This window comes from Lactuca sativa, chromosome 8, assembly GCF_002870075.4.
Source record: "Lactuca sativa cultivar Salinas chromosome 8, Lsat_Salinas_v11, whole genome shotgun sequence".
Lineage (NCBI taxonomy): Eukaryota > Viridiplantae > Streptophyta > Magnoliopsida > Asterales > Asteraceae > Lactuca > Lactuca sativa.
In genome coordinates, this window is record NC_056630.2 from 66,256,660 (window position 1) to 66,328,748 (window position 72,089).

Consider the following 72,089-nt stretch of genomic DNA (forward strand, 5'->3'; position numbering starts at 1 on the left):
TGTAAAAAAAAATTAATCATAGTTTTTATTCATAAGTGAATAACGAATGTACTGTAGAAAAGACTTGATTCATTTTTATTCACATATGAATAACGTTTGCTGAAAATATAAAAAAAAAATTATTTTATTTTAAAACTATATCAATATGGATGTCTATTTGTAGAGAATAAAAAATCATGAATTTTGGTATATTTAAAATAATTTTTCGATAAAATTAGCTTCTTAAAAATTAAAAAAAACGAAAAACACTATGTTTTTGTATATATTAAGGTAATGATTAGCATAGTTTAAGGAAATATGTTTTGTTGGAAAACACATGTCTATTTTTTCCCATTTCCGCTGGTACGACGGAGGCTTTTGCGGAAAAAATAAATGAGTAGCTCAGAATGATTCCCCCATTCTCAACCTTTTTTTTTTCTCAATTGAACTCTATATATATATATATATATATATATATATATATATATATATATATATATATATATATATATATATATATATATATATATATATATAATCATTGTTTAAAAAAAAATATCGTAAAAAACATAATAATTTGAAGGATTTTTTTTATAAATTATCATTAAAAGGTTTAATTTTATTATTATAACTTGCAAGTTTCAATTCAAACCTCAATAATAATAATAATAAATTATATTTTTCAACTTTAGGATTTTAGCTCATTATTTATTTAAGAGTTTTGATTTCAAAATCGATAATATAATTTTTTGTTACAGTTTAAATATGTATTTTAAAGAACCTTTTTCCTTTTTGTTCCAAACCTAAAATATAAAAATTCATAAATTCCCTATCTACATTAATATACATGAATAATATATTAAAAAAATTAATTAATATGAGATGACATTTAGTAAGTAATATTTTAATAAAAAAGAAAAAAAATTACAAAAAACAAGTGGAATTTTCTTTTGACAAAATTGCAAAAATGGTCCCCGTGGTATGTATTTTCTTGGGGTTTTAGTCCAAACCCCGGCTTTTTTTGATTCGTGGTCCTTTTAGCCATGTTTGTACGTAAATTTGGTCCCTCGTAAAATTGAAACGTCTATAATGACCTTCTGATATATTTTTTATGTTTTTTCTATTTAATTTAAATGAAAAAGAAAATAAATAATTAGTTTAGGCCCACATCTCTCTCTCTCTCTCTCTCTCTCTCTCAAAATCAAGAACATACCATTTATTGTTGCATCTTCAAAATCATGTTCGTCCTCATACCAATGTCCAAACAAACCTTCATCCCCACCACTAATCTCCCTTCTTCGCTCACCTACTTATCTTCTCCGATTTCCATTAGGGAACACACCCAAATCGCCGACGGTATTATACCCAAATCTTGATTTTTGGTGGTGCTAAAAACAGAATGAAAGCTTCATCCAAAAAAGGCTGATGTTGATTATGAGATAGTGCTGTGATCTTAGGAAGATTGGTGTTATGGTAATAAATAGGAACCCATTTTATTGGTCTTAAGAACCTTAACCCTGATCTGAACCCCAGATGATGGTTTTGATCGGTGAGATTTGTTTTGTTGATATTTTGGTGGGAGAGGAGGTGGTGAAGATGGTTAATGCCTGGATTGGTGAAATGTGTTGGATAGGATAAGTTATGCCGGAATGAGGGTTCAGGTCGATCTTGTATGGTGTTATTGTGAGTTCAAAGTACTCTTCCAGAAATTCCCTAAATCCAAATCATGATGATCTTGTTTAGTTGTTGATGTTGTCCCAGTTGTTGAAGTTGGTTTAGTATTAGGAAGGCTAATCTGGAGAGATAAGTCTGGTTGTGCTGGAAATAGCTCCATTACACCTTCAAACCGGAAATCTTGTGTCTTCTTCCAGCAAGTAATGCAGGTGACAACCAACAGGACCATATATGTTCTTAAACTATATCAATATGGATGTCTATTTGTAGAGAATAAAAAATCATGAATTTTGGTATATTTAAAATAATATTTCGATAAAATTAGCTTCTTAAAAATTATAAAAAACGAAAAAGACTATGTTTTTGTATATATTAAGGTAATGATTAGCATAGTTTAAGGAAATATGTTTTGTTGGAAAACACATGTCTATTTTTTCCCATTTCCGCTGGTACGACGGAGGCTTTTGCGGAAAAAATAAATGAGTAGCTGAGAATGATTTCCCCATTCTCAACCTTTTTTTTTCTCAATTGAACTCTCCATATATATATATATATATATATATATATATATATATATATATATATATATATATATATATATATATATATATATATATATATATATATATATAATCATTGTTTAAAAAAAATATCGTAAAAAACATAATAATTAGAAGGATTTTTTTTATAAATTATCATTAAAAGGTTTAATTTTATTATTATAACTTGCAAGTTTCAATTCAAACCTCAATAATAATAATAATAAATTATATTTTTCAACTTTAGGATTTTAGCTCATTATTTATTTAAGAGTTTTGATTTCAAAATCGATAATATAATTTTTTGTTACAGTTTAAATATGTATTTTAAAGAACCTTTTTCCTTTTTGTTCCAAACCTAAAATATAAAAATTCATAAATTCCCTATCTACATTAATATACATGAATTAATATATTAAAAAAATTAATTAATATGAGATGACATTTAGTAAGTAATATTTTAATAAAAAAGAAAAAATTACAAAAAACAAGTGGAATTTTCTTTTGACAAAATTGCAAAAATGGTCCCTGTGGTATGTATTTTCTTGGGGTTTTAGTCCAAATCCCGGCTTTTTTTGATTCGTGGTCCCTTTAGCCATGTTTGTACGTAAATTTGGTCCCTCGTAAAATTGAAACGTCTATAATGACCTTCTGATATATTTTTTATGTTTTTTCTATTTAATTTAAATGAAAAAGAAAATAAATAATTAGTTTAGGCCCACATCTCTATCTCTCTCTCTCTCTCTCTCTCTCTCTCAAAATCAAGAACAGACCATTTATTGTTGCATTTTCAAAATCATGTTCGTCCTCATACCAATGTCCAAACAAACCTTCATCCCCACCACTAATCTCCCTTCTTCGCTCACGTACTTATCTTCTCCGATTTCCAGTAGGGAACACACCCAAATCGCCGACGGTATTATACCCAAATCTTGATTTCTGGTGGTGCTAAAAACAGAATGAAAGCTTCATCCAAAAAAGGCTGATGTTGATTATGAGATAGTGCTGTGATCTTAGGAAGATTGGTGTTATGGTAATAAATAGGAACCCATTTTATTGGTCTTAAGAACCTTAACCCTGATCTGAACCCCAGATGATGGTTTTGATCGGTGAGATTTGTTTTGTTGATATTTTGGTGGGAGAGGAGGTGGTGAAGATGGTTAATGTCTGGATTGGTGAAATGTGTTGGATAGGATAAGTTATGCCCGAATGAGGGTTCAGGTCGATCTTGTATGGTGTTATTGTGAGTTCAAAGTACTCTTCCAGAAATTCCCTAAATCCAAATCATGATGATCTTGTTTAGTTGTTGATGTTGTCCCAGTTGTTGAAGTTGGTTTAGTATTAGGAAGGCTAATCTGGAGAGATAAGTCTGGTTGTGCTGGAAATAGCTCCATTACACCTTCAAACCGGAAATCTTGTGTCTTCTTCTAGCAAGTAATGCAGGTGACAACCAACAGGACCATATATGTTCCATTTTTAGACCATTTTTCAATATTTGACCGAAATACCCATGTCGTCCTTTTAATGCTTTACACCTCTAGCAAGGATGTCCTAACAATGGATCATCAACATCTGTCTTAGGCGCTGCGAAATGTTCTTGAAGTTGATTAAGAGATTCATGAAGCCTAAACATTCCTTAAGCATTTGTGAGACCTCAATCATGGCGAAGCTTTTGAACATGATATCAATGTGAATGATACATGAGAAGCAAGTGGATTAATCTTGACTGAAGATGCTGAGAAACTTATGAAGCAAAAGGAATGTTGCAGTGACAAATTTCATGAAGCTTGAACTTGAGAGAGAGAGAGAGAGAGAGAGAGAGAGAGAGAAAGAAAGAGAGGGTCCCTTGTTATTTTTTTAATTATTAAAATAAATAATTTAGTATTAGATTTAAAAAGAAATGAAAGAAAAATGAAAAATAAATACCCCAAAGGTATTACAGTCATTTCGCTGTTCAGAGGGACTAAAAACGCAACGAAACTAGCTCAAAAGGACCACTAATCCAAAAAAGTCGGGGTTTGGACTAAAACCCCCCAAAAATACATACCACAAGGACCATTTTTGCAATTTTGTCTTTTCTTTTTTAATTTATTTTTCAAACAATGACATGTATCAAATTTAATGAGAAATTGACATTTGACAAAAATGATATTTATTTATTATAATAGATTCATCTTCTGCAACTATTTGAAATCAAAAACTCATTATATTCACTTAATGTTATCTTTATGTGTGAATCGATTTTACTATATTCTTCTGTTTTAACTTATGAAAAAATTTCATCATGTTGAGGATCTAGAAAAAGCATCCTCATAATGAATTGTTTCTCGTGTGACATCTTGCAAACCTTAAGCCATTCTTGACTTGAAGAAATCATATCCCCAACTTAAAAGAATTGGTGATAGATTATGGATATTCTCTTTTTAATCTTTTCATTCATGGTTCCTAATGGAAGGTTTCAACTTTCAAGGACGAGGTCAATGATACTTGGAATTTAGGGGTGGTGGTAAAACAAAATAAAATAGCATTTTTCCAAAAGAAGTTGCAACTATTTAAAAGCAATCTAAAAGGTTAACATGCATATAAGATGAAATTGCAAGCGAAAAATAACATGGAGATACAAAGGAGGGTGGTTGAGTTTGTCAACCAAATAGATAGTGGAATTACATCTCTAATGATGAGATTGGCCTATAAGTTTCATAATCCGTGAATATAAATTTATCACAATGGTTAATCATCTATCAAAGGTTATTAGGAAGATGGTTACTATCAAACAATATGGTTTTATCAAACAATATGGTTTTATCAAAGATCGTCAAATACTTTATGGTATTTAAAGTGGATTTTGGAGAAAATATATAATTTTATTGAGGTGGGATTACTTGGGTGGAGTGCTAAGTATGATGAGATTTGGAGAAAAATGAAGATTATGTGGCTCGTCTATGGCTTCGATTTTAGTGAATGGTCCCCTGACTTTTGAAATATGATATTAATCGTGGATTATGTTAGTGAATTGCTTTATATCTCCTTTTAAATTATTATGGAAGGTTTTTATGTCACGTTTTAAGAGACTATAATAGAAAAATCTCAAAGATAAAATGAGTAATGAAGGGCTAGTATTTTTCACATTTCCTTTTCGCGGATGATAAGATGTTCCTTGGGACAAGTAGCAAAAAATGAAAGAAGTATTCTTCACGTTCTAAGGTGTTTTTGCTTAGCCTCACGACTCATATTAATTTGACAAAAAAAAAAAAAAAAAATAATAATAATAATAATAATAATAATGGGGTTGTGGGTCGGATTTAAAGTAAAATAAATAGCATCTATTATTAGGTTTTGGACATCTTGGATACCTTTTATATATCTAGGATATTTGATGAGAAGTAAGATGTCAATGTAAAAGGATGGAAATCAATCACCCACAAGTTACTTATGAAATTTCTAATTAGAAAGTTAAGTCACTTTCGATCGGAGGAAGAATTACCCTATTAAAAGTTGTATTGGGAAGCCTCGGTATATACTACTTGTCACTATATCGAACTCTGGAAATGGTCATTATTTTGTTGGAAAGTTTACAAAGTCCATTATGCTTTCAACCAAATGTTGCATTACAAATGGCGTTGATGATTTTTTTTTTTCTAGTCTAATGCTCTTTGGGTGTTTTTTTTATCAAGGCTATTCACAGTCTTCAATAGTTCAATTTGTAAATCACTAATAATCCAAAGGAATCAACTTGGAGTTTTGGAGCGTTTGTTAAAAAAGTTAGGTAATAGTAATTTGACTATTTTGGGAAGGTATTTGATGTGGTAAGATTTTCACTTGTTCGATTAAATCAAGATGTACACTAGTATTTGGTTGGAAGCTAATGTCGCTAACTAAATTAAAAAAGAAATAAGAACAACAAAAAAAACAAAATAGGAAAAAAAAGAATTAAAAACAACAAAAAATCAAATAGGGATGAAATTGGAAAAGGATGAGATGCTTATAGAAAACCCTATAATTTTTTGCATCGAGACAGGGTGAGGATGCGAAAGTAGGTTGGGTAAGACGATTGAAGATCAAACATAAAGCAACCTTCGTGGGTCTACAAGAAATGCAGATGTTAGATTTCTCTAATATTGACGTAAATGGGTGTTGGGACTCTAACAATTTCGATTATGCTGGCGTCGATTCCACCGGGCGTTCTGGTGGTCTTATCTCCATATGGGACACCACTTGCTTCCAAAAATCAGAAGTTATAAAAAATCGTCACTTTCTAATAGTATCTGGTAAGTGTAAGAACTTTGAGAGTAATTTAAATACAATTAACGTTTATGGTGCCCAGTCTTCATCCGAAAAAAAGAAGGTTTGGAGTGAACTACTCAAAATAATCAACGATAGAGCTGGCATGTGGGTTGTATTTGGAGACTTTAATGTTGTGAGAAATGCGGGTGAAAGATGTAACTCTCATTTTTGTCCCTATAGTGCTCGGGAATTCAATTGTTTCATTCAGAGTGCTAACTTAAAGGACTTTACCATGGGTGGCGAGAAATTCACTTTTATGAGCCGTGCAGATGCCAAACTCAGTAAGCTGGACAAATTTCTGGTTTGTCCAAAATTTTTATCATCTTTTCCCCTCAGTGTTGTAACAGCTTTCCCTCGGGAGCTTTCAGATCATAGTCCTATTACCCTAACCTCTACCGAGTCAGATTTTGGACCGATCCCGTTCAAGCTATTTAATTCCTGGCTCCTAATGGATGGTTTTGATCAAATTGTAAAGGACACTTGGGACCAATTTGTTGGATACGGGTCTCCTGATGCGTACTTGGCTGCCAAACTTAGATACTTGAAGGACTCTATTAAAAGGTGGAGGAGAGTTGCGAGTCTTACGGAAAAAAAGGTGTACAATGATACTATGTCTGTGGTTAACAACCTAGTGAAAATTGCGGAGACCAGACCACTTTCTACTGCTGAATTAGATGTCTGGAACACAGGTATCAAAAAAATTGAGGAGTGGGAACTAGGGGTGCAAACGAGCCGAGCCGAGCCCGAGCCTGGTCAGGCTCGGCTCGGGCTCGTTTAAGTTATGTAAGGCTCGAGCTCGAGCTCGGCTCGATTCGAGCTTCTTGTACTGAGCTTGGCTCGAGCTCGTAAATAATTATACAAGCTCAATTTGGGCTCGGGCTCGGCTCGTTTTTTGTCTGACGTGCCTAAATAAGCTTAAGCTCGGCTCGAGCTCGTTAAGAAGCTCATTTACTAATACCCTAAATCCCTAATCCCGAAATATGTTTTTATTTTAATATAAATAATAATAATAAATTATTTTATATAAAGGCTCGTTTAGGCTCGCGAGCCTAATCGAGCTTAGTGACATAAGCTCGAGCTCGAGCCCGTTTAATAAACGAGCTTAATATTAAGCTCGAGCTCGGCTCGGGCTCATTTAAAATTGGTTTTGAGTCGAGCTTTTATCGATCCGATCCCGAGTAACTCACGAGTAGCTTGGCTCGTTTGCACCCCTAGTGGGAACGTCTTAAAACCTTGGACCTGAAACAAAAGGCAAGAGTTAAATGGATCATTAACGGGGATGAGAATAGTAAGTTCTTTCATTGTTACATCAACAACAGAAATAGAAGGAATCTTCTTCACGGTCTCATGATTAATGGGCGCTGGTCAACTGATGTTAATGAGATCAAAGCGGAAGTATTCAGATTTTACTTTAACAAGTTCTCTGAAAATCATGTTTCCAGGCCCAAACTTATTAACCCACAGTTCAAGTCAATCTCAATGATGAAAGCCATTAGAGTAGAATCCCCCATTAGTCTAGATGAGGTGAAGGCTGCGATTTGGGACTGTGGAAGTGAAAAAGCACCAGGCCTTGATGGCTTCACATTCAAGTTCCTTAAAAAATATTGGGACATTATCAAGGGCGATGTGATGAACTTTGTAAATCACTTTGAAAGGTGTGGTTCGTTTGCTAGGGGATGTAATTCATCATTCATTGCACTGGCTCCCAAAACCAAAGACCCCTTATCCTTGAATGACTTCCGCCCTATTAGTCTAATGGGATGCTTGAGTAAGATCATTAGCAAAATACTCTCTAATCGGCTAAAGACAGTTATTGGGAAATTAATTGGTGTAGAGCAGTCTGCATATGTAGAAGGGCGATGTATTCTTGATGGTCCCCTCATAATCAATGAAGTCTGTTCATGGGTGAAGAGGGCTCGTAAAAAACTCCTACTCTTTAAGGTCGACTTTGATAAGGCCTTTGACTCAGTGAATTGGCAATATCTTGACTCAATTCTTGAGCAGATGGGATTTGGTAATAAATGGCGGATGTGGATTCGTGGTTGTTTGAGTTCGTCGAGGGCCTCTGTGCTCATTAACGGTTCCCCGACGAAGGAATTCCCTATATTTCGGGGGGTTCGCCAAGGTGATCCTCTCTCTCCATATCTCTTTATTATTGCTATGGAGGGTTTGAGTGTAGCCCTCTAAACGGCGTGCGATAAAGGCCTCTTTAAAGGTGTCCCGATCCCAAGTAATGGTCCGATCTTATCTCACCTATTATACGCTGACGATGCGTTGTTCTTGGGTGAGTGGTCCCGGAGTAATCTTAAAAACCTGGCTCGTATCTTGAGATGCTTCCATATTTCGTCGGGCCTTAAAGTGAACTATCATAAATTGAAAGTTTTTAGTATTGGAGTCTCTGCGTCTGAAACTGTTCACTGGGCTAACTTACTGGGCTGTGCTACGGGTGCCCTCTCGTTCGATTATTTAGGTGTTCCAGTCGGTGCTAACATGAATATAATCAAAAACTGGAAGCCGATAATTAAAAATTTTCACTCCAAACTCTCCGTGTGGAAGTCTAAATCACTGTCTTTTGGTGGCAGGCTAACCTTACTAAAGTCAGTCCTCGGTAACCTGCCTACCTACTATCTCTCGCTGTTCAAATCCCCAGTGGGAGTTTTAGAGGAATTGGAGAAGATTCGGCGGTCCTTTCTTTGGGGTGGTTGTGATGGGAGTAAGAAAATCCACTGGGTCAGTTGGGAGAAGGTGCTGGTTGCCAAAAGTAATGGGGGTATTGGTGTGGGTTCCATAAAAGCCTTAAACATTGGGCTACTAGTAAAATGGTGGTGGCGACTAAAGAATGATAGCCATTCCCTTTGGGCCCGAGTGATCTCCGGAATACATAACTTATGGAATAAACCCGGTGCATACTTATCTAATCAATCGTGTGTTGGGGTTTGGAATAATATTTGCAGAATTAAACATGCATTATTAGAGTATGGGTTAGATGTCCATGACATATTCAATGTTGTGCTGGAGTCGGGGCAACAAACACTCTTCTGGTAAGATCAATGGTTGGGGTCCGAGAATCTTAAGACTAAATACCCTACCCTATTTGAACTAGAAACAAAGAAAAGATGTAAGGTGTCCGAAAGAATTGTGGATTCGAACCATGTATGGAGTTGGAAGTCTAGACCGGGTGATCTGGGTTTAGACTCTACGGTCTCTGCCCTAACTAGGGATATTATTGATATTCGCCTCGGAACGGGACTAGACCACTGGAGTTGCAAATTATCAGGTGATGGCAGTTACTCGGTCAGCTGTCTCAGAAAGATTGTGGATGTTTCGCAGGTCTACATCCCTGAGACTTCTGTGGTTCTTTGGTGTAAGGTGGTACCCATTAAGGTGACATGTTTTATTTGGAGGGCAGTACAAGCTAGAATTCCAACCACTGTGGCGTTAGACAAAAGAGGTATTGCAGTAAATTCCTTGCTGTGTTGTTCGTGTATTGGGGCGGTTGAATGTTCAGAACACGTTCTTATGAACTGTCCATTTGCGACTATGATCAGGAATAATATATTGGGTTGGTGTGGATTATCACATGTTCAGGACTCTTTGAAGAATTCTTATGATCTTCTTCAATTGGCTAGCACAAGATGGAACTGCAAAAAGAAAAAGGAAAGGCTGGTGGTGATCTGCTATGGTTTGCTGTGGAATTCATGGAGATTCAGAAATAAACGCCTATTCCAAATGGAGGGGACTTCACCATCTTATGGTATCGATTGCATAAAGTTAATGGTTTTTTACTGGTTGGAGCATAGAAGTAAGAATAGTATTTGAAATTGGGAGGAGTGGTTAATCTCTCCGTTTTCTGATTTGTAATTTTCAATTTGTTTTGTATTGTTTGGTCCTTCATCTAGTTCCTTGCTAGGTGAAGGCTCCAGTTTTTTAATATATTTGCTGTTTCAAAAAAAAAAGTAAATAACTGACAAATAATTCATATCTTCCATGACGAGAAGTCATAAAGTGGTATAAATAATTGTACCATGTGCTCAATTGGGTGTACTTTTCCGATCATCGATAAAATAAATTTTGTTAATTTAATTTCTATTTTTGAAAAGGTAGCCCTTCAAATTTCAACATAAAAGATCATTGCAACTTTGACATACGATAACATGTTACGATGACGATATATATATATATATATATATATATATATATATATATATATATATATATATATATATATATATTCTTAGATTATTCTATTTTAACTAATTATTGTGTGGATATAGGAATAATTGTGGGCCAATCATTTTACTTATTTTAATAAAGTGATTAATACATAGTATTGAATTAAATATAATTGAAGAATACAATCTAATTTAATTACGAATTATAATTCTTTAGACGTTCTGACAGAATATGTTTATGTGTATATTCAAAAATAAAAATATTTTTGAACCATAAAATAATAAAAATATTGTTAAATTTATTTCTTGATCATGACTTTAAAAACTTCTTGTGGCATAACAAATTCTTAAACCAACAATTGAAAAATAAAAACAAAAATTACATTAATTCTTATAGAATACAAGTAACAGTTGCTAAGAATTACATTTATTGTTAAAGAATAAAACTAAAAAAAATTCAAATCATGAAAGAAAACATCAAAATGTAACAAAGACACTAATACATTTTAAAAGAATAATGTTGCTAAAAATCACTTTCAATTTTATGGTCCGTTCTTCAAGCATCAACTTTTGTGAAAATAAATCTAATTGTAGTTTAGAATCCAATAATGCATTAGCAAATGAAAAATAAAAAACTAAATTCCTTTGGAAAAATATGCGGACTTGTGAATTGCACCAAAACCAAACCAAGATTTTGTAGAACATGCATAAATCAGTGAGAAAATATTCATATTCCATTCCAAAAGAATTGAAATTCGTGATTCCATTTCAACAAAATTGGAATTCAAGATTCAATTACCGTATACATTATGTTGGAATTACCAAAGAAGTTTTACTTAACCTTATCATTATGTGAAAGGAGAGTTTCTTGGCCCAACTCATCATGGCGCAATGTAGCAACATGGTGCAAAGAAAGGAGATTATTGGAAAAATAAATAAATAAATGTCATGATTTTAATCAACAACATACAACTGATTATGAAAAAAAATTACAATATTTCCCTCTGATTTCAGATAGATCGCCAGTGAGTTCATAGCTGACAGAGTAATAGAAGTAGAGGCTGGATGCAAGAACATCAATTGTTCTTCTGTTCAGGTTTTTTAGATGGGTAATGCTTGCTGAGAAACAAGATGTAACGCCCGCAGATTCGGGCTAGTCAATTTAGAGATGATAAGTGTCAAGAATGACTTTTTGATAGATGGTTATTCAGAATAAATAATCTTAACTAAGTTGTAGTATATGTCACAAGGTTTCCGTACATATAAAGAACGCCAAAATCTGAGTTATAACGAAGAAGTAATGACCTGTCGAAGTTTCGCGACAAAACGGGCACGACACCGGGAATCGTAAAAGGTGAGTTTACAATAAAGTACTTTTTAGCCTTAATGATCTAAATACAAGTTGTAGAGTACGTCTCCACCTACGCGTGGATATAAAGAACGTCAAAAAAAGAGCTCGTATGCAAAAGTTACGACCTTCCAAAGATACAACCGTGTAAAAGCATGACACGTGTCAGAAACCCTAATTTGACTGAGCTCACGACGTGAGCATAGAAATTTACGACGTGAGGAGTCAAACGGATACTAATCGAGCCTAGAAAAATACCTAGGAAGTCTAAGGGATGACTCTTGGAAGCTCACGACGTGAGCATATCATTCTCACGGTGTGAGAAGTCATCCGGACACATTTCGGAGCTATAAACGCAAGTGGAAAGTTAACGGGGTGATCAGGCATGGCTCACGACGTGAGCATGTGTGGATCACGACGTGAGAGAGCCCAAATCATCCTATATATAGCCATTTCAACCCTAGGCTTCATTACACTTTCTACTTTCATTTTCTCTCGTTTTCCGAAGGCCGTTTCCCTTCCCGAGCCCGACGATCACGAACCACTGACTGTTTCTAGTTATATTCTATCCAATCACACTACTAAAGTGCATGCATAATTACTTTCATCTTACGCATAGTGACATAGATATTAAGTATTTGATATAAATTACGTGTTATGTGTGCATATTATTTGTGTTCATGATATCTATGTTGGATGAATGATTTATACATGTTTAAATGATTTAAACTGTATATATATATTTTATATCTACGAATATGTTTGGTAGAACGTGGGTAGATAAATAATGAGGGATGAAAGATGATATAGATGAATATTAGCAGTTGCGCCATAACCTGTAAGTGTTTTTGATTAACGTGTTTAGCAGATGTACTCTAAATATCCTGGCAGTTGCGCCTAAAGGATAATATCGGCAGCTACGCCAAATAGAGAATATCATAAACTTGGCAGTTATGCCTAAAGGATAATATCGGCAGATGCGCCTAATAGAGAATGTCATAATCCTAGTAGTTGTGCCTAAATGATAATATTGACAGTTGTGCCTAATAGATAACATTGGCAGTTGTGCCATAAGCAACGATGGACTTCGTGCCTATTCCTTAGGAGAATCCTTAGGAATGAAAAATTGAATGATAAATGATTCTTAGGGTAGATTCTTAAGGAATAAAGAAGATAATGGGGATGGGTAATTGTGTTGATTGTTTGATGATTAAACATAATAATTATATTATTGTGGGTTGAAAACCCTATGTACTCACCAGGTTTCCCAACCTGACCCACTCAGTCTATTTGTATCACAGGTATCGATACGAAGCTACTTTACACTGACAGATTTAAAGAAGATGTAGATCACTAGTGTAAATAAATGTAAGGTCTGTTTATGCTTATGTTTCAGTATTGACGATGACATCCTAAAGTTCAGATATGAACAAAATATATTTCTTTGAAAATCCTTTGATAATATATTTATTATGTTTTTCTGGGAACAAATTCCGCAATATATTTCTTTAAAAATACACTCTGATTTTCAAATAAAGCATAAACAAATCGGTCTTTTTTGTCCGTGAAAATAGGGGATGTCACACAAGACTTGGCCTTCATGTAATTAAGTATACTAAGTGATGTTAGTTAGTTGGCTATAGAGATTTATGTAGAACTTGGAAGGGTAAAATAGGAAAGTTAAAGATGTCGGCCTTGTTGTATTTTTTTGATCAATTAAAAAGATTAAGACAAGCAAGTAACAATAGATTTCAAGCTCTGGGGAATGCTTCACGGTGGTTTGAGTTGCAGATGATGCAGTGTCAACTTCCATGTCATTCTCATCATCCTTTAGAGAACAAATAAATCATCAAGCAATTGAATTAAACTGAGATTTATCAAAATTTATTCTTAATTCAATTTTAGTTTATTTCATTCCTTATATATCTAGAAACTCTGATTGTCATACATGAGATAAAATGAGATACAATTGATTGTGTGTCTAAATGTTCATCCAGAAATTTGTATCTACTCTATAGTTGATGATTTGTAAATTTGTACCCTAATCATCTATGAGTTTATCTTCAAAATCACAAGGCATTGCATAGTCGGGGAAATTAAGAACATAAATGTCCAACTCTGTTCTCTCAACTATTCAATATATAAAAGGTTTGTTTTCATTCAACATTTTGTACTTCATGAACACTAAACAGCTAAATAGTATAAAAAAAAGTTGTCTTTCATGATACATAGCAGAGAAGCTAAACTTTGGGAGATATGAAGATAATCTAGTATGTGCTTCGGATCCAGGTGCAAGAGCAACATTAAGGAACGAAGAGATTATAGAAACCTTTAACTTCCTCCTCGATGAGTCTCCTAATGATCCCTCTTCCGTCGCCGATTAGGACGAATTTAGTGAATCGGACGCCGATTGAGGGTGGAGATGTTTTACTGACGACCATAACAGCGAATGACAGGTGGAGATCGGCGACAACAGCAAACGATGGTAGTGGCGATCTTCTTTGGGCGTTGGTTGATGGAACTCTCCGTCTGTAGTACCTCTCCCTCCGTCATTAAGTGGCTTCTAGGTTCTGTGTTGTTGGATGACGGGGATGAAGAGTTGAAGGGGAAGACAGCGGCAACAAAAGCAGCTCTGGCTAAGAGGGGGATGGATTTAATCTAGTGATTTTGGGGAGACGTATATTTATCTGTTTTAGAGCTAGGGTTAGGGACGATCATCGATAATTTTAAATGGGATAGAATACAATGATTGTTGATTGTCTTAAAAAGGGATAAAGGTAGGTCAAAGTAATTATCATAATTATAGAAGTGTATTTGTAGAAATTATTAAATTACTAAATTACCCTCATTTATTTGTTTGATTATTTATTTGTTTTTTAAATTTTGATTGATTCACAATCAACCATACATCCACACAATAATTAGTTAAATATAAATAAAATAGGGAAATGTTTTAGCTTTTGATAGATTGAAATCCTTGATTTTTCCCCCATTTTCGCTTTTTTTACATGTTTACGATAATATTTTGGTTTTACATAATTTTTTTTAGAAAAAGTCTCTACTTTTTTTATTTTAATTTTTTTTGCAAAAACCCTCAACATTTTCTTTTTTTCTTGAAAAATCCATCACATTGATAAACTTGTTTAGGTTTTCCTAGATGCAAAAAACTCAAGGCAGTGGAGGATTTAGGTTTGGATTTAGTTGCTCGGTTTTTTGGGTTGTAGTGAAAGTTTTTTTGGTTGTCGACTTGTCGTGTATGTGATTTTGCTTTTGAGTTTTGTTCAAACTGAGTTTTCCCCAATTTTGATTCTACACATTCGAAAGGATGAAATTACATTTATAGTTTGTGTTTTATCTGGTTTGAACATTGAAGGGGTTTTAGCACTAATAGTTTTGTTGCAGTTTATTTTAGAGTGTGCTTTTATGGGTATTTCTAAAACCATTTCAAGGTTTTTTTTAGTGTTGGTTAAAATATCTTCTTTTTTTTTCAGTATACTGTATACGTGATTTCTATTTATATAAATGTTTTTTTTAATAAGCGATAAGTGTGTTGTAATCTTTATAAACAAGACACCAATCAAATATGTACCAATTAAAGATTATGAGTAACAAGTGATTGTCTTAAGTAATAGTTCATATAGTAGTCATAAAGTGCTATACATAATTGTACAATGTACTCAATTGGGTGTACATTTCCAATCGTCGATAATATAAATTTTGTTATTTTAATTTCTATTTTTTAAAAGGTAGCCCTTCTAATTTAAACATAAAAGATCATCGCAACTTTGACATACGATAACATGTTATGATGACGATAGGCCCAAGTTTAGTTTTCATAGAGAAAGTTTGGGCTGACTCTGGATTAACGGAATAATTCAGCTGTTCTGAATTTGAATCTCGAATCTAATTGTTATTCAATAAATTACTAAAAGTCTAAAATGATGGGTAAAAAAACAGCCTTCAATTCTTTAATTTTAACTTTACGAAAGAGTAAGTTTAAAGTGTTAAGCTGTATTTACGTTTATCTTAAATGTGTGATAATGGGTGTTTTTGTTAGTCATATTATACATCGTCTTCTTGATGTTACTTATCATAATGTTTGACATTCTAACTGATAGTTGAAAAACTAAATATTAACTGAAAAACTAACCGATAAAAAATAACATTTAGTAAAAATTAATTGATAAGGTAGTTGAAATATATAAAATGACATAAAAGACATTTAGATGTATATTTTTTATAATTAATTAAATGTATATTTGTGGCTCGCAAATACAACCTAATTCTTCAAGGGCAAAGTAGTTTTTTAGGTAAGACAGGGACTGAGCATGTAACAAAAACAAATAGTAGAGACCTTCCGAATTAACAAAATAAATTAGGAACCAAACACGTAAATAACCCAAAACCATAGGGACCATTCGTGTAATTTACTTTAAAATTACATTCCTCGGCGTATCCACTACATCATCTAGATTCGATTGAAGGTGTTTTGTGGTGGTTTAAAGAAATTTAAGTTCCGAATATGACATTTTTGGATAAAGTGTTATGATTTGGGTTATGTTTCAAATATTATTCTCCTTATTTTAAGTTTGTCCAATTTTGGTTGGGCTTTGTTTCAAGTGTTTAAGTTTAGTATATGAACGTTATTTACAAAAAAACAACGATCGATGGAAAGATAAAGTTGGAAAAAGAATTTATGAAGGGGCATGTTATTTTAAATTAGATAATAGAAAAATAAAAGGTAATAAAAATTAAATAGAGGTAAAATAATAGAGACGAACCAAGTAAAAAATTAAAAGAGAAATTAAATTACCTCTTTCATTTTATTTTCTACAAATGTATCTACCCAATAAAATTATGACAAGTGTCATTATTCTTATAGTAATATAATAAAATATATATATAATAGAGACTAACTACATATACCATTTATATACTATTTTTTTCAACTATTTTTATAATAATATAAGAAAGCGTGCATCCATTGCTAAACTTGGAACTGATTATTTTTAACATTTGATTGACTTATATATATGGATATTTCAACATAAAACACCTTTTACTTTTTTGGATTACGTCATTATACAGTTGAATTTCATTCTTTAAAGATTCCATTTTCATGTGTTTCCGTTGTTTAGAGAAAAAAATACAAAAAAATATTAATATATTTAAAAAGGATAATGCCTTGATAGGGTAATATACTTTTTGAAATTTACATATTTAGTCTTTATTTATTATTATTTTTTTTATAAAATAAACTCTTATACTTTATTTTTTGTAACGATGCAATCCTTGTGACGGTATACCGGTCATATATAAATATTTTTTTTAGGAAAAATGACTTGATAGGGTAAGATACTTTTTGAATTGTATACATTTAGTCCTTATTCTTTTTTTTTTGTAAAATAAACCCTTATGCTTTATTAGTATGTACACATTAGGTCATTTTCATCGGATTCTACAGGTTTTGCTGATATGGAAGCACAAATAGCACTAAATAGCAATTAATTAGCTTAGTCACCGGATGTGGGTGATCCTCCAACAACAAGAAAAGGGCGGCAACCCTTCTTTTTCTCGTCTCTCTTCCTTCCGGTCGAACAGCAACAGCCAAACACCCTTTACCTGTTGTGTTTCTCCGATCTATCTCTCGTTGCCTCCATCTTTAAGATATGTTGCCAGAAAAAGAAGAAAGAATCGATGAGGGGGCTACCAGAGCAGCTCCTCCCCGCCAACTACCGTCTCTACTTCCTCTTGCCTCCCCTTTCGACCTTGTTGTTTTTGTCATCATTCCTCATTGCTACCAGTGATGTGTAGGAACACACAAAGGAGTCGCCGGAGATCAGGGTTCTTCCTATTTTTCATGATGAATAAAAGTTGGAAAAATCTCGTTGTGGATATGTGGATGCCACCTGAGTATTTCATTTCAACAAAATAAAAGAAAGAGAAAATGACTTGATAGGGTAAGATACTTTTTGAAATGTACACATTTAGTACTTTTTTTTGTAATATAAACCCTTCCACGTCAGCAAAACTTGTAAAATCCGGTGAAAATGATCTAATGTGTACATATTAATAAAGTATAAGAGTTTATTTTACAAAAAAAATAAAATAAAGACTAAATGTTACATTTCAAAAAGTATCTTACACTGCTCAAGTCATTATCCTGGTTTAAAACTCAATTGTCATATATTTTACTATAGATAATTAATGATCAAATATCTAAACTAATTTTAATAAATTTAACTAGAGAAGCCGAAATCACAATAAACCTTAATATCTAATCAAATATCTTTTTTTTTTCAAAAAATAAAAATCTAATGAAATGACGAAACACAGAAATATGACAAGATGATTTTGCCGTTTTATCTTGACAAAAATATTACGTATTCAATTTAAGACAAAAGCAACGAAAAAAAAAAACAGATTTTTTTTAATGTACATGAAGATATAGGAAAAAAAGTCAAAAAAGAACACAGCATGGTGAAATAAGATAAATCATAAATGGAAATTGGCAAGAGACAGTTTTATGTTCTTCGTTCTTACCTCATAAAACTGACGTGGTTTTAAGACTTTTAAAATATACTTATTTAAAAATACTATTGTTTTATTCTATATAGAGATAGAGATATTTATTATATAATAACAATTGACAAGATACGATGACACTTTCCTTTTATTTTATATGATTTTCTTTGTCGTATTCTCTTTGGTACTTTTTTTTTTTATTATATTTATTATATAGAGATAGAGATATTTTATTTGATTTTAAAATATCAATTTTCTAATGGATTAATCTTGGTATAGATAGTCTTGGATTTGTATTATTTAGAATCCGAAATCATGATATTCAAATTTGTTGAGCTTAACTTACCATCTTCAGCCATAGATTTGATTCCAATTTGTTAGGAATCAACAAAACAAAGTTAAACAACTTCACAAAAACAATAAACAATTTCTATAAAACACACATAATAAACTTACGAAAAAACAGTATTTGAACACCGTATTTAACATGATTCAGTCTTGTTAAAGCTATAAAACTACGTCACATTTGGCAGTATTTCTACGTAACTTTTAGGCAATTGGATGATATCTTTACACCAAAATGGGCCTTTTGACTTTTAAGATCATGGATTCAGTTAAAACTTATTCCCAAAATACTCCCGACAAACTTTTATAAAACTTCTATCGTTTATAAAAATCACTATTTTATTAATAAAATGTGAAACCTTAACAACACTCATAAATATTTCTTTTTCCAAAAATCATAACAAATTATAATGAACTTCGATAATTGATATAAAAAATTTCCATTACGATTTTATAACAATTTCCCATTTTTGTATTAGTAACTATACTTAAAATTTTCAATAAATAGTTTATGGAATTATGTGTGGTATGAATAATGATGCTTTGGCATGCTTCCGGAGATGATATTCAATCTTGAAAAATCTTTAACTAGAATGAAAATATTCATTATCAATCTTCATGATCACTTATTCAACGAAGTCCCTATGAAAGCACGTCCAAATGCATTCCAATCTCGAAGTGAATCTCCCATTTGTCGGGTTATCCAAAATATATTTTACTAAATATCTGTACACCACATAAAAATGTTAGTAAAACAATAAGATTTGAGTTTCATGTTTGTTACCAAAATCCAATATTGATACATATTTGGTTACTTATAGATTATTGGTTTTTACATTAGGATAATTATTATAGGCTGTCATCATCAAATCCCTTAACAAAATTTAGAACTAACATACTTTGACTATTTTACGGTTTTTTACTTTTTACCTTTTTGTAACATTGAACAAAATTCCCATACTCATCTAGTTTTTAGTATAGTTTACCCATGTAGGTTTGGACTACATTTGTAATATTTTAAGATCGAATGATAAAGGTAAATCTGTCTTAGACCATTACAATAAATATTGTCTTCGTAGAAAAAAAAAATTAGCACATATGACATGAAAGAAACAATGTATTATTGAGAAAGAAAAGTAGAACAATCAAAGGCCTTACACAAATCATCTATGAAGATATTATCAACTATCAAGACAAGACCTTTGGGCTTAAGTTCAAGAAGTCCTACAATGTGCTCAAGAGTCGAGGCTTGTGAAATGTGAACTATGAAGAGTGCAAACAATGAAACAACCTCTAGGAATAGTGAAGATTCAAACCCCATGCAAATGGTATGCAATCCGCATATTATGTCTAACAAGATAGACATATAGAGATGTGAGTTTACCAAAAATATACTACTAAACTTAGATTTTTAAATAATCGAACAATTTGGTAGATAAAATTTAGGGATGTTACATGTTCAATCTATAAATAGTATATAATATATTTTTGCACATATTAGTTTTCTTAAAAGTTCTATTTTTAGACAAACCACAATATGAAAAACCATGGGCGTAATTAGGCGTGTGAGCATCCACAACAGTGGAAATAGTCAAGTAGGTCTAACGTGTTCACTTTGATCATTCGTCAATTCTTGAACACCCTTATAAAGGAGCTGGCATTTATGAAAGTCAACGACTAAATTAATAGGAAAGAATTGAGTCTTTAAAGATCAAAAAGCTACACAATCTCAAATTATTTTTTCATTTCATTTATTCATTCAATAGTTATTAGTAAACAGTATGATCAAGATCAAGAACTGCTTTCGCGAAATCACCAAACCCTGTCACTCCGATGCCAAAGGTAAAATTCCGTAATACCCATTTGAAACCAGCATCAAATTTTGCATTTTTTAGGCGTTTCCCCAAAAGGGTTTTGATTAATTTGTGTTTTCGTCTGCTAATTTTTCTGGGTTTTGTAATTGGTAATGAGAAGGTGTAGAAGAATATCCAGAAAAGGTTGGTGCTCCTCAAGAACAGAAGATTTTCACATTTCAAACCCTAATTTCCGCAACAAACAATTTCGAACATAAGCTTGGTCAAGGGGGTTTTGGCCCTGTTTTCAAGGTTCGATCTTTCACTTAATTACTTATTGAATTCATAATTTGAAGTCTGAAGATAAACACTCGATTTTGAAATTTCTTTCGAACAAACGTGTGTCTCTTCAACTTCAATGATCGATTGAGACTTTGATGATAATCGATCTATAATTATTATAGTGAGTTAGGGATTCTTATCGATTCAATTTGGTAATTTCAATCTAACTTCAATGGTTTTAAGATTTTCAAAATGATCAAATCTTTGATTATTGTAATGAATTTGTTGTATGGATGTGTAGGGGAAGTTGGATGATGGAAGGGAGATTGCTGTTAAGAAACTTTCGCAAACCTCAAAACAAGGAAAAAGGGAATTTACAAATGAAGCCAAATTATTAGCAAGAATACAACATAGAAATGTTGTAAGCTTATTGGGATATTGTGCATTTCCTGAAAAGCTTTTGGTGTATGAATACGTAGCTAATGAGAGCCTCGACAAGCTTCTTTTCAGTATGTTCTCTTCTCCTTTAATTTTATATCATTTACATGTGTCTTAAATAAGAAATTTGTTATCATTTGATTGAAAATTATCGATAAATTTTCTCTTATTTTGAAAACGATAAGTATTTATTTTAATGGTATTTTCATATTTTGATTTTTATCGTTTTAGAATCAGCAAAGAGAGATGTACTCGATTGGAAGCGAAGATATTCCATAATTAATGGTGTAGCACAAGGATTGCTTTATCTTCATGAAGACTCACATGATCGCATCATTCATAGAGATATAAAGGCTAGCAATATTTTATTAAATGAAAAATGGAGACCAAAAATTGCTGATTTTGGAATGGCAAGATTATACCCTGAAGATAAAACTCATGTTAACACTCGTGTAGCTGGAACCAAGTATGTTTTTAACATTTTTAATTTAATAAAGTTTATGTCTTTTTGGATTCTTTAATCAAAAACATGTTTTTATGTTTTAAGTACATATATAATAAGTTTGATTAACGACAAAAATGACAAAAATGGTGTGGTCCATTTAACAAAGTGATAAATTACCATGCATCAATTTTGCGATTTTGCAAATTATAAAATTGCTTTTTCAATGTTCTCCACCGTCAAAAACCTTAAAATTTTGAAAAAAAAAATAATCAATATTTTGCGAAATAATTATGTATCGTTTTTTACTAAAGCATGATTGCATTTCGTAAAAAAAAATGTATTTTAAGTTTTCTTGTAGCCTATTATCGGGCCCATTGCTAAATAGGTGGTTAAAAAGTTAAAAGGGTCAAAAGGGTGAAAAAGATGGTTAATTTATTAACGTAACCACTTTTTTTTTTTTGTCATTTTTGTTACTTCTTATATTATTATAAAGGGTCACATACTCACATATTAAAAGTAGAAAAACTTTAAATTTTTAGTCATGGTCTAATACATGCCAAACACAGTATAATCTATATAATTTGTTCTTTTTATTTTATGCTAACCAAACAAGGTGTAACGTTTTTTTTTTTTTTTTTCTTTTTTGTGAATATAGTGGATATTTGGCACCAGAGTATGTGATGCATGGTAATTTATCAATAAAGGCGGATGTATATAGTTTTGGTGTAGTGGTTCTAGAGCTCATTAGTGGTCAAAAAAATTCTACATTCAATCTAGATCCCGAATGCCAAAATCTACTTGATTGGGTAAGTATTTATTTATCTTATATTGTTTTAAAAGTTTTCAAAAATCAACTAGGATAAATTCTTGATTTGTGGCTTAAAATTCAAGATTCTTGTAGGCATATAAGCTCTACGAGAAGGGCAAAGGCATGGAAATTATGGATTCAACACTTGCCACGTCAGCAGACCCTGACCAGGTGGCAACATGTACACGCATCGGACTACTATGCACTCAATCTGACCCTAAACTACGGCCCACCATGCGCCATGTGGTGGTGATGTTATCCAAGAAATCGGGTGTTCTTGATGAACCTACAAAACCTGGATACCATGGGACAATGGATAGAAGACCACAAAGATACTCTGCTTCATCTTCTTCCACCGCCACAAATTCTCGTTCTTCTAAGTCCACCACCACCACCACCACCACTGCCGCCGCGGGTGCCGCTAGCACTTGGGGGAATGTGGCGTCAACTTCAAATCCTACTCAAACTGATTCAAGATTTGTGAATTCTGTATTGGATCCTTATGGAAAACGACCTATGGAAGGTTAAAGATTGGTTTTATTGTTGTAGATTAGATTGTTGGAGTTTGTCTTTTTTTTTTTTTTTTTTTTTGTATAGAAGTGATTAAATGTAAATTTTAGGAAGGAGGATGTGATGTTGAGAAAAGTTTTGAGATTTATGTATATACGGATTAAAGTTCGGATTCAAATCTGTTAAGATTACTTTGATTATGTTTCAATTATTTAAGCAAACTCAACTGCGTCATAGGATGTGTATGTATATGTATATTATGGTAATATGGTTGATGCTCTTTGCTTTTGCTAGTTGTGTTTGTATACATGCAAATTGCATAAATGGTGATGTGAAAGATCACAAAATTAATTTTTTTTACAAACACGGTCCTTATGGTTTCCAAGACTTGTGTGGATGGTCTTTTTTGTTTTAGTGTGAGGGTAATTTGGTATTTTCACATAGTAGAGACTGAATTTGTAACCATAGATAAACTATAGAGACCATTTATGTAATTTTATCTATATGTTATGTTTGCTAGTTTGTGACTTTTATACCTGCTATTTTTGTGTTTAACCCTTGTAGTATATATATATATATATATATATATATATATATATATATATATATATATATATATATATATATATATATATATATATATATATATATATATATATATATATATATATATATATATATATATATATATATATATATATATATATATATATATATATATATATATATATATATATATATATATATATATATATATAAGATTTTCTACATGTGGATATGTATGATTATGGGTTCTTTCCACTCCTTGTGATTGGATACTGAGGTTGTCTGGTTAGAGTTTTTCTAATATGTCTTTGTGGCAGCTGGCATTAGTAATATTTAGTTGTGAAATAGTCGCAACATCTTTTTTCATAGAGGTTAAACAAATCTAGGGTTCATGAGCTTCTAAGCTTCTAAGAAAATATAAGCTTCAATTCAAGAAACCACAAGGAGCGTTGTTGATAAGTTAGTGAATCATTACTAGAATCTAATATAGACACAACTGATGTAACAATAAATCATACATTTTCAGATTTGGAGAGTATTCCAAACCTTAAATGTGAGATGAAGAGAATAGCAAGAGATGATATCTTCTGGTGATCGTTTGATGTAATAAGACTAATATCAAATTTACTCTTCTTAATTGGGAACTAGGAACATTTGGGAACCGACAAAATGCAACACGACCAAACTCTTGACAGTTGAGAAGTTTTTTCTCATTGGAACACGCATTGAAAAAGTTTCCCTTTTCTCTACACTTATAGCAAGTGATGTCTTCAATTGTCATTGTCCTTGAATTTTCACCTCCATTTATTTCTTCATTTCTCTTTTTCCTATTTTCATAATGGTTCTCATTTCCTGAATTTCCTTTGTTTTTCGCATTTATTGATATGATTCTCTAGCTCTTCATTATCTTGTTTTTCGTAAGACTATTCAATCTTTTTTGCCTTATGCATTGCAATGGGAAGTGTAGTGACTTTACTTACAAATATATGATAATTTCGTCTTAGTCCTTTAACATACCGATTCACCTTTGTATCATTATTTGACACCGTCTTCTTGCTAAACTGGTTGAATTGAGAAACTTCATATTGTATTCCAAATCTCTTTTTTACTTTGGTATATATTAGGGGTGTGCAAAAAACCGCATAAACTGCCCACACCGTACGAAACTATACCGCATAATACGGTTTAGAATTTCGCGATGCGGTTTGCGGTTCGTAATTTTGTCAAACCGCATTAGGCGGTGCGGTTTGCGGTTTATAGTAATCAAACCACGATTCAAACTGTACCGCATCGTATTAATAAAAATTATATATATATATATATATATATATATATATATATATATATATATATATATATATATATATATATATATATATATATATATAAGTCAGAACAACCTAGCAATACATTATATGGGTTTTTTTTTTCGTAATATCTATGCCTTTTAAAGGATATGCAATATAATTAATAAATTTTGAAAGTGTTTAAATGGAATGATTAACAACAAAAGTTATAAATTGGAATAGCTTATCAAACAGTACACAAACCGCATAATGTGGTTTAAAGTTTTAGCGGTGCAGTTTCAAAAAAATCAAACTGCATGTGCGGTGCGGTGCGGTTTTTAGTTTCAACTCTAAGTCATACCAAACCGTACCGCGAACACTCTTAGTGTGTGTGTGTGTGTGTGTATATATATATATATATATATATATATATATATATATATATATATATATTACAAACCTTACTATTTTCTAAAATAGATTTAAGACGTCCAAATGTTTAAGCTAATAACACAACAAACAATCAATAAATTACAAAATACAATGCATTAAATACAAGTGTAAAATTAATATTGAAACATTCAAACCTAGATTCTTATCTTACCCAATATAGAGGATTTAAATTTAAAAGAAAAGAATGTACTTTTTGACTAAGTAAATCATAATCGACAAAAGTAAAAAAAAAAGTCAAGATAAGAATGCATATACAGAGAATTAAGGAGATAATCTTGGTAAAAGCTGACCAAGTATCCCCTCGCTCTCTACAAATTTAATCCATATCTTGACTACTTATTTATATCTCCCATATGAAACGACAATCTCTTAATTTTCTCTCTAAATTTCGTCTCTCCAAATCTCCAAGAATACGACCGCCACCACAACTCCCCTCCACCATCACCACTACCACCTTCCTTTTCCATAACCAATGACACCACCACCTTCACGACCACCATTTGCAACTACCACCGCATTTCTCCGTCACCACCAGGTCCACCACCACCTCTGAGAAAACCCTAGATCCAAAAGGTATTGTCACCACCATCATCTACAGTTGCTATCATCAAGCTCTCCATTTTCTTACTAATTCCACCCCATTAGTTACCACACACACAAAAATGTACAAAACCACCATCGACATCTTCAAACGAACATCATCGATTTCTTTTCCTAATTCGTTTATCCTTTATAACCGCCATCATCTTTCGGCGAAGATCAGAAACTACAAACACACTCATGCACTGAACCTCGAACAGCTACCTACACATTGTTGTCCATGACTATACTCATCGATCTAGAAACCCTAATCCATACATCCCTCACTCTTGATGCTTTCCTTCACCATGACTACAATTTTGTTGCTCTTCCCCTCTCTTGAACAGTGAGTTACTTCCATCACCGCCTTCTGTCTCTCTCTCTCTCTCTCTCTATTTACTTAAAAGTGGTTTACTTTTAATAATTGATGATTGATTTGTTGCTTTCAGGGTAATTTATGAATTGATCTCTTTCTCTATTTCCTAAATGGTGACCATTATCTCCATTCCAATGTTTATTTCTCTCTTCCCTAAATTGTAACCACTAACACGCTTTTCCATCTCCACCACCGCTTAATCATTGTTGTGTTACCACCATTAACATGGTTGTCACTACCAGAAAGATACGGTGGTACCTTCTCTCATTTGCTATAGGAAACTTTTACCATGCATTGTTGTTGCTAATGTTTGTCAAGTTTCATTAATCTACCGGATAATACATCTGATCTTTTATTAGTGTTGTTTTTGCCTATGATGTTCTACAGCTGATGTTACTGAATAACTTTGATCAATGTTCTACAGCTTAACACTAATGTTCATAACCCCATGGAATAAATAAGGTATATATTGTTACTGAATAACTTTTTGAAATTTGTTTCTCAGTATATGTTGTAAGACTTACAATCAATGTACAATATTTCATTACTCCAATTACTCTATGAGAGAAGCACATCAGCAGGGGTGAACGGTTAAAATTGATAAACACCAGAATTAATTAACTTTCAATTTATGGATATTGCTTCTAACATCACATAATTTTTTTTATTGTTTATAGAATAGCATGATTTTCTTGTAGTCTCTCATCGTGGCTAAGTACTCCAACATTTTTTCAGTTTTCCACTCGGTAAGTTTGATTCTCTTAATATTTAGCATTCATAAGTTAGAACATGGTTAGGATGGATAGGATGATTAGGTGTCCATTGTAAATGACATAAATGTTTGACTGGATCCTATTAACCTCTTTCACTCACTTTTTTAAAGAATATTAGGATGCAATTTTTGTAAATCAGTTGTTTTTTTAAATAGAAAGACATAGATATAGAAAAATAAATCATTTTTCTTTTTCATGTATTATTTTATGTTGTATTTAAAATCAAGTGTGTTGACTACTGTAATCCATTTTTCAGGAATGGGGATATAAATGGAAACTGGAAGTGGAAAGAAAAACTGAGTTGGTGAATAACTTGTGCAAGTGTAATTCATTCCACGTTTTTACAAGGTATTCTCATCAAGTACTAAGATCTCTCTTCTTCTTTATTTGATTATCATTATTTATATTCCATGTGGCATACTTTAAATGAATATTTTGTTTTTCATTTTTTCGGTATTTCTACTAAAAAAAAAATCTTCCCGGTTTGCTATTAAATAGTTGAATGCAAGCAGCATTTAGTCAATGATTTGTGTTAGTTCCCATATAATATGAAAAATGGAAGTTGGATTATATACTTCATTTTGAGGTTTGGCATGTTCAAAGTTTTATTTTAAGAATACCTATCTCACTAGGCATTGCAAGGTTTGTCTCTTGATATGAATCTGTTTTATATGGTTGGTACAATATAAGATCATTGTTAGAAAATGTGAATTTGATTTTGTAAGAATTGTGTTTATTTTTTTATTGCAAGAAATATCATAACATCATTGTAGTTTATATATATATATATATATATATATATATATATATATATATATATTTCTTTTCCAATATTTCTGACAAAAGCAATTTCTTTTGAAGCTATTTCCAACTTGATATTTTTACAAGTTTTTTGGGTCAAATGTAGGGCTGGCAAGATTGTACCACAGAAAACCAACCAACATGTTACCAACCGAACCAAGAAAGTTGGTACCCAATATGTTTGGTAGCCAACATCCTTGGTTGGTAATACCGTACCAAATAAGCAATCTTGGTACGGTAATGGTACAAAATTTTGAATACCATGATAATACCGTACCAACCAATTCATTATATATATATATATATATATATATATATATATATATATATATACACACACACACACACACAAAATCGTATGTATATTCCAATTAACATTTCTGTTTAGTTTTTGCAGTTATAAGAATATGATATAAGTCATTTGATCGCATTAATTAATAGTTATTATCACGTTAAAACACAAAATTAAAATGTTACTTTAGCTTTATGTCAATAGAATTTTTTTGTAAACTAAAAGAGCTATGTAACTATTTTGTTTATTAAACTAATATATTTACTAAATGTCAAAATTACCCGATGTCTTTGTTAAATCTTACAATAAAAGATTAAAAGTTCGTATATACCATTACCAATTCGTACCAACCAAAATTGTTGGTATCCAAACATATTGGTACCAAATATACTTGGTACGATTCTTGTAGAAAATTTTGTATACCAACTATAATTGGTTTGATACACGGTTTAGAGAGAAACGAATCAGTACCGTACCAATTCCACCCCTAGTCAAATGTGTAATTTATCATTATCCTTGGTCTACTATACATTTTTAACCTCTTTTCAAATTTATTTATGTTTTTTTATATTTTCTTTATGGTTTTTTATTCCAAACTCATTAATTAGAAGACAACATTTCAAACTATGGCCGCATGCATTTAGTTCATTTAAAAATTTTAGGTTTATGTTTTATATGTTAATAAATTTACAAATAATAGATACCAAGCATGGTTTTGAGAGGATGATTTGGTAGCTTTGAACATCGAAAAGCAATAAGAGGATAAACGAAGTGGATATATATTCATATCAGGAGCAAAACCAAAGGAAGCATAATCTGGTGTTTGTGGTCATATCGTGTTCTATATCCTCTTCAAGACCGGGGTTGGTTTGTGCATTGTCCTTTAGATTCTTCCCGTCTTCATGTTTTAGAAAAGAGCTTGAAAGTAGAATGATGTTTGATAAATTTCTGAAATAGATTTGTTTATACATAATGAAAAATGATGTTGGATAATTGTTTCTGTCAGGTAGTTGTTTGATAAAACCATGTGCTACAAAAACTAGCTGCTTGTGACTTATGTTCAATGTTGCTACTTGAGTCATTAAAATGTTGATTTCTTTTTAATAGTGAAACATATCGTCTAAGATTAATTGAATAATTTGTTTTCATTTTGTGTTTAACAAATAGTCGATGATTTTATAAGAAATGATTTTTCTTTCGGTAGTTTGAAAACATAAATTTACATAAAAGTTTTTTTTATGTATTTTTTAATTTTTCCTTTTTCCTTTTAGTTCTTTAAAATCTTGAGAACACAGACCTTTTAATATTTGGCTGAATCACTTTGGGTGGATCAACAATCTTTTATGTTTTACATTTAATAATTAATAATACATTAAATAGGATCATAAAACTTCTTTAATTCCATTTGATGAAATATTACTAACATTAACTGTTATTATATATAATTCTAGTTTCGTTCTAGGACATCTCTCAAACGGTATACAAAACACGAAACGATCCATGATATACGTGGCCACGAACCACAATCGTACACACTGTCCTGATGTGTCATCGTGCTTCGTGGTCGTGGCTATTCATGGTGGCTACGACGGAGGCGGACGACCAATTGAATTTCGAGACTTGGATTGGACCGTTCAACGGTCATTTTTTGTAGTATTTTTTTTCAAACTCAATACTTATATAAACACAGTAAAACCCTCACTTTTCATCAAATTTTACACTCTTATTCTCTAAACAAAAACACATAGATTTCTTTATAGATTTTGATTCGGATGATGACGGGGAATTCATCTCAACATTCTTCAACATTATGCAACACTTTCATGATGAAAAAAGTTCTAATGTTGCGCGTTCGAGAGCGGTCGTCAATCGTGATCGCCAAGGCGCACACGACTTATTGGTACATGATTACTTTGCCGATAATCGTCTTTACAATGAGGAATTGTTCGAACAACGTTTTCGTCTAAATAAGGCTATATTTTTAAGTATTAGTAATGCTTTAGAGGTCCGTTATGATTTTTTCAAATAAAAACCCGATGCTAGAGGAAGAATGAGTTTTTCTAATATACAAAAAATTGAGGCTATGCTTAGGTATTTGGGATACAGTATAACATTTGACGCATCTGACGAGTACTTAAAGGTATTCGAGGGAACCGCAATTGATTGTGTAGATAGGTTTAGTACATGTGTGTATGAGGTTTTTCACAAAGAATATTTGTGTGAACCTACTCCACGTGATATTAAGATATTATATTTGGCTCTTGAAGAGATGCATGGATTTACGAGTATACTTGGTAGTCTAGATTGTATGCATGTGGTTTGGGAAAAATGTCCAAATGCGTGGTGCGGTCAACTTACACGAGGTGATATATGTGAGCCAACTATAATACTAGAAGCTGTTGCATCTCAGGATTTGTTGATATGCCATTCATTTTTTTTGGAGTTGTGAGGTCTCACAACGACATTAATGTTCATGACCAGTCTCCTCTTTTCAATGATATTTGGACTGACAAAACACCTAATATGTCGTACACAGTGAACGAGCATTCGTAAAAATACGGCTACTACCTTTGTGATGGGATATATTCTGATTATTCGACATTTATGAAGGCATACTCGGTTCCTCGAAGTGAAAAGACAAAGTTGTTCACAAAAAGACAATAATCAGGGAGAAAGGATATTGATAGGGCATTTAGAGTTCTCAAACAGACATGATATGTAGTGAAATACGCTACACGACTCTAGGATAAAAATATAATTAAAAGAATGGTCGAAGCATGTATTATAATGCATAATATGATTATTGAAGATAAAGGTCAAGCGATCTGTAGGTATGATCCAGACGACGTCATCATCCCGATTGAAGAGTTCGTACCCAGAACGACTGGATTTATAGCACGAGTTGTTGAAATTCATAATAGTGAAACGTGTTTCAATCTTTGAGAAGATGTCACAAAGCATTTGTACTGATGGGATGTCAAGTCCACCAAGAAAATTACACCATTTGTTTGCAAATAAAACGTAATATAACGGTAAAAAGGGGTATCGATCCTCAGGGAAATGGTTGTATTCAATCACCAATGCAATCTAAAATAACTAGTGTAAATAAACTAACTAACTACAATTAAACTAAAAGGGGGGGGGGGTGTTATGATTGCTTGAAAACTAAAAGACTTGAATAACTAGAAAACTTGCAATTAAGCAAGATGATGAGATGCTCAAATATTGGAGAGAATTTGTAAACCAGGGCAATTCAACACAATGAACCTTTGAGTGTTTATCATTAGGATTTAATACGAAGCTTATCATTCATCCCAAATTGGTTATAGCAATCATGAAGCATGATATGCCAAGATTCCTCATTAGTTGTATGGAGGTTGAGGAAGCACACAACACACCTTAATCAAAATCAAAGATCCAATTGAAGCAATTGAACCCAAGAATTTGATTAGCCTTAAGAATGAAGGAATCCCCAATTCCTAGAGGATGTCAATGCTTACACATCCATAAAGGAGTTATGATTCATAAGCTAGAGATGATTTCTACCATCATAAAGCCTTTGTTCTAAGTAAAATTCAATGATTCAATGCCAAACCAAAGAAATAAACGAACAATCGCTTAGTAAAGTACCAAGCTCATGATCAAAACATTAAACAAGCACATGAATTATGAACTAGAATCATAGACATAAGATAAATGATAAATAAGCATAAATCCTTCAAAAACCCACAAACATTCAAAGGTTTTAGCCAAGGTCCACCATAATAGAGAGTTTAGCCACTCATGGCAATATAATAACAAACACAAAAGTCTAATTGCATAAAGAAACTATCAATAACTTGTAAAGATAAGAATAATGTGTATCCAAGCTCCCAAAATCGCCTCCTTTGGTCTCTAATGGTGTAAAATCGAAGTGATGGCTAATAGATCTGATCCCCCAAGGTAATGGCAAGGCAAATGACTAAAATGCCAAAAACTTGGCAATTGTGCGGGTACCCGCGCAACGGAAATTTCACCCTCGCAAGTGTTGCTGGAATGCTATTGGCTCATTTTTCCTCTAATAACCATCCCACTACCAAAGATTCCCTTGGTCCCCTCCATATCCCACATGATTCAAATTAGCCAATCATTTTTTTGCTTCAAATATGGATGCTCCAAGCCCAAATTAACAATCCATGATTCATCTTCATAGGTCCACTTCATCCAAGTCTTTAGCTTTTTAAGCCCAAATTTCCTTTAATGGATCCGCAAAGCTCAATAATGCCTCGGAAGCCCACAAAGCCCATTTCCAAGCTAAATCAGAACCGCAACAAACTCCAAAACCCTACAAAATACCTCATGCAACATAAAAAGTCCCCGGTACGATCCATGATAAAGAAAATAAATAAAATACAATGCAATATTGATAAAAAGATTTACAAATCTAAAATAAACTAATAAAAATAAGGAAATAAAATAAGCTATCAAATCAACATGAACGAAGATTAGTTTTTTTTACTTATGTTTGTTTGTTTTTTTTAATATAGATTATTTAAGTCATATAATGTTTTTTTTTAATTCTAGGTTAATTAAGTAATGTAGTTTTAAAATACAATGCAATATTGATAAAAAGATCTACAAATCTAAAATAAACTAATAAAAATAAGGAAATAAAATAAGCTATCAAATCAACATGAACGAAGATTAGTTTTATTTACTTATGTTTGTTTGTTTGTTTTTTTTAATATAGATTATTTAAGTAATATAATGTTTTTTTTAATTCTAGGTTAATTAAGTAATGTAGTTTGAAGTTGTATTTTTATCTTTACAATTAATAAAAAATTAGTTAAAAAAATCAATGTTTTTTTTAAATATAATTTTATTGTATTTTTGAATTAAAAAAAAAATGATGTGGAGTGGAGTGCTAGTGGTGAGTATTCCATAGGTTTAGTGGTAGTTAGTGGTGATGATGTACACGTATTATTGTAGCGGTTAGTGATGAATATAACGGACGGTCTAATATTAAGTATATACTTCTTAAGGAATTGCTACATTCATTCTATTTTTCATTCAAATCTATTATTTATTTTCCCTATAATGCATTAAATTTTATATAGTTAAATAAATTTGATTAAAAAAGTAACTATTTGTTATAAAACCTAATTCATAACATTTATTTAAAAATTAAAATGTTACTCCCTCCGTCCCAAAATTATAGTCCATCTTTCATTTTTCGTTTGTCCCAAAATAATAGTCAACTTCTAAAAATAAATAACACTTTTACCAAATTACCCCTCATTATTACTTAAACAACTAAGCGTTTAATGGAACATTAAATGCAAACTAAGGACAAAACTGTCATTTTATTGTATAAAGTTAATGGTAATTAATGTTTCCTTAATCTGTGTGTTTTTTGTCTGTGGACTATAATTTTAGGACGGAGAAGTATGTTATTACAATTGAAAAGTGCAATTAGCATTGGGCTATATATCCATTGAACTTCAATGTTACATCCCATAATTATTGGATTTAATCATGTCAACTGAAACTTCCGTTTTATTTAACTCTTCAATTCAATTATATGTTCATTTTCTTAAAAAAAATATTTAATAATTATAAAAAAAATGTATTAAATTAACTTTTTTAATTTTTTTTTACTTAATTTTCTCTTTTCACTCTGTTATATACCTTCCCACCTAGTGTTTCAATTCACCATCTTTTTCTTCCCAAACAAATTCGCCATGGCTACTCAAGGGCTTGCTGCTCCTCCCTTGTCTCTTCCTCAGTACCCTGAGGTTATATAATCGAAACATCTGTTGCATTTTTACTGATGCAAATCGTATTTATGCTTAATTTTCAAATGTCAGCTTGGATTTTGTTAATTATGCAACAATCTTCAAGAGTTATAAGCTTATGGAACTTAATATCACACTTTCCTTCTGATTATATCTGATGAAATTTGGTTTTATTTTCTAAATTTAAGCTTCATTTTTCGTTTAACTCTCTTTTTACCAATTAAATGCAGCATTTTGGTTTCTGATCATGAAATTGAACTTGATTATCTATTTGGGTTTTGTTCTATACATGATTGTTTCTCGAAATTCCTTGATTTCAACAGATTTGGTCAAAATTAAGCTTGATTTATGATCTGGGTACCTATTAATTCGTCTTAATTTCACAAAATTTCAGCTAATCGTTGCTGCGATCGAGGTTATAGACAAGAAGAACGGAGCTAACAAATCGGCGATTTCGAAGCACATCGAAGCCACCTACGGCAACCTCCCGGCGGCGCATTCAACTCTCCTCACCCACCACCTCCACAAAATGAAAGCCGCCGGTCAACTAATCATGGTTAAGAACAACTACATTAAGCCCGAAGCAGACGCCTCCCTCCGCCGAGGCCGAGGCCGGCCGCCGAAAGCCAAGGAACCTCTTCAGCCAGGTACCGTCCTTTCTCCGGTAAAACCCAGAGGTCGTCCACCAAAACCGAGAGACCCTCTTGCTCCGATGACAGTTACTCCGTCCGTAAGCGGTCGGAAACGTGGACGTCCACCGAAGTTAGGGAGCTCAACTGTGATGGCTACACCTTCGGCTAGTGGTCAGCGAGCGGGAAGAGGACGTCCACCTAAGGTGAAAGCACTGGTAGCTGCTCCGGTTGGGGCTTGATTGAAATACAAAATTAATTTTAGGGGATTTTAGTGCAAATTGTTCTTTTGATTTTTGATTTTTGATTTTTGAATTTATATTATTATTATTATTATTATTATATTGTGTGTGTGAGTGGTAGCGACAGTAATTGGCTGTGTAAATTGTTTAGTGGTAACTGTTTTAAGGTTTTACAAGCTATTTTATGTAATATTTTGAGATGTTTACATTAAAATTTAAGTTGGTGTAAACTACTAACATGTTTGTTTGCCTAAGTTAATTTACTTTTTTGACTTTATTACTATTTAATTGGTGACATTATAAAAAAAAAATAATAATCTATAAGAAAACTCTTATATTTTAGTTCTATCCATAAAAAAATTATCCTGATTTTTTCTTTGCAATTTAACCATTGAAACTAATAAAAATTTATAAAATAATCTTTATAATTGGTTCGTTAATAAGATTATAATTTAAGAAGCTTTCACCATATATATATATATATATATATATATATATATATATATATATATTTGAAGAAAACTTAAATTTAATTATTAAAAAACTCAAAATAAACATAATTTTTTTTATGCATAAATATCATAAAAACTCTCAAGTTTACAAACTTTTGTCAGTTTTACCAAAATTTGAATTTTATATCTATTTATGCCTCGTATAATTAGTTTTGTCATTTTTTCGCTTCTATAAGATTTTTTGGTCACGAGGTGTTTGTGTGGAGGTAAGTGCCCACATGGATGCTTACACAGAGCGCCACGTGAGCTTGTAATTTTTTCTGAAAATTAATGGTGCTGAAGAAATTATAGGTGTGAGACACAAACTCGGGACACGGGAGACAAAAGGCAAGCACCTTACCACCAAGCCAACAACGCTTTCATATTTTTCATTCAACTTTTTATATATAACAACTAGTTGTAAACGGGTTATATAAAACAAAAAATTAAAATTTGAAGGGTTAAATAAAAATTTATTTAGATTTGAAATTTAAATTTTAAAGGAAACATATTAAATACTATATGAAGTGTAATATTATAATTTATTGGGTATTTTTAATTAAGGAAATTATTAATTGAGGTGTAAATATGATGTGTTAATTAAGAAAAGATTAAAAAAATAAGAAAATGACAAATAGAAAAAACATTTATTCAAAAATACCAAAAAATGACATGTGTCAAAGTTAATGAGAGAGTGACATGTGACAAAATTATTTTCATTTATTAGGGAGGATATAACTGATGCATGGTTTTTATTGTTATTGTTATTATTATTATTATTATTATTATTATAGTAAATTATATGAATGTTACCTATAGTTTAGGGTAATTTATATGTTTGGTCTCTAACATATTTTTTAACTTGAAAGGTACCTATTGTTTGTTTTTGTTATGCATTTGATCCCTACATTACTTAAAAAAACTATTTCGCCTTTGATTTTCAATTTATTTAAATAAACACACTTCAACCCCAACCCTCTCACCTTACCTTATCTACCCCACAATTTTTTTTTTTTATTTAAATAATAGATTTTTTAGGTAAGACAGGGACCAAGCGCGTAAGAAAAACAAACAGTAAGGAGCAAATGCGTAACAAAAACAAACAATAAGGACTTTCCAAGGTAAAAAAAAATATTTTAGGGACCAAACGTGCAAATTACCCCAAACCATATGGACCATTCGTATAATTTATTATTATTATTATTATTATTATTATTATTATTATTATTATTACTACTGCTACTACTTTCAGTAATATATTTATTTCGTATAAAATCATATTTTTTTTCTTGAAAGAGTCGTATAAAAACATATTATAAACATATGTAAATCAGATATAAATATGTTGAACAATATCTTTATATGTCTCTATATTTATCAAAATGTTCTTATATGTATGACTCATGTTTTTATACATTTAAATAACATCTTTATATATATATATATATATATATATATATATATATATATATATATATATATATATATATATATATATATATAAGTGCATCGGTATGTTTTTATACGTAATTATATGCATACGTTATGTATAATCACATTTGAATAAGTCATATAGAAATGTTTTAATATGTACAAAAAATATAAGTTTATATAGCATTTTCACATTTGTATTTACATAAATATGTTTTTTACATAATAAATACACATATACCCATAAAATACATTTATTACGTTTTTATATAAAATAAATTTGTTGTCTATACTTATTATTATTATTATTATTATTATTATTATAAAAGGTTCCAGTTAATAAGATTATATATATTAATTCAGAGATAAAGATATCAAAAACTCCCCAACTTGGATGGTTAAAGGCTTTGCCATAATGTCAGATCACGAGTTTGATTCCGACTATGACCTTTTTATTTAGCAACACTTCCCTTTTCTTATAAGCGTACTAAGATGACGTGGCATGCTATGTCAGCTGCCACGTCAGCAAATGAATCCAAGTAAGCATCCACGAGGCTTGGTGACCGGCTAGGGAGAGCAAAATTGGATAAATGTCCTAAAATGACAAAATCTTGCTAAATATGAGGCATTAACATGATGGATTTTACATGTATTAATGCGGATCAATCCTTGACACTTAAGGGTACATGTAACCTAAGGATCTATGTCATAACTATATTGAAGTAATATTTTATTGAACAACAAAAACTATAACCCCTAGGTAATTTCGAAATAAGTTTTTCAAGATACGATCTATAGTAACTAGAGCACGACTCTAAATCTTGATTGGAAACGAAGTATGACTCATCTCTTGATTGAACCATTTCAACAATATCCGATTCCTATTTTTAGTCATACAATTTCACTAAAATGTTCTTTGATGATCAATTGTGATATAGTTCCATAATCATTAAGAAGATCACAAAACATGATACTAACGTACTATCATTTTCCTTTCAGATTGGAGAAACTTTTATCTTTCTTTATGAAAGATTCTTCTTATTCGTTTTGTTACTCTTTGAATCGTTTCAAAGTATCAGAATTATGATTAATCTTATAAACACAACCATATTTACTGAAACATCAGTAAATCATGACACATATAGTTTTCATCATTTGTGATGGATCTGAATAGTCCACATCAACATGTACTAGATCCATCAGTCCTTCACTTGACTCACATAAACATGTGATCAATGAACTAGTCATAATCTTCCAACGATCAAGATTCTCATACATCATGCAATTCAAATTTCATGACTCCAAGTTTCTATCCTATTGAAACTTGGGTAATGAGAATTCTTTTTCACTTAGTTAATTATGACAATACCACAAGCGATATAGCAAGAATCAAATCCACAATTAATATTGCCAATAATATAAATGTAACCAAGACTTTCATAAATGCTATTGTAAGGAAATATAAAGTAAACCATCTAGATAAACCAAAAATTCACTTTTATTGATAATAAACGAAAATTGGAACTTGTCAATACAATGCATGAAAACTATGTTTCTAGACATTTCCTAAGCAACCTATTAAATTATCATAACTCCTAAGCAGTAGCTTCCAAATTCTGATCATCGAACCATGTGATTGAAATCCATCTCTCACGATCAGAGTTAACTCACTCTTCTTAAGCTTCCTTCTTTTTCTTAGATCATGCAATACCATCAAAATGTGATCATCACATCATGTATAAAGAGTCTATGAATAAGAACTTGTTAAGAAAATGAAGTTAGATAATGGATGTACCTGAAGTAGAGTCACATGACTTGACTTTACCATCTCTAAGATCTTTCAGGTAGTCTGGGCAGCTTCGCAACCAATGTCCCTTCAATTGGCAATAGAAACATAAGGATTCTTTAGGGTTAGCACATGAAACTATCTCAAAACTAGCCTTTCTCTTTACCATACGATCAAACGGTTTGACCTTGTCCGATCATTTTCCATTGGGAAGAGAAATCTTTTCCGGACCACCATTTTTACCATCATCAATGTTCATGAAAACTTTAGAATTACTTTCTTGATTTCAATTGTTTGAACGTTTCTAATCAAGGGTTCTTTGTTACAATCTACTTGAATTTGTTTCTATTTCTTTAAAAAGTTTGAACTTTGTTACCTTCAAGCAATTAATCAGCAAATTCTTTGGTAGTTCCATCTTCCATGAATAGACAATTTTATAGATGTTTGACTTTCTTGAAATGGTTTCTTTTATTAATTGCTTAAAAACTTGTAGGATTGAACTTTTCATTGTGATGTAAATTTACCTAATTTTAACATCTTTAAAATACTATCTTGTTTTTAATTGCTTGACCAATTCATTCAAGGGCTCTTCTTGATTCATTCTTACTTGAATGAAGTCTATAATTGACTTTCTTGAAATGGTTTCTTTTATTAATTGCATAATGTTCCTCCCTCCATTTTGAAGCAAAGTTGTGAAGCTTTCTTGATGCTGGAAAATACGATCTGAAACCCACAGCCCCCTGCATCGATTTGATTGCTTCAGCATCCATGGAATTCAACAAGTTGGTAGTCTTACTTGTTATGATCCACATGTATCCTTCACCCATCATGCCCAACTCTTTTGCCTTGGAAAAAAGATGGGCTGTTAGAGAAGGCTGTGTGTGGACGACAAACACCATGGTTTGCATGGTTTGAAGCTTGTTCTTTGCTGATGAGAGTTCCAGTTTTAAATGAGATGGAGGCAGAACCACTGCTTGAACTGAAGTGAGTGAAGAAGTTGTTTTGTTCCCCAAAAAGATGACTAGGCGACCTTGATGACCTCGCCAGTCTGCTTTGATACCAATCTGGAATAATAATAATTAATCAAAAAAATAAATAAAATCTAATGCAATATATGATATGTGATATATATATATATATATATATATATATATATATATATATATATATATATATATAACTTGAATTTTTAGTACCTGAACATAAGGATCTTCATATAGAACTCCACTATCTTTAAGACACAGGGCATGAAATCTTTATGCAGTGTCTCCTATTGGCTGTGTAAGGTTGTCAACAGAAAGTTAAAATAATATAAAGAAATAAATGATATTTATAGCCAATGAGGATAGGACATGTGGCAGACAGTAATACCTTTACAATATTATCTTGCTCTTCAATAGGTGCAAGAGCTAATGCATCATCTTCACTTACAGGAGGAGGAGGTGCTTCAATAGCCAGTGGGCTTAAAAGATCTCCAAGAATATCAGGTTGAGGGTGGTCAACTTCATGTGAAATTCCATTAGCTTGAGTCAACTCTTGGTCAACGCTCACAGAGTTATGGTCAACGCTGGGGATTTTGACCATACCAAGTTGGGGAGGTTCGCGCTCAGATGTCACCACTAAAGCATTAGAAGCCTGCTGTTGTGTGTGTGACTTGATAGCACTTAGCTCTGCAGTATCAACTTCAGTGTCTTCTGCTTTCTTGATCAATGAAGACTTCAAAAAGGTAAATCAAAGTCAACAACAATCACCATATCAGATAAATTATTATTATTATTATTATTATTATTATTATTATTATTATTATTATATGCTCAATCAATCAATCAATTAAAACCCTACGCTTAAATATACCTCACGTTCAGGGAACTTTGGCATTTCTGCTAATATATCCATCAGGGCTTCACCTTTCCTACTCAATGCAAAATACTCCACAGCTCTTTGTTGTATCTCAGTATCAATGCATGTTTCATATCTGTCAATGTGTGTGAAATTAAATATTATCAAATTTTGCATATACAAAAAAAAGTGTAGCTCCTATTTATTATAAACTCACTTGCTGAATATTGCCCAGATCTGGTTTTGTAATTCGGGATCTGGTGGTTGAGAGTGCATCAAAATCTTTGCGTATGTTGAGAGAAGAATGGATATTGTTGGAGTCCTGTAGAAACAAAAAAAAATAGATGATGATCACAAAAGAAAACATAGATGTATAGAAATAGAAATACTCACGATACAGTAGGAAGCTTCTCATGTATAATGACAAAAATGTCCTTTGGGCTACACCCAGGTCGTCTGGCCAAAAGATGGCTGTATTCTCCAAGCAGATAAGCGCTAACCTGCATAATGACATCAGCATACAGTTGTCTATATTTGTGTAGGAAATATAAGATATAATCTACATACCTTCACCATTGTCTCATGTATTGCAGGCTTATCAAGATATTCTCTAGCTTTGAGAGCTGCATAAGGCTAATGATTACAAAAAGAAAAGTGAGTCAGTAGTAAGTCCTATGAACTTTAATAATGCAGATACCAATCTACATTCTACAATACCAAATTAATTAGAATATTCATGAATCAGAATGGAGATTCTAAAGATCATCATCCAAATGCACCAAAATTTAGAGTAAGAACCACTATTAATGAAGGTATTCTACTAGGCTAGGATGCTTGTTGTTTGGATATGGAGCCATGGAAGAACTTGGACCCTTCCGTGTTAACAGTGATGGAAAAACACTCTACCCCAACCACTATGCATGGAACAATGGTAACAAAAATTCCTTTAATTACTATGTCCCATTCACATCACTTATAATCTTAGTCCCTGTCTTGCTGGTGCATGCCTAACCCTATAAAACCTTTGCTTTTGAGGTACTAATTGTTTTCTCCTGGAATTTTTTTTGCCTGAGATTTTTTGCTGCCAGCTATCCCTTCGGGACCACTCTTATGTATTATGTTAAAAGCACCAATTCAGAAATTTGCTGATTATGTAAGTCAGCTTTCCTCTTCCTTTTTGCTTTTTATTATTTATGCACCCTTATGCCACAAATCTCTTTATTTATCATACTAAATATGCAACCATCCCTTATTTTACTCCTAACTTGTTGTATAATTCATTCATGTCAGCTGCATATATGTTGCATAAAATAAATTGGTAAAAGTAGACATGTGAATTATGCATCTGTTATCTCAAATCTTACATTTATTTTTATTTCTGTTATTGTTTTTTCCAGCTTTTAGGTGTTGGTGTCAAGCTTGTTGGCAATACAGTGTGGAGTACCCTCTTTCATTAATTCTTAATAGTGATGTCACGTGAGAAATCATTTTTCTTTTTGTTAAACAAGTCTTTATTATCATGTATTAGGTCATACCATGGGTAAAAATAGCCTTGCCCCTGGTTCCGGGGTTGTCACAAAATACTTGACTTTTTAAATTTGTTTGTGGTTTCATTTAGTAATAATCCTTCTGAGGGGGTGTTTGTTGGGCTGCTTCTTTCAATGTCATTAACAACAGTGGTAAGTAAAATCTTACTACTATGAACCTCTTTTGCTTAAACCTACCTTATTGACCTGTAGCTGATTAAACATTAAATTAATTATGCAGGTTTTGAAGTTTTTGATGGAAAAGAATAGTGTTAATGCTCTTCATAGAAAAGCATGTTGGTATTTTAGGAAATTTGGCTAATAATTTAGTTAATTATATAAAAAATGTTGAAATCTTACATTTGTCTACTATTGGAATGATTATTTGTAGTATTACATTTGTCTACTATTCGAATGATTATTTGTATAACATTAACTTTTGTGCAATGCATTGTATTATTTGTATATGGTATTTTATTTTCCATTATGTGACATAAAATGCAAATTTAATATGAAAATAAGTAAATCCATAAATAATTTTTTTTTTTAAATTTAAAATTACGATACGCAAAAATGTGTGTCATCTTCATTTATGACATGGCCTTTCTTGACAGGGGCTTTCTTGATACGCATTGCGTGTCATTAACACGCGCGTCGTAAGGTTACGACACGCGAATGCGTGTCGTCTTCCTTTATGACAGGGCCTTCCTTGATACGCATTGCGTGTCGTAACCGCGCGTCGTAAATGCGCGTCGTCTCTCTTTATGACAGGGCCTTCCTTGACACGCATTTGCGCGTCGTCTGAGCGTTTTACGACGCGCAATGAGCGTCGTAAAAGGCCTTTTTTCTAGTAGTGTAGGTAAGGATTTTACCAATTTAAATCTTATGAAACTCCTAAATCTTTTGAGATTCATTGAATCTAATCAATGATATGTTTAATCTCGGACAATGCTCTCACTTTTGTGACTGGGATGCTGAGGATCACAAATGAGATGTGAATAATCATGCAAATTAGCTTGACAATCTTGATGTCATTTATCATCTCGTTTTAATGTGCCGGGTAGCCACACACGCCCCATTAATCAACAATAATTTTTCGGGACCCCCACAACCACTCTTTATTAGTCCCCCATTAGTGTGCCGGTTAAACACACACGCTCCACTAACAAATTATAAAATAGAATGTGCAATTTCAATGATTAGCATACAAATTCACATTTTCTTAAAGTAACTAAGAGTGAGATTTTTTTTAAATAGTTTAGTTACTTTATGTCATTGTACTTATTAATGAGATTATGTACTATCAAATCCGTTCGGCTAACGATCCCCCACCGTACAAGAGAGCGGTGGGTGAGAGTGGACACTCATTCAACGACCATTTTATAGGTCGCTTCCTTATACCCTCTTTATAGCATGGTTTTGTGAATGAGGCGTACTATCGATTTGACTGACTTTTCTTATACGTATAATATATATTAATCTTTTAATTGTATATACATAGAATAAGGTGTATTTTAAAACATTTTAAAATTACAAGAGTTTAATCCTTTAATAAAATAAACTTCTAATTTAATTAAATTTAAACGATTTTATGGATTTATTAATTATCTTTTAATTAATCATTTAATTAAAATAATAATAAGATCCATAAAGATAATTTTAATCATATAAATTTATCATTATTTTATCTACAATCATCTTCTGATATTGAAGTTTTTATTTAATTATCTAATATGACCAAAATTCAGAATATGGCGGATGATATAAAAGATAATTACCAAATAACAACCAAATAAATCAAATTAGGCAAGAAAATCCAAAAATTTAGTATATACTATGCTCACGTCGTGAGTACAGTCTGGCAAAAACATATTTCCAGATTAACATGTGGTCATGTCGTGAGCCTCCAAGCTCACATCGTGTGATCTGATTTTTCAGAAAAAATTCAATTTTGTTCAGGTTCGAGCAATATACATTCATTTGTTAGACAATCTACGCTCTAATACCACTGATGGGTTTTACATGTATTAACGCGAATAAATCCTTAACACTTAAGGGTACGTAAAACCTAAGGATCTATGTCACAACTCTATTGAAGTAATATTCTATTGAACAACAAAAACTATAAACCCTAGGTAATTTTGAATATAACAAAAGAAAATTGGGATTTAGATACATTTTAGTTATTATAGTAAATAACTAATCAAAAACCTTCTTGAAAAACTCTTGGAGGCAATCACCACAAGTGTCATGCCTCTAATGGTTCACACCTAAATCCTAGCAACCAAGGAGCTAGAAGAGAGAGAAAGAGAGAGAGAGAGAGGAGAGAGAGGTGAAAATTTTAGATTTTTTCTTCTAATCATAGAGTGGCCGAAATTTGCTAGGTATATGAGTCTTTATATAATACAACAAGGAAACCCTAGATAACCCTAAAAGTAATAAATAATATTATTTCCTTTTGGTAATTATTCAGCTTCCTAATTATCCTCCTAGGATAATTCTAGATCCTCCTAAAATCATCCAAGGTAATAGGAAGGTTCTAAAATGCCTCTTGTTCAACTATTGAACAATTACACTTTAACTTCTGGACTTTTAATTAATCCAATTAATCCCAGAATCAATTCCACTCAATTTCTGATTAATTATTGATTAAAAATTATTATTTCTAATTAATATATTATTCTCATAATATATTAAAAACTATTTATTTTGATTTCTAATTAATTTATTAACCATATAATAAATTAATAAAACAGTGTCTCTCTCTAAAAGTTATCATATTCAATTGTTAGGTTTGAGGGCAATCCAAAAGGACTATGCTACTATCAATTCAAGTTTATAGCAATTATAGTTATGAGCTTAGACACATAATCCAACATAACGAACATAAAAAAACAACTTTGAATAAAACCTACAATTTCCTACAAACTTGAGAACTTTTGTGACATTAATCATTTTTTTTTATTAAAAAACATAATTATAATTTATATATATCATTTTAGGAATTTTTTGTGATTCTCTTTCATAACTATCATTGTTACAATCACAAAGATATCATCTATATCATATATAACTTAAGATGACTTTGTTGATTTGTAGCAGAAAGTGCATTTCTAAGCTAAATGCTACTTCGTTGTTGAATTTTTAGGTATTGGGACGTTACCATAAAACTACATGTCACCGAATATCCTTGCACACTATGTGGCTTAGAAACGCACTTCTTATGACAAATCAATAAAAGTTCATTTTTTGTGTTCATTAATGCCTCATATTTGTCTGTTTTTTTAACATTTAACCTTTTATTAGGTTTTGCACCCTCTTAGCCGGTCACCATTGCCACAAAAGCCCTCACATTACACATCACCACCACCACACTCTGTCACAACCACCAACGGTTACCAACAACAACACAATCTTCACTATAAAACACTGGTAGCCCCCATCAGCACCATCTTCGACCCACCATCATCACCATTGTCCACCTATTTTTCTTTCTCTTCCTAACTTGAGAAAAAGCCCAAAATGACAAAACATACCTAAATGTGATGCATTAATGAACACAAATTTGAATTTAGGACATAACCACATATGTCATGTAAATATGAGAGCTTTTATGGCAATAATCGAATACAAGAACTACAATAGTTGTAAAAAAACACATTCTAGATACAGTTAATATGACTTTTGTTGATTTGTTGTAAGAAATACGTTTCTAGGCCACATATATCATGAAACTCTATTTATGAATTGTATTTAAATGATATCTTTATGATTTTAGTAATGGTATTTATTAAATAGAATCCCAAAAAAAAGGTCCCAAAAATGATATATAAATGTTAACATGTTGTCGTGGGGGTCATAAACAAATAAAACATCACTGCTTGAATGTACTATTAGGTAACATATGGAAGCAGGGTCGAATCCTCAGGGACACAGCCTAATGGTCAATGTTTTTTTGTGTAAGGCACATTCTAGTCATAAGATAAAAATTGTAAAAAGGGGGATTTTTTTTAAATATTAATTAATAACTAAAATAGCAGTGAAATTAAGTGAATAAAACTCAGTAATAAAAAATGAATTCAGTTCTGCTGCGACTTTCCTAATCATACAATCAACACAAACCTGGTTATTCAAAATGTGCTCTATCTAAGTTGTTACTGATAATAACTAACAAGCTCTAGTATAATCTTTTTTACCTAATTAATTAACCAAAAAAAGCTTTTCAGTTAATCCTAACTTTTTACTAATTTAATTAAACAAACTCTTAATCAAATAAGAGAAGCTACATTACGATCTGTGTAAAATTCCCAACAATATTCAATACTTTTTATAAGTTTGAAAGTGTAAAAATATGAAATTTCAGTTTATATCAGAATTAAATCCTAACATGGAACCAATCTGATACTTGTTACTTATTATCAGTTTATTAGAAAAATTACAGATTTCATTAACTGATAAATAAATTGATTTAAACCTATTAAGTGATCAAGATAAAAAGAAGTAAAAATCAAACATTCATTAAGCACAAAACCGAAAAATCTAGATAGAATCACAAATAAAAAAACAAGGTCTAATGATAGATTACATGAAAAGAATTAATCTATGTATAACTGAAATCTAGGGTATAGCCAGACATAGCAAAAATCTGATAAAAAAATAATGAAAAGAAAGATTAAACTACTAATTCTTACTAATCTAGATGAATGAGATGATCTACAACCTTTAGATATTCCAAAAGTTGTTTTTGTCGTTTGGGAACGTCTAGGGTATAAATTGATCAGATATGGAGCCTTTATATACGAGCCAACAACAAAAAAACACGTTTTTTTTGAAAATGTGATCGCAATTTTCCTTTGAAGCCCCAAAAATTTCTGTTTTTTGCATTTAATGAAGTAGATGCTATTTTGGATACTTTATTCAAAACACGATCGTGGTTTGAAAAAACACGATCACATTTTTGCTTTGAAGTCCCTAAACTCTGATTTTTGGCATAAAATTTTTGCGAAGATAAAGCACGATCATAGAAGGGAAAACACAATCACATTTTCTCAAAAACACGCATTTCAAACGCAAACTCTTCAATTTTAGCAAATCTAACCCAACTTCCAGCTTCCTCATGTGTTTTAACTTCGTTAAGCTCTAAATATGCATCCAAAGCTGCTCCTAAATCCCTGCTCCACTCAAAATATCTGGATACGATATACAAAAATGAAAAGTACGAAAATTCTGACGATAAACATGAACTGAACATTATTTATACTAATGCATATGAAATAACATAAAAAATGATGCAAAATTCTAATAAAAATCACCCTAAAATATGCATAAAATGACATCTATCAATAAATTATAATTATTTTGTTTTTTTAATAAAAATGAGTTTTTTTTAATGAAGAGGATGTATATAATATCTTTATTTTATGTTTTTTAATAAATAAATATAAGTTTTCTTAAAATAAATTTAGTATATATATAGAAGTCTCCAGAAAAGTCTTTAAACTTTAATGTTATTAATGAAAAAGAAAAAGTCATCCATAATTTTATTTTTATTTTTTTTATTTATTATTTTTTTTTTGCACTTTAACCCTTAAATCTGACATGTTGTGGCCCAGGGGTCTAAACCCAATCTGAAACCAGGTCAAAGAAGTCAACACGCCACAGTCCTCCACGCTGTGGCCTTCATTAGGCACAAGATGACAAAACAACCAATCTGACCCCAGTTGCTACAACGGCGAGCTAATGCCACGTCGTGGTAATTGGGTTCCAAACAACTTAATTGATTAAGCAATTTTCTTCAACCTCACGAGCTTCAAAGCCCAAATCTAGTCCAAAACATGGTCTAGAAAGATAAAGTTTCTAACTTTACCCATTAGGACCATCCAAAAGGTCCAAAACTCAAAACCTAGATTCCACAAGGCATGGGCTTAACCATTAAGCACTTATTCCTTTAAGTCTGAAGCCCATCTTTTCCAGAAGTATTTCTAACAGTAAAACCAACATAAAAGTTGGTGCGTTATAGACACATTGTCCAATGCATGTCTTGAACCCATATTAGGTCAAAAAGAGAGTTTATGGCCTAAATCCCATGCATGACTTCAAAATACAACCAAACTTTAGATCCAAGGCACAAACTACACGAAATGTCCTAGAGATTCATAAAGTTGCAAACTTTATGAGATCTCACCATTTTATGTAGCTAGAACGAGAAGATTATGGGACGAAACTCAAGATCTAGCAACCTATCATAATAAAAATCGAGTATAGGACACTTACAAAGATCCAAAAGAGTGCCAAGGTGAAAAATGGAGACTTGCTTGTTGGATCTACTCACTACTTCCTCCTTTTTCCTTCAATAGCTTCCAAGAACACCAAAAAGAGTTTCAACACTGGGGGAAAGAGATTAGGGTTTCTTCACAGCTTGAGGATGTTTATGAAGGTTTAGGATGAGTTAACCCTAGCCTCGTAATCCCTTTAAATAGGAAGCAAACCTAGATAATTAGGGTTTTCCATCAGGTAGCTGCTATGCCGTGGCCACATGCTTCCATGTCGTGGCGGCTAAAATGAAACACATGTTATTATCCAAACTTGCCACGTCGTGGTGGTCCTTCACCATGTCGTGGCAACCCTAATTATGCCAAAAAAATAAATATAAAGTACCTCAAAAATCTGGAAGTTACAGCTTAATGATAAAATTGCAAAAGAAAAAAAAAATCAGAGGTGACTTTTTGTCAATAGAACCAAAACATATGGATTGTTTTGCAGATATTCCCTTATAAAAAAATAGGTCATAAACTAACATTGTGGTAATTTAATTGGGATGGTTTATTAATAAAGTTAAAGGTGTTCCAAATTGAATATTCGAAAATTTAAATAATTGAGATTTAGATTGTAGATTTAAGGGTTAATCTAAAAAGACATTATATTTTGTGTTTTTTCTTAATTAAACCTCAATTTTTTTGCCTAAAAAAACCTTGTATTTTTTCATATTTTTCAAGAAAGCCCTCAACCTTCTAAATGCTTCCAAACAAACCCTCAACTATTTTTGTTTTTTCTCACAAAACCCTTACATTTTATAATTTTTTTAGAAAAAATGATTAAAAGGGTCTGATTGGAAAAAAAAAAATACAAGCCTTTTTCAAGCCACTATTTTTGAGGTTTAATTTGAAAAACACAAAATATAAGGTTTTTTTTAGATTAACTGTAAATTTAAAAGCAATACATTATAAGTACACTCCAGATGAATAACTACCACTTCGAATATAAACATACATCTTTAAGTTTACCATTTTCAACTTATCACCTACCATCTTTAATTTATCATCTACCAATTTACTTTAATACTACGTAATATGTTGCAAACCAACTAGATGATCAAAATAATTACTTCAGAATGATTTCTTATGAATTTTGTGTATGGAATTGTGAAGAAAAAGATTATTATGTTTATTCTTATATTAAACCATTTTTTGAAGGTCTTGATTTTCCACTACCAGAAATGATATTCTTGAAGTGATGACAGAAGCTGAAGAAACCAACTGAAGGGACCCAGAAATGAGTCGGATACCTAGTCATTGTTCATATATTCTAGTAGAACATGTGAATGAAAAAAAATTAGATTAAGTGTCTAATCTCATAACTATTTTGGTATGTACTTGACCCGATTATAAGCATGGTCATTTTGGGTTGCCTTCACCATAGCAACTAATAGGATGAATTAAGGAGAAAAAAATTAATTATAATTTATTAATATATTATGTGAATAATATATTAAAAGAGAAATCATATTGTTTAATTAATATTGATCATGAATTAATTTAGAATTAATTTTATGGTCAAAAGAGATTAGTTGAATAAAGGGGACCGATACTGTAATTATAAGATAGTTACAAAGTTGGGCTTAGGATCTATAAGGAAGCAATGGACGAATTCTATATGAGATTCCATATAGAAATCGTCAAATGGGCCTTCTGGAAGAATTTTTGGGCTACTTAAGGACTAAGCAACTGGATTAGGGTTTTGCAAGTTGATAACCCTAGAAGCCTAACTATAAAAGGAACCCTTTAGGCACCAAAATCGTCCCTAACCTTTTAAGAGAGCCCTAAGACGATTTTTGTGCCTTCTCCTCTATCTCTTGTTCATCCTTATTGCTAGTGGTGTTTGTGACTCCATTAGAGGTGCAACACTTGGGGCACTAGGCTTTTAGAAGTCAAGATCAAGGAGGTTTGTGATTGTTATTGCTACATAACAATCAAGGTAATATTCCTAACCCTATCCATATGTTAATTTCGATTATAGTATGCTAGATCTAGGGTTTATGAGTTTTGGATGATTATTGCATGTACAACTAGATAAACTAGATCCAAAGCTTTAGGGTTTGCATGTGCACCATAGGATTGTTGTAATGCTCAAAACCCAACAGTGGTATCAGAGCCTAGGTTGTTTATCTAATGTATTTGATGCTATGTTTGATCATTCAAAGATGAAAAATTTTCGTTTTTTGGGTTCTGACCAGGCTCACGACGTGAGCTTAGTTCTGACAGCAAATCTCGAAATTTTTGCCCTACTTTGATTTGGATAATTACCATAAATTGTTTTTCCAAATTAAAATCAGATTTTTCAACTATGGTAATTGATATCCTAGTCAAATTAATGGGTAATTGTCAATTTAAGATAATTACTTGTTTTATAAGATAACGATTAATTATTTGTATTTTGATTTGAATTATCTTGTAAGATTTTTTTTATTAGGTCAAATTATGTGATAATTATTAATTATATGATATTTAATTATTTTTCAAATTTTATCTAAAAGATATTTTCAAAATATTCAAAATTTGCCCTCAAGTTTTGGAATTTATAATTTAATTAAATGGTATTAATTTTGAAATATGAAATTCTAGAACCCCAGTGTTTTGAAAAGTTCAAATTACATCCTTATGGTTTTATTAAATTAATTAATTGTTTAATTAAAAGAGATAATTAATAAATCCATAATAACATGGTTTAAGATTAATCAAATTAAAAGTTTAATTTATTAATAGATTAAACCACCTAGTATTTTAAAAAGTGTAAAATACACCCTTATACTATATAAAATTTAAAAGTCTAATATTATATATGTATTAGTAAAGAGTTAAGGAGTGTTCGACACAGAGCGTTTGGGAGCTTCTAGCTTCTAGCGTTTGACAAAATGCTCCGTTTAAAACAAAAAACCTAGTTTGGCAGTACAAGCTTCTAGCGTTTAGTTTAATCAAAACGCTCCAAATCCAAAGCTACTTCATGTACCGTTTAACAAAATGCTACAAGCTACAAGCTACCCGCTACCTGCTACAAGCTACCCGCTACCAGCTAGTTTTGCCAAACCCGCCCTTAGTCTTACCGTTAGTAGTCATCATTCACGAAGTTGGTCTATAAGGGATGTTTAAGGAAGCGGCCTATAAAATGACCTTCATTGGGTATCCACTCTTACTCACCACACTCTTGACTAGTGGATGGTCGTTAGACGAACCGGTAGGATAGGACACAACCTTCCATGATAAGTATAATGAAATACAAAGTAACTGAACACTTTTACAAATTCCCAAATCTTAGTTACTTTAGGAAAAATGTGTAGTTGGTGCTAATCCATGAAATTGCACATTGCACCTTGTTGGTCGTTAGTGGAGCGTGTGTAGTTAACCGACACACTAATATGGGACCAATGAAGGATGACAATGTGTAGCTCGTAGATTATCATAGATCAATAGAGCGTGTGTGGTTAACCGACGCATTGATTAGGTGATAGACATCTTCGAGAGTACCAAGCTAATTTGCATGGTTATCCACACCTTATTTGTGATCCTCGACATCCCAGTCACAAACTTGAAGGGAATAATTGGGATTATACATGCCATTGAAAAGTTCAATGAATCTCAAAAGATCTAGGATTTTCAGTTCATTTAAAACTTAAATTTCCTTTTCGTTTTTCATGGTGGAAATTTGTAAATCGTCATTTACCTACCTTTAAATGTTCTGCAACTGGATTATGAAATCCCTCTTCCGAGTTATAGAATATTGTGTTGGGTCCTAGCCTTAATATCTCATTTGGATGTTTTATAAAGGACTCAATCAACTAACTTGAATTTTCTCCCGTTCTTGTAGATGTCTGATTGTATCTGTGGTCTTCCCAAATCCCATGGAAAAAGCTTTCCACATAAAGATGATATTCCACGGTTCGATCAAGGAAATCGAGATCATTCTTCACTTCCTCCACCTCCTACAATAATTCTCCCTGACCCACATGCTCGAAGACTTTAAAAGTTCAAGGTCACTTAAGCCCTATTGGCAAGAAAACACGAAGATGGGAAGTCTGTGTGTGCACACGTCTTGGAGATGAAGTCACACATTGATAAGTTGGAAATGATGGGTGTTGTTTTCCCGAGGAAGTTGGCTGTTAACTAGGTTCTTCAGTCACTTCCTGAATCATATAGTGAGTTCATTAGAGAGTACTATATGATGGATCACGACGTGACACTCATTGATTTGACTTATTTGCTTATTGCTGGTGAATCAGCAATGATTTGGTGCACTGGTCTAGAAAATGTGTCTTGTAAGTCAACCTCCCAAACTTCCATGGACATTGGTGATGGCAACATTGGAAGTCCAGAAAAGTTTTCTGTGTGCAAGAGAAAAGCTGAGTCTGAGATAGTCCCGTGTGCTATTCCAAAGAAGTGCAGTTGTTTCTACTGCCAAGAGAAGGGGCATTGGTTGCGAAGCTGCAGTACCTACCTAAAGGATCAAGATGAAGGGAGAGTCAATATGTATGACTCTGCTTCAGGTAAATCCACTATCTAACTATATTAAGTTCCTATTTGGATATTCTTAATACGTGATGTGGATTACATTTTGATGTTTTGTAGGATCGAAGAAAAGAAAGGAAGCTTAAAGGAAAAGTGAGCTAAGTCTGATCGCAAAGAAATGGATTGTGATCGCATGGTTCGATGATCAGATTTTTGAGCTGCTACTTAGAGAGTTATGATAGATTGCTTAGGAATATGTAATAGTAAATTTTCATTTGAATTGCGTTGTATGGACAAGTTTTTTTTTTTTTCCGAGTTTTCATAAATAAAATAAATTTTGATTTTTATCTTATTTATATTTACTTTCAATGGCATTTGTGAAAATTGATGTTTGTTTGTCTCTATTATTAGCAATATTGAAATGTATGTGAATCTTAGTTATGTTATTTGTGGTAGTTTACCAAATAAGGAAAGATTCTCATCGCCCAAGTTTCAATTGGACAGAAACATGGAATCATACAACTTGTATTGTGTGATGAGTGAGAACCTTCGTATTTAGGAAATTAAGACTTATTCCTTGTTCACACAAGTATGCGAGTCAAGTGAAGGACTAAAGGACTAGAACACAATGTTGTGCACTGTTCAAGTCCACCACAAAAACGATAAGACTATCCGTCATGGTTTACTAAAAGTTTAGTAAATATGGTTATGCTTACAAGATTAAGTGTGATTCTAAATCATTGGAAAAGTTCCAATGAATAGCAGAACGAATATGAAGAATCAATTCGGCAGAAAGGTAAAAGTTTCTCCGATCTAAAAAGAAGGGAGAGTACTTAAGTATCATGGTTTGTAATCGTCCTAGTGAGTTTAAAACCATATCACAGTTGATCCTTTAAGCAGAGGAATCGGAAATTGTTGAAATGGTTAAATCAAAAGGATGAGTCATACTTCGTTCCAAAATCGAGTCTTTGAGTAACACTCCAAGATTGTGACTTGAGTAACGTAATCTTAAGAAGAGGTTGAAGAACACTCATCAAATGTGGAGTAGAAAAGTTTCTTACTCTTGTACATTTGAAATTGGTAAGTTGTGATGTCTTGGATAAGACAAAGACCAACTAGGACCAATTGTGTGAGGTGTTTATCTTGATAAGAAACCGCACTAACTTTTGAATATATGTTTGACAAGACACGTTTCTTGACAAGAGAATCTTATATGTCAAGAGGTCAGTGGGAGTCTATATGATCTTGAAAAGTTTCAAGAACTAATCAAGAGTAAACCCATAGTTAAACACTAGCACACGACTTGAGGTTTGTAACCTATCATGTTGACATATTCTTATTTCTGTGCCATTACAGTTGACTATGCATGTGAGTTCTACAAGTTCTCATTTGATTGCATAAAGCAAAGCACCTTGATTGGTTAAAGTTTATTGATCTGTATGGGTGAGCTGCTTGACTACTTGGAAGACATGGTAGGCCCTTGTGCTGCCAGATGGCAAGAAATAAAGATTAAACAAGTTCAGTCCATATGAGTTTGGATTTGTCACAAACCTTGTCTTATGGTTATGGTTATGACAAATTCACATGGATAGGAACACATACACCATAAAATCTAAGTGTCATAAGGTTTCTCTCCTTCACGAAAATGATTGTAAGGAAATGCTTTCACTAGGAAGATTTTAAGGAGAGCGGTTTTGTAAATTGCATTCTCAAATCCAATCATGATTACGGCATCCCTCTTCATGGTTTGAATTGTAAGATTTAGCAATCAGTCTAAACATTTAGGACTTATTGCTATAAGTTATGAATTATTTTAGACATATATCTCAGCTATCTAAGGAAAGGTGTATGAGTTTGAGAAGCTTAGATAAAGGCTTATCGAAGCATATCGCATTAGAAATACGAATTTTGGAAGTCAATAAGTATTGATTTCTAGAAGTCCAACCTGCTTTCTGAATACGTGTCAAAGCTAGTGAGAGCATAAATGTTATGTTGGTATGGATATAATTATCATATTAATGGGAGCATGATTATTATTTTAAGTGTAGCAAGTTAGCAATGTTAATTATAGAAAACAAAAGTTTCACTTTGCAAAGTTGCAGGGATTGAAAAGTTGTTTTGCTATAATTAAGGGAGATAATATAATACTTCATTTCAAAAATCTAAAAGATTGGATCAAGAAATTTTAATTAAATTTAGTCAAAGGACATATATGGATGTTATGTTGAAAAGGTTCAACTTAAAAGAATTCTATATATGGCAATATTATAGCAAGAAACTGGTAAAGTATCATGTTTTTCATGAGTCGTGTCCCATACGCTTCTGGTATAGGATCGATTGCATATGTTGTAATATTCGACCATTCTAAATTTTCTAAATGCCTAGGGCATTAAGAGGGAAAAGGACCAGAACCGGATATGACTAAAATAATTAAACAATTGTCAAGGACAATCTAAGGTTCGCCAAGGATTGGTCACTTATGGGCAGTTGGAAGTATAGTAATGAATGGATCATATTGACATTATTATGAATAGATAGGACTCTATTTAGAATGAGTTGTCATATGGCAAATATGGAAATGTTTCCTGATGTGTGTAAAACCCACTAGTTTTAAACCTACTTTTAATTATCAAATAACACACAAAAGGCAGTGAACCTATCAATTGTGGTATAGCTAAATAAGCAGGGTATCGAACACAGGGAACGGCAAATTAAACTAAAAACTAATTTAATCTAAGTTAATTAAAAAGCAGGGGTTGTTCTCTAGTTTTACAAGACTAGAAACTTACTAATTATTACTAATTTAAGCTAGAAAATAAAGACTTTGACTAGATTCAATAACGGAGAAGTACTTCTATTTAGTTCAACTTAATTGATCCTATGGTTGATTTCAAGGTAAAAGTGCAATGGATTAATTCTTTTGCTAGTTACCGATTCAATTGATTAGTTCCGTATTCACTTCATTAATCCTTAGCAAATAAATCAATTTAAACAATGGCCAGTTGTCTATATCAATTAAATTTACTAGATGTAATATTCGGGTTAAGTTAGACTTGCAATAGCTAATTAATTTATCCTTTTAATTAACTCCTTGTTTAATGGTCATCACACAAGCTTGCACATAAATTTACTTGATTTTCTTATTAATCCTAGTTTCATGTTCACTACACTAGACATATGACAAAAAGTGTTCACTAAGCATATGAGATTGATAACTAATAGATGTTCATGCTAATTAATTATCTCCCTATTAACAGAAAATCAATTATCATTCATACACAAGGTTCTTTAGCAAGCTAAAATAACTAAATTAACCAACATAGAATTAATCCTACCAAGAATCAAACCATACTACCAATTTCGTATCCCCAAATAGAATTTTAAAGGGTTTAGTTCATAACTAAGGTAATAAGTTCAAATTGCTTAATCATGTTGACAAAACAAAAGAAATAAGTAGAATGGTGGAATTATGCCTTAATTACTCCCGGAATTGGATTCTAGCTTCCTTGGTCGACTTCTAGGGTTCTTCTGGCTTCTTATTCGCAGCTAAGCACTTCTGAAACTTCCCAGAACTCCCTTCTTTCGATCTGTGGATTTATCTTTAAATAAGCGGTCCGACTCGTCGAGTCAAGTGGTGACTCGTCGAGTCCCTCTCACATTCCCCGTATTGCGACCCAAGCATACATATTCTAGAAAATTACAATTTTTCGATACCACTATGAAATTCTTTGAATTCTTCACTATCTTGATAATTTGATCTTTGATCTCTTTGAATTCACCAACTTGTATTGACCTTTGGTATCTTCAACTTTTTTGGAATTTCTTGGAATTTTGATCTTTTGATCTTCACTTCATTTGCTCCAAAATTCTTACAACTTTTCTTGTAATTCTCTCTTTTTTTTAACATGTAACTCACTTTTTTTTCACTCAAAACCTACATGCTTAAGCAGGGGCGCTCAATCTCAACCTTTATTGGCTAATGATAAAAACTTTCCTAGATACATTTCAGGTTTAGGCTGCTAAACATATTTCATCCCTCAGGCTGAGCAAGATCTTGTTTTTGTCTCATGATTTCACTAGAATAAGGAAGTCACAAATGCACTAGAACGTATATAAGCTCAACTAAACATTTGAGTCTTCATGCAATCATCAACACAACTCTAATATGGAATCCTAATTTTTACCAAAATTTTCTAAATAAAGACCTAAATAATACTTTTGGTATGCAAAAATTTTTAAAATTGACTATTATGTAACCAACCCCCTACCCCACACTTATGTGATGCAATGCCCTCATTGCATATGATGCATAAAAACATAAAAAGAAACTAAAGAGGGAATTGGAACAAACTCCCCTGGGATAGCAGTCGATAGGCTGATCACTCTCATTTAAGCTCCAACTTCAATCAACTTTAGACATGGTAACATCTCATCCATGCCTTGGGTGTCTCGTCTCGTGTGGGTCGCTCCAAATACGCGGAAATCAGTGTAAGATCTTCAAGAATGGATATGGAAGAATAAGTGAGCATGTAGAACAAGTAGCAGCATCAAATCAGCAATCTGTCGGTATAAAAAGTGAACGACTCATCGAGTCTTATGGTGGACTCGTCGAGTACCAGCGCGCCTTCTCAGAATATGTAGAAATACAAGGCGACTCGTCGAGTCAGCTTAGTGCACTCGTCGAGTAGGCCACTGAACGAAAAAACTTGGTATTTTGCAACTGTTTTAGCCTCTAAAAACTTCTTTAACCCTTCCTCACATTTGGACTCAATTGCTCATACCCCTAAGACCGGACTCGACACTTTGACGTTAAAGTTCCGCTTCCTTGACTCGCTTTCACTCGTGATAACATCCATGCTATACATCTCTAAACCATCCTAAGCAAGCAATCATAATTCAATCCTGAAAAATAACTAAAGCAAACAACCATTAAACATAATAAAATCTCAAAGCATACACACAAAAAAAAATTAAAATTGTTTGATTAAAAACACAAAAACATTAAAATCAATCTTCATCCTCCTCATCATCATTGGCGGCTCCACTTCCCCCGGCTTCGCTTCGTCTCGCACCAATCCTCTCATCCCAAGATGGAATGAATGGGTAATTCCCACCATCAATATGTGGAATATTGAAGTGGTCAAAAAGTCGTATGTGGGATTGATTGCAAAAGTTCAGCCCCCTCGCCATTTGATCCTGCATCCGCCTCATCTCTACATTGTACCAATCCATTGGTACGTCTTCATTCTCGACCGGAATCACTGGCGGCTCGTCTTCCACATCCCGCTCTCTTCTTGATCTTACCCTCCTTCCCGGTGCTTCGGGACCAACAACGGGGTCATCATTTGGGATGACATAATGGCCACCACCATAGTCTTCAATAATCCGTGCTCTTCGGAAAAGAATGGGATTAAACGGGGGCGTCGGGATCAATGTCATGAAGTTCCAGGCACCGCGGTTCATCAACCCGAATGAATTAGCCAATCGAGTGACAAACATCCCACCATTTATTCTTGAAGTCTTGCGATCTTTGACCGCACCCTCCGAAAGATATGAAGCAATACACCAAGGAATGTTACAAAAAACATCGGGTGTAATGATGCTCCATAGGAAAAAGACATCAAGGTTGGAAACCTTGTCATCGTCCTTTCGTTGGTTGATGGTGGATGAAATGAGGCGGTGTATTAAGCGGTGTATTGGGGATCGAATGCTCCCTTCTTGCGCCGACTTCGGAATGTAAACTTTATTGCCAATGGTATTCCACCAGCCCGCACTTGTAATTCCTTTGGGAAATGCCATATGGGTTTGTGCTAAAAAGGCCCGAAAGATGGGTGTCGAGACCAAGGGCTGGTCATAAACCCCCAATCGGCATGCAAGATCCACCATTGAGCATTGATGGAACTCTCCCCCAAGGCAGAAACTGAAGCTCGTCGGGTGGAAAACATCTACTCCCCCGGTAAAAGACACCGTGGAAAAGAATTCTAAACATAGCTCCAAATAAACCGGTTCTTGAATACGGAAGATCCGGCTCCACCCGTCACACTCCATAGTTTCGCCATTATAATGAAACTCCTTTAAAAGATAAGGAGCGAGTTCCTCCTCATAACGAACACTTTGCAACCATTCCCAGTCGATCCGGTTGGGCACATAGACCTCCTTCTTCTTAATATCAGCCAACTTCTTCTTCTATTTCCGCATTGTTGAAGCGGATTCAATTTGCGGGAAGTTTAGCCATGGAAACTCCCCTTGGCTACCACTTGAAGATTGTCCTCTTCTGAACATGATTTCTGCAAAACATATAAACAAAACCCAGAAAACCCAGAATATAATTAAAAACTGGATTGTATCTGTAAATCGACTGGACTCGTCGAGTCCATGCCCGACTCGACGAGTCTCGCAACCTGCACGAGTCAGTCGACGGGTCGCATGAAATTGGACCATAAAACCTGTAATTTTTGTCAAGGGTTTTGTCTCAACACTTAGTATTGATGTATTAAGGCCAATATAAGCATTCAAAACAACTTAATTCATGAGAAATCGAAACCCTAGAAATTTAGAACTTCTCAAAAACGGGTTTTTCATGCAATTTTTTTTACCTTGGATAGCCTTATAATCATGCTCTTAACATAAAATAGGAAGAAATTTGATACCTTTTTTGGATTGTGCTTGAGAATTTTGGAAGAACTTGAAGAACTTGATGAATGCTTGAGAGAGAAGTTGCAAAAAACGGCCCGTCGACGAGTGTAGATGTGAAACTGATTCTTTAGGGTTAAAACCCTACTTACCCATTGTAAAATTAATTTTGAAATTATTTTTTTCTGTAAATAAGACCGACTCGTCGAGTTATGGTCAGACTCGGCGAGTCTGGTCGCGAAGTTAAATGCTTTTCTGGAATCATTGCGGACTCGTCGAGTCGTGGTCAGACTCGGCGAGTAAAAAAAAAAAATTTGCATAATTTTCAAAATTTTTCTGTTTATTATGAATCATTTCACCCCTCACTTAGGCTATGCAACTCTCAAGCAGACATGCCCGATGATTTAGAAGATTAAGAATAAAAATGAAGGGGAAATAAAAAGAAAAATAAAAAGAAGACTAAAAAGTAAAAGAAAGCAAACTCTATTGAACGGGTTGCCTCCCGCCAAGCGCTTCTTTTTGAGGAGTCATGAGCTAGACTCCTTCCCATTTACGTTTTGTCATCTTCGAGCATCGGGAACGCACGCCTAACTTTTTGTGATTTGTACTTGGTCTTGTAAGCATGGATCTTTTTCTTGTAAGCCCTTTTTAATTCATCTCTTTTTCTTTTCATTGCTTCATCTTCAGCTGCTTGGGCTTCCCTTTTTCTCTTTTTCTTCTTTACCCCCTTCTTTTTCACCAACTCTTGAACCTCCTTCTCTTTAAATTTAATAACTTCATATTTCATAATGGTCCGTGCTCTAGGTTTAGTGGTGAATTGGTGATCAGCTTCCACTCTGCTTCCCTTTATGTCTTCATCCTCTTTTGTGCTCAACTCTTCTCCAAATGGCATCGTATCAAGGCATGCCACATCGGCGTGTTGGACCTCCATTCCTTTTACTTCTTCTGCCGATTGTTCTTCTAAGGAATCAAAAACAGTAACTGAACCCAGGGTATGTGAAGAACTATCAACAAACAAATCAGCTTTGGTCAAGTTTTTATCCAAATCGACTGGACTCGTCGAGTCCATTATGGTGACTCGGCGAGTCTGATCGGGTTCCATCAATCCTGGAGTGTTTTCTGAGTTGGCTCCTTCCAGTAGCTTTTCTAGCTCCTCCAAGTCTTTGTTAGCATCTTCAACTCCTTCAGAGTGTAGCGTGAACTTACTTGGGTCTTCTTTTAGTAAAATTTCAAGCTCTTTTTGTAATACCTCATCATCCAATTGGATAAATGAGATTTCTTCTCTCTTTTCTTCTTCTTGCTTGACTTCTGGAATAGCTTTAAACATCACCGACTCATCACCCACTCTTAATGTTAATGTAGACTCACATATGTCAATTAGGGCACACACGGTGTTTAAGAATGATCTTCCCAAAATAATTGGTATTTCGGGGTCGTCTTCCATTTCCACCACCACGAAGTCTACTGGAAAAATAAACTTGTCCACTTTGATAAGGAGATCTTCACAAATGCCTTGTGGATGAATTATTGTTTTGTTTGCCAAATGGATTCTCATATTTACCGGCCTTGGTGCTGGTAAATTTAGCTTCTTAAAGAATGAATAGGGCATCAAATTAACGCTTGCACCTGAATCAGCCAATGCTCGTGTAGAAACTTCATTACCAAATTGGCACGGAATTACTATGTTACCCGGATCACCCTTCTTCTCAGGCAGCTCACTCATCAATATCTCCGCGACTTCAGCCAGATCTTTCCTAGCAGCAAAAAGGCCTTTAAGCAAGTTGAGGTATTTAGGAGTTTGGAGCATTGTTTCCACAAATGGCATATTGACTTGTAAAGCTTTAACATGCTCCATGAAGGTTCTATAGGCTTGAACTTTTTCTGCAGGCATGGCTCTGGTTGGGTATGGCAGTGGAGGCTTATAAGGTTTCGAAGAACTGATGGGTTTCTCACTTTCGCATGGACTCGTCGAGTCCATAGGAGTGACTCGGTGAGTCGGGTCGGGTTTGGCTGGCTTCGATTCTTCTTCCTTCTCTTCCTTCTTCTTGGAGATCCTTAGTGCTTCTGTAAGTTTTTCTTCACTGCTGGAGGTTATTACGCTCACATTCTCCATTCTTGGATTGGGCTCGGTGTTGCTCGGAAGTTGACCCGGTCTTCTTTCATTCACTTGATGTGCAAGCTGTCCCAGCTGTTTCTCAATGTTGAGAATGGAAGCTTGTTGATTCCTCAACATGTTTTTGGTTTCTTGCATTGCTACATCGTGATCATTATGTCTTTTCTCGGACGCGGTTATGAACCTTGTGAGTATTTCTTCTAAATTTGCCTTCTTTTCCGTCACCGGCTCTTCCTTTTGATAGAATCCCCTCTCCCTCTGTTTGTATTTCTCCTCCTTAGCCTTTTTATATTCTTCGTATGGGAGCCATTCCTTCTTCGGTTTCCTCCAGTCTTCATCGTATCTATCGCCACTGGAATAAAATACTTGAGCCTTTTTATTTCCATTCTCGTCTCGATCACAATCCTTGGTAAGATGGGGGCCGCCACAATTTTCGCATCCTACCCTAATAGCATGGATCGTTTGATCCATTTTCGTCATTCTTCGGTCCAGGCTATCGAGTTTAGCTATTACCGCTGCCATGCCATCGTTCACCGAGTTTACTGCTCCACGACTCACTTCATTCCTCGGATTGTGATATTCTCTAGAATGCTTAGAGAATTCTTCAATTAATTCCTTTATTTCCGGAGGTGGCTTTCGGGTGAGCGGGCCTTGTGAATCGAGTAGTTGCCTTGTGGTGACATTAACTCCATCATAAAAGATGGAGACCTCTTGTTGGCTATTAAGATCATGGTGTGGGCAATTTCTAAGTAGGCTCTTGTATCTTTCCCAAGCTTCATAAAGAGATTCTCCGGGTTGTTGCTCGAAGTTGGCAATGGCTTTCTTTAGCTTGGCTATCTTGGAAGGTGGGCAGAAATGGTCAATGAACTCTTCTTTCATCTTGGCCCATATGGTGACCGATCCGGGAGGAAGTGATCTTAACCAATCTTTTGCAGCGCCTTTAAACGTGACAGGAAGCATTCGAAGAAGCTGGGTCTCGCGTGGAACATTAGGCACGTTGAAGTAATCGGCCACATCATTTACTTCGTCCAAATGCTTGTAAGCGTCTTCATGATCTCTCTCGTAAAAAGGGATCTCCTTGAGTTGAGCGAGAATATGGCCCTTTAGCTCAAACGTAGCGGTTGCGGGAATTGCGGGTTGCACAAGTCCCGGCCCGGTGTCATCACGCATCCTTTTCTTCCACTCCCCCATGGGGACTTCATCGATGTTAGCCATAGTGATAGCTAACTCTTCTTCGGATTCGGTTTCGTGCTCGGAAATATGCTCTTTTTCTTCCTCGGTCTCGTACTCGATATCTTCGTGAATTGGTTCTTCAATTGTTAATGAGGCACTGGATGCTCCTGATTTGCTGCCTTTTTTCTTGCTGAAAACGGATTTCAAGTTCTTGAGTGGTGAGTTCTTTGAAGTTGCGGTTTCTCCTTCGGCTTTTCCTTTGCTTCTCTTTAGTGCGGATTCCGGGTCTTCCAAAGGTGGTACTAGAGGTGTGTCCGATCCTCGGGTCATGAAACAGCTGAAAAAAAAAACGAAACAAAAGAAACGAAACGCGTAAAAGGAACAAAAACAGAATAAAAATAAAGACTAAAACTGCGATGGACTCGCCGAGTCTGCTCGAATGCACTCGGCGAGTTCAAGGCCAAAACAGAGAAGAAAATTTTCTAGTTATTCTAAAAACGAAATTTATTAAAACTAAATCTACTTACTGAATTGCTTTGTAAATAACTTTGTGTAAGATAAATCCCACAAAAAGGATCGATTAAACTAGACTTTATTATTAAATTTAGAACCGTTCCCCGGCAACGGCGCCAAAAACTTGATGTGTGTAAAATCCACTAGTTTTAAACCTACTTTTAATTATCAAATAACACACAAAAGGCAGTGAACCTATCAATTGTGGTATAGCTAAATAAGCAGGGTATCGAACACAGGGAACGACAAATTAAACTAAAAACTAATTTAATCTAAGTTAATTAAAAAGCAGGGGTTGTTCTCTAGTTTTACAAGACTAGAAACTTACTAATTATTACTAATTTAAGCTAGAAAATAAAGACTTTGACTAGATTCAATAATGGAGAAGTACTTCTATTTAGTTCAACTTAATTGATCCTATGGTTGATTTCAAGGTAAAAGTGCAATGGATTAATTCTTTTGCTAGTTACCGATTCAATTGATTAGTTCCGTATTCACTTCATTAATCCTTAGCAAATAAATCAATTTAAACAATGGCCAGTTGTCTATTTCAATTAAATTTACTAGATGTAATATTCGGGTTAAGTTAGACTTGCAATAGCTAATTAATTTATCCTTTTAATTAACTCCTTGTTTAATGGTCATCACACAAGCTTGCACATAAATTTACTTGATTTTCTTATTAATCCTAGTTTCATGTTCACTACACTAGACATATGACAAAAAGTGTTCACTAAGCATATGAGATTGATAACTAATAGATGTTCATGATAATTAATTATCTCCCTATTAACAGAAAATCAATTATCATTCATACACAAGGTTCTTTAGCAAGCTAAAATAACTAAATTAACCAACATAGAATTAATCCTACCAAGAATCAAACCATACTACCAATTTCGTATCCCCAAATAGAATTTTAAAGGGTTTAGTTCATAACTAAGGTAAATAACAGCAAACAAATAAGTTCAAATTGCTTAATCATGTTGAAAAAACAAAAGAAATAAGTAGAATGGTGGAGTTATGCCTTAATTACTCCCGGAATTGGATTCTAGCTTCCTTGGTCGACTTCTAGGGTTCTTCTGGCTTCTTATTCGCAGCTAAGCACTTCTGAAACTTCCCAGAACTCCCTTCTTTCGATCTGTGGATTTATCTTTAAATAAGCGGTCCGACTCGTCGAGTCAAGTGGTGACTCGTCGAGTCCCTCTCACATTCCCCGTATTGTGATAATTATCTGGGATCCCGAGTCATTATCCTTCTGATTCCTCGACCGGACTCGTCGAGTATCTATCTGACTCGACGAGTAGAAGCTTTTTTTAGTGTTTTTTTTTCCTTCTTCATTCCACTCTCAATCTTCTAACTGTTTCTCTTGCTTCCTTTCGCTTCCGAACTTCATCTTTGGACTGAAAAACATAATTTAACACTTTTAAGTACCTTTTGTCCATAATATGTGATAATTTAGCTAATATATGAATAAAAAACTATACTAAATACACACTAAATATGCACATATCATTTCCATATTAGGAGTTGGACGTTAAGAATCTATGTATAGATTAGAAACTTTTATGCAAGAAGGATGTTGAAAGGAATGTACTTTGAATGTTAGACTTCATATCTATGGAATTGCCTTGTAACAATCTCCAATAGAGAACTTTGTGATTTCATTAGCAAAGTCTTGGTAACTTTGAAGCTATGACATTACAAAAGGATCATTGCATAAAATATTAGAATCTAACATATTCTAATAGTGGGAAGAATTTGGTATTCTTACACTAATGATAAGGATTAGGAGTTGTGAAATGAGTATCGTTGGAAATGTGTTCAATTAATTTGTTTCACAAAGTAAGGATCATATGTAAACATAGTGTGCATGCTTGGAGCATGGGACAACTATTGTTATAATTCAAGTATTAAGTTGATTACTCAAAACATTATACAATGAATAATGTGTAATCAATATGGTGATTAAATAAAATGTGTTTTATTTATACTCACAAGTTTTGAGGCCATATTGGATTTGATTATTCTTGTGTTTCACTTCGCATGTTTTTACTTCCAAAATAACTAAGTTATTCAAACATCCACAGTCAATCATACTTTGGAAGTAGGTAATGAGGTAAGAATATCATGAATCCGACTGTAGATTGTCTAAAGCGTTTAGACATAGTAAAAGTTTATTGCAGTGTTCATGAGTGCTCCTGAAATAAGATTTGAGTATTGGATTAAACTCACGCTCACGTGAATCACTTCATGGATTTTATCACGGGTGATTGTGAGACGATAATATCTTATATTCTTGAAACGAAGACATATAGTTGCAGTTTACGAGTCGGTTGTTCATTGATAATAAGTAAACACACTAGTAACTTGTTGTGTGTGATTTGATGAGTTAATAGAGCAAGCATATGAGTCCGAGTTTATCCGTTCCTTTACCCAATGTGGGATAAAAGCGATATCTGTGGGCCCCTCAATTATTTAGTGATGACACCCTAAGCGCTTGGCCAAGCCTGAACTAAGTTGATGTGTTCAATTGTAGTCTGTTGTCAGTCGTCATAAATCGAAAATCGGGAAACAACACATAGACAGAGAGAATGATTAAAATCCATGTCTCATGTCTATACGATATCTAGAATGGAGGAATATATGATCCCTTATCTAAAGGACGCGTTACTAATAAGATCAGAGTTGACAGCGGCTTTTGAAAGCTATGATTGCTAATCGGATTATGAAGTCGTATTTGCAAAATAGTTATGAGACTTATCCAAGTGGGAGACTGTTGGATTAAGTGTCTATGCCCATAACTATTTTGGTATGTACTTGACCCAATTATAAGCATGGTCCTTTTGGGTTGCCTTCACCATAGCAATTGATAAGATAAATTAAGGAGAAAAAAGATTAATTATGATTTATTAATATATTATGTGAATAATATATTAAAATAGAAATCATATTGTTTAATTAATATTGATCAAGAATTAATTTAGAACTAATTTTGTTGTCAAAAGAGATTAATTAAATAAAGGGTGCTGATACTGTAATTATAAGATAGTTACAAAGTTGGGCTTAGGATCCATAAGGAAGCAGTGGACGAATTCTATATGAGAGTCCATATAGAAATCATCCAAGGGGCCTTTTGGAAGAATCTTTGGGCTGCTTAAGGACTAAGCAACTGGATTAGGGTTTCCAAGATAACCTTAGCCTAACTATAAAAGGAACCCTTTAGGCCACCAAAATCGTCCCTAACCTTTTGAGAGAACCCTAAGACGATTTTTGTGCCTTCTCCTCTATCTCTTGTTCATCCTTATTGCTAGTGGTGTTTGTGACTCCATTAGAGGTGCAACACTTGGGGCATTAGGCTTTCAGATGTCAAAATCAAGGAGGTTTGTGATTGTTATTGCTACATAACAATCAAGGTAATATGCCTAACCCTATTCATATGTTAATTTCGATTATAGTATGCTAGATCTAGGGTTTATGAGTTTTGGATGATTATTGCATGCACAACTAGATAAACTAGATCCAAAGCTTTAGGGTTTGCATGTGCACCATGGGATTGATGTAATGCTCAAAACCCAACACAAAATAGGTGGCTGAAACTCGGTAAAAACTAAAAAAATGTTGATAAGTGGATTCGAGGTGCAAATGGGGAGATTGATAAGCTTCGGGAAGAATGAGGTCGTCTTATAGATATTGTTAGAATTATAGGAGTTTTAATCGATTGCGAACAAAATATGTATCCCGTAAGATTTCTGAATTTGTGAAAGTGAAATTAAGTATGTAATAACTTTTTTAAGGTTCGTTTACCTAATGTTAATGAAGCACATTGTCATTTAAGAAAAACATACCATTTTACATATTTAAGTTTAAATTGACAGTACTTTCTGTATTTAACGTTGCTGTTTATGATAATTTAGGATTCCATACTACTGAACCACCAGAAACCAGAAACCACTGGATGATCATTGGAATCCACTGAAAACCACTAACCACTGTTGATTTACATTACGAAAGTGTATATACCACAAGAAAAAGGAAGAACTGTATCAAATAAGATCTATGTTTGCTCGATCTTTGGACGGTCGCCTAAAACCCCATGTTTTGAAAATCGGACTGCACCAGACGGTTCTACCGGGAATTGGTCCCAGATCGGGTTTTTAGAGGACAAAAAAATCGTTCGTCATGTGAACCGGTCCCGTTGAATCGGTAAAAACCAAAAATTTAGAAATAATTTTTTTTCATTTCTTTTATTTTTATATAATTAAAATTAATAATAATTTAATTATGACATCATCCGGTTTTTCTGGTTTTGAAACCGGTCCAACTGGTTAGACCTATTGAACCACCGAATCAATAAGACGATCTATTCGGTTTAAATTTAATAACCATGTCTAATATTATTTATACATAACAGTTATAAACTTACAATATACATCAATTATTAGATAAAAAAATTTCTTTGTAATTATATTATTAAATTATTATTTTAATTATATAATTTTTTATTGTTAACCGTGTAACACATATGTTATAACCTATACAAGTTATAAAAAAATAAAAAAACCTTGGCTTGTCAATTATAAAAAGAAAATTATTTTGTAAATAAAAAAGTAATAATTTTGAGGCATATGTAATACTTCTTTATAACATCGATCCGTATTTTACGATAAAAAAAATCTGTATACTTTAATTGGTAGAAACAACCGAAAAAGCCATATAATTGTTTTCAGCGTATTTTTATAATTCTTCTTTCTTTCTATTTGTTGTCAGCTTGTATATAAATAAAATGTGAAATTAAAATAAATCTTTTAGGCATCCCACTCTTTTGCTTTCTTTGATCTCTTTAACTTTTACTTTGGCCGGTATGAACTTAAAAAACGAAAAGAAACAAAGATGCAAGGAAATAAAGAAACAAAAGATGCTACCCACATGGATATTTGTATTTTATTCCATTTGATAGTTATATATTTTTTCTACTTATAACTTTTAGAATAAATTATAAAAATAGTGTTCATGTTTTTACCTAAAATCATAATTTTGGCCCAAACCGTAAAGTCAAAAAAGAAAGATTATTATGTGTGTTATGGTTTTTAACTTTTTCTTTTTAATTCGGACAGTTCTTATGTTATGGTTTTTTTGCGTTGTTGGTCCCTACCTCACATAAAAAGACAATATTACCCTTATTAATTTATTTTAAAATTAATTAACTATTTTATTTATAATTTTTAAATTAAAAAATGATATTAAAATTCCTACCCTACCCCAACTACCGAGTCCTACCCTAGCTTATCCTTTCTTATCAAGCTGATCTCGTTATTTTCAACTTAAACCCTAAATCACCACACCCCAACAACGACCTCCTTGTCTACTACAACCGACGGCCGGTTTCTTATCAGCCCCACTGGCGACCACATTTTCATCCACCATCAGAAAGAAACATTATTGAAACCATCAATGAGATATCACCGAAATGACTGATGATTCTTCGGGGCATAGCAAATTTCACGATGAAGTTTACATAATGCATCGATGGAGCATGCGTTGCTTCCATAAAAACCGTAGATTCTCTGACGGTGAACAGACCCACCTTGATGTCTCCTTTCATCCCCCCTCCCTCACTGCTTTAGCTGTTTCCCAAGCCGTAACGAGCTGACGAACCTGATGCAATATGTGATAGAGATTGATTGAGTGAAGCCGATGGTAAATCGGGAACACACTGAAACAACAACAAATCAATTTTAAACCTACATTTACCTAAATCGATTAATTTTATTTGCAGATACAGAGATATATGATTTGATGCAACCATAGCAGGGGAGTGTCTGTGTTTTCTTTTACATTCAGGTTCTTCCTAACAATCGATCTAAGCTACTCAGCATGTTCGATTCCAGTTTAATGGAACCATTACCACTAGGTTTGAATTTCCTTTTACAATCTTATTGATCTACTATAATATGTCATATAATTTAATGTGGAATTGTTGGGGATTTCGACAGTAGTAGTATCGATCGACAGTAACAACAGCATGAACGGGAACAAATGAGATTATAGGAAAGGTAGAAAGGTGAAAGACGTGGGAGTGGGGTTAGGGGTACATATATTCCGATCTGTTGCACTCTATATGTTTGTTTTATAGACCTAATTCGATTGCATTCCATGTGTTTGTGTTTATGCTTGTGAGATTGAAGGGTGATGATGCAATATTTCCTGTTGACATGTCATTCATCTTTGGGTGTTTAGAGATTAATTTTTGTTGGGGTAATTTATGTGGTACTTTAAGCCGAAGATGGTGATCGGAGCAGAGAACCGACTAGCCTTCATCCATTTGGGGAAGGAAGAGAAGAAGACTAAATATACGGTGGTCCCGTTTCAAGAATATATTCATAATTTATTTTTTAATAATAATTATAACAATAAAAAAGAATTATCAAAATCAAAATATATCATTAAGGGCAAAAAAGTATTTTTATGATGGACAGAGCATGCAACACAATTCTATAACAGGGACCTTCTAGGTAACAAAAAAAGTTAGGGACTGAACATGCAAATTACCTCAAACCATAAGGACCATCCATGTAATTTACTTTCAAAAATATTTGTGAAAGTATTAACCCCAACAATTATATGTCTATGCTTTGGTTTTGGTATATAACACATCCAAAAGGATTTAACATGAATGATAAATTAATCCTTAAAGTGATGATGTTGGGAGAAGTTAATAAATGAGTTTAGTTCATCCCACATGAATGAGAGAAGGAAAATAAAGTTGGTTTATAATTAAAAAACTTTTTAGGCCTTTTAAAACTTATACCACAAAGGCTCACTCTTGCTCGCGTAAGGAATGAGATGGTGTAAATTCAAAACCAAATTGGGTTAAGTTAAGTTAACTTATGTGTATTATGTGTAAGTGCGTTGTATCTGTACGAATGAACCACCGGTTGACCATAAAAGTAAAAAGACTTTTTTTTTCAAATGTTTATTTCTTTTTATAACCAATACTACAATTAATTGAGATATTAAACACCATTATCAGTTTTAACTTGTGTATTTAATATTTGATCGGTTACAACACCACCATTTAAATGTCAATTTTTTCCTTTTGTTGTATAAATATAGGTTCAAGACCACCATTTGGTGAAAGAAATGTTCGCATGTCAAAGTATGGTTATGTTTATGTAGTTAAACATAAGCCTGAATTAAACTTTGAGGTGTTAAGGACATTCCAAAACAAATTAAAGAGTCAAATGAATAATAAATTACTCAAAATTTTCAAATCTGATAGAGTTGTTGAGTATCTTAAATAAGAATTTTACTATCATCTAAGAAATTATGGGATTATCTTACAACTTAATGATGTGGTCAATGGGAAAATTTGAACATTACTAGAAATGGATTAAACCAAGATGAGTCATACTTTACTTCTAATCAATTTATGAGGTTATGCCTTAGAGACTTCTATGAGACTCCTAGACCTTGTACCAATAAAGAAGGCATCCAGAACACCCTTTGCAATATGGTGTGGGATTGTTCCTACACTAACATAATTAAAATCTAGGGTTATGAGGCTTATGTTCTTCTTGAAGCCCAAGATAAGTTAGGACCCAAATTAGAGAGATGTTATTATTCCACTAGATAATTTAGATCAATGTTGTAAAAATCCCGACTAAGTCCCTATTAATCTTCAAATAGTCCTCAGGTGCTACCTGACCGACTAGAAAGCGCCTAATGATTAATTCATGCCTACACAATGAGCGGAATAGTAGCAAAAGATGAAATTTTAACACTTTGAAGAAGTTATATCTTAATAGAGACTATTTGAAGAATGATCAATATTATATTAATCACCGCCTAGTCAATTAATCCTTTAATCCTAGTCCACCAACTAGCTAATATCAAGTGTTTTTTGCAACCTTAGTTTAGATATGCCTTATGAGAAGAAAATATTTATTTCTCAAAGGATAGTCTTGCTTGAAAGGAAGTTGATATCCTAAACTTAGATGCTAGTGGGAGCCATATTGATCTTGAAGAGGTTTAAAACTCAACTTACAAAGAACCTAAATCGACACTAGTTCTCAACAAAAGGTTGTAGAACCTATTGAACCTTAGTGAAAAGTTATCGAGGAAGTTAAAAAAGAACTAGTTCATATCTATATATCTAATAGAATACATCATGCAACTAAAATTTTACTTATATATAACAGTGATGTGTTTATGGCAAATCATTATGAGCCTATTAGATATAAGGAAGCCATGATATGCCCAAAGTATGCTAGGTGGAAGGAGGTTATGGAAAGCGATATGCAATCCATATATGATAATCAAGTAAAAGACTTAGTGATCAATAATTAGTCGGTTGTCAAGCATGGAAAGGAAGTTACTCATATAAAATCTACAAAAGGGTTGGTATATTAGAAAATAGATGTAAATAATACTTTCTTTAAAAACATTTCACTAAGGATGCGTTTATGACACAACGTATGAGGTTTGTATAATACAATCATCATAATATAGTGTGTAAGTTTTAATAGGTCATATACAGACTCAAGAAAACATCTCGTAACTAGAATCTTGCTTTGACAAGAAAATAAAAAAGTTTGGTTTTATCAAGAAAATAATTTACATGTCAAATAGCATCTTCTTTTCAACATATACTTTATAAATAACATACATGTAGTTGAACATCACAGTTTTTACAATAATATACATATAGTTAAAATATTATACAATAATATTACCTTTTATAAATAATATACATGTAGTTAAATGTACTATAACATCATACGTTTTACAATAATAATTTAATTTAGCTTAGGGGTGTTTGAGATTTTTTATTTAGCATTAAAAGAACTTTTGATAAAAGTATTTATTAACTTATATGGTGATAAAAATGAGTTTCTAAAAATATGTTTGGAT

The 72,089-nt window shown here is 32.9% G+C and overlaps 4 protein-coding genes across 4 annotated transcripts; 3 read left to right on the forward strand and 1 right to left on the reverse strand.

Moving 5' to 3' along the window:
• Positions 1-6,285: 6,285 nt before the first annotated feature.
• On the forward strand, positions 6,286-7,959 carry LOC111881445 (uncharacterized). Its single transcript, XM_023877839.1, has 2 exons — positions 6,286-7,165; positions 7,919-7,959. Exons 1-2 carry the CDS (start codon positions 6,286-6,288, stop codon positions 7,957-7,959), a joined length of 921 nt encoding a protein of 306 aa, XP_023733607.1.
• Positions 7,960-20,490: 12,531 nt separating this feature from the next.
• On the forward strand, positions 20,491-23,372 carry LOC111881449 (cysteine-rich receptor-like protein kinase 43). Its single transcript, XM_023877843.3, has 6 exons — positions 20,491-20,708; positions 20,841-20,971; positions 21,243-21,450; positions 21,611-21,845; positions 22,480-22,630; positions 22,726-23,372. The coding sequence occupies exons 1-6, from the start codon at positions 20,648-20,650 to the stop codon at positions 23,158-23,160; spliced, it is 1,221 nt and encodes a 406-aa protein (XP_023733611.1). The 5' UTR covers positions 20,491-20,647; the 3' UTR covers positions 23,161-23,372.
• A 10,502-nt stretch (positions 23,373-33,874) lies between these two features.
• Positions 33,875-35,132, forward strand: LOC111881450 (HMG-Y-related protein A). Its single transcript, XM_023877844.2, has 2 exons — positions 33,875-34,022; positions 34,417-35,132. The coding sequence occupies exons 1-2, from the start codon at positions 33,969-33,971 to the stop codon at positions 34,891-34,893; spliced, it is 531 nt and encodes a 176-aa protein (XP_023733612.1). The 5' UTR covers positions 33,875-33,968; the 3' UTR covers positions 34,894-35,132.
• Positions 35,133-39,891: 4,759 nt separating this feature from the next.
• Positions 39,892-41,080, reverse strand: LOC128127717 (AP-2 complex subunit alpha-1-like). The gene is made up of 5 exons (XM_052766393.1): positions 41,008-41,080; positions 40,834-40,940; positions 40,658-40,762; positions 40,456-40,576; positions 39,892-40,317 (listed from the first exon to the last, which is right to left on the reverse strand). Exons 1-5 carry the CDS (start codon positions 41,014-41,016, stop codon positions 39,892-39,894), a joined length of 768 nt encoding a protein of 255 aa, XP_052622353.1. The 5' UTR covers positions 41,017-41,080.
• Positions 41,081-72,089: the final 31,009 nt, after the last annotated feature.

Excerpts from the sequence above, each read along its gene's own strand:
- LOC128127717 (XM_052766393.1), bottom strand. Across the intron at positions 40,763-40,833 it reads GAGAAGCTTCCTACTGTATC|GACTCCAACAATATCCATTC; the intron begins GTGAGTATTTCT and ends TTGTTTCTACAG. Across the intron at positions 40,318-40,455 it reads CAAAGTTCCCTGAACGTGAG|TCTTCATTGATCAAGAAAGC; the intron begins GTATATTTAAGC and ends ACCTTTTTGAAG.
- LOC111881450 (XM_023877844.2), top strand. The coding sequence starts at position 33,969 with ATGGCTACTCAAGGGCTTGCTGCTCCTCCCTTGTCTCTTCCTCAGTAC. Across the intron at positions 34,023-34,416 it reads CTCTTCCTCAGTACCCTGAG|CTAATCGTTGCTGCGATCGA; the intron begins GTTATATAATCG and ends ACAAAATTTCAG.
- LOC111881445 (XM_023877839.1), top strand. The coding sequence starts at position 6,286 with ATGCAGATGTTAGATTTCTCTAATATTGACGTAAATGGGTGTTGGGAC. Across the intron at positions 7,166-7,918 it reads ATTAGATGTCTGGAACACAG|GCCCAAACTTATTAACCCAC; the intron begins GTATCAAAAAAA and ends TCATGTTTCCAG.
- LOC111881449 (XM_023877843.3), top strand. The coding sequence starts at position 20,648 with ATGATCAAGATCAAGAACTGCTTTCGCGAAATCACCAAACCCTGTCAC. Across the intron at positions 20,709-20,840 it reads CTGTCACTCCGATGCCAAAG|GTGTAGAAGAATATCCAGAA; the intron begins GTAAAATTCCGT and ends GGTAATGAGAAG. Across the intron at positions 22,631-22,725 it reads GCCAAAATCTACTTGATTGG|GCATATAAGCTCTACGAGAA; the intron begins GTAAGTATTTAT and ends AGATTCTTGTAG.